General features: G+C 39.5%; 3 protein-coding genes across 3 annotated transcripts; 2 read left to right on the top strand and 1 right to left on the bottom strand.

Annotated features, from left to right (window-relative positions):
• Nucleotides 1-15,764: 15,764 nt before the first annotated feature.
• Nucleotides 15,765-25,346, bottom strand: tmlhe (trimethyllysine hydroxylase, epsilon). The gene is made up of 9 exons (XM_078931222.1): nucleotides 25,320-25,346; nucleotides 22,876-22,955; nucleotides 22,491-22,633; nucleotides 22,234-22,410; nucleotides 17,844-18,123; nucleotides 17,644-17,763; nucleotides 16,971-17,207; nucleotides 16,427-16,565; nucleotides 15,765-16,059 (listed from the first exon to the last, which is right to left on the bottom strand). Exons 1-9 carry the CDS (start codon nucleotides 25,344-25,346, stop codon nucleotides 15,928-15,930), a joined length of 1,335 nt encoding a protein of 444 aa, XP_078787348.1. The 3' UTR covers nucleotides 15,765-15,927.
• A 2,072-nt stretch (nucleotides 25,347-27,418) lies between these two features.
• Nucleotides 27,419-41,767, top strand: mpp1 (MAGUK p55 scaffold protein 1). Its single transcript, XM_004076576.4, has 12 exons — nucleotides 27,419-27,801; nucleotides 31,328-31,456; nucleotides 31,529-31,607; nucleotides 31,694-31,779; nucleotides 31,862-31,930; nucleotides 38,226-38,422; nucleotides 38,506-38,609; nucleotides 39,317-39,397; nucleotides 39,498-39,578; nucleotides 39,656-39,858; nucleotides 40,891-40,965; nucleotides 41,099-41,767. Exons 1-12 carry the CDS (start codon nucleotides 27,679-27,681, stop codon nucleotides 41,273-41,275), a joined length of 1,404 nt encoding a protein of 467 aa, XP_004076624.1. The 5' UTR covers nucleotides 27,419-27,678; the 3' UTR covers nucleotides 41,276-41,767.
• A 4,988-nt stretch (nucleotides 41,768-46,755) lies between these two features.
• On the top strand, nucleotides 46,756-56,198 carry vamp2 (vesicle-associated membrane protein 2). The gene is made up of 5 exons (XM_004076575.5): nucleotides 46,756-47,342; nucleotides 51,099-51,198; nucleotides 51,309-51,467; nucleotides 52,116-52,167; nucleotides 52,263-56,198. Coding segments are annotated over exons 1-5 (330 nt in total). The 5' UTR covers nucleotides 46,756-47,340; the 3' UTR covers nucleotides 52,280-56,198.
• The last annotated feature ends 486 nt before the right edge of the window (nucleotides 56,199-56,684 follow it).

Raw genomic sequence — 56,684 nt, 5'->3', positions numbered from 1 at the left:
ATACGCTAGCGGTCACCAACGCAGTGCCCGCGGGCGCATGGTTGCCCACAAGGTCCAATTTAACTGCTCGCAGGGTTGCTTTAAATCTGAATTGGAATTCAATATAATTTTTGAAAGTTTCAGTCATGTTTGGAACAAATTAGGAGTGCAACAGCTCATGTACCGTGTGCATAGTTTAAATCAACTGTTTGTTTACAACGCAATTCGTGTCTCAAATTCACATACACCGTCTTTGTTTTAACATGTGTCAAAGTTACTGCTTGTCCAAAAGTGTGTTAAACCGAAGCTCCCGCCGTGTGTGGGAGGAGCTTCCGTCAAAAGCTTTTGTCAGCCTCATAGCTGAAGACACGGATGATGGGAGATCAGGTTTCTTTTTTCTGCTGTTCCTATGGAATCAGTGGGAGGGGCTTAATAGCAGCAGGGGACACAGTTAATGAATGTACAATTCTGATATCCCCTCATTCTCTTACTTTAACATAAAAAATGTCTTCAAGATTTTATGTCTAATTGTATTGCAGACTTTTTTCATGAGGCCTGTGAAAAAATCCAAGAAAGTAAATGAAGCTTCGTTTAGAGCTGCACGCTTTTTGATGAAGAACAAGAAAGCCAGTTAGGCCTTTATGTAGGCCTCCCACCTGCAGAGTAAGTGAGCAGACAAATTACAGATGAATCTAACAGCATTCATTTAAAAATGTTGCACAAAATGTAAAATTTGTTCAAAAAACTCCAGAACTTGTTTTGACAGGAAGATTTCTGATTTCCTTTTTTTTTTTTTTTTCTTTTCTTATTTTTTCCCTCCCTTCTGATTTCCTTGGCTTAAAAATGTTAGAAGGGATTTTTTTTTACCATTAATACAACTAGTGTCCCTCCTGACTTTCAAATGTTTGAGCAGAGAAACAGAAATAAATCAATGTTTCATGTTTTTCTCGTCGTTTCTGTTGTGTAAATCATTGCTTAGAATTTAGAATTTATTTGAAAAATTAATGAATTGGGATAAAATAACAACTGCTAATTATTATTATCATTAGGATTTGTAAACAGGTCCCGTGTAGCCTTTCGTGCTACTCAGACCCCATAAAATAGCCCTCGTCCTCAAAAAGGTTTCTGATCCCTGCTGTACGCCATTTGGCATTCTGGTGAAGCAGCTACAAATATCCATATTTATGACATTTTGGGGGACAAATCCCAGTGACCGCAATTTAAAAATAGAAAATAGATGATATTTTTTCCATGACACTTGAGACTGAGAAAATGCAAATAAGTCTAATGGTATTTACAAACACGCTTATAAAATACAGGTTAAAAAAAGAAATTGTGCTCAAAACATATTAACAAGATATCGACAAGTGGCTCGTTTGTATATTTTCCTTGTTCGTTTAAGGCTGCACATAGAATGTCTATGGGAACATAATGTGTTGTGCTCCAGCCTAATGTTTTTTGGTTTTTTTCTGTTCCAGTCAGGGTCATCCGTGTGATTGCTCTTTTTTTTACTGCCTGCACTTTGTGAAAGTTATGGCCTAAGTGCAGCACTGACAGGCTATCAATGAAGCTGGAGCTAATGTAGATGCTCTGCTGTCCTCTGGTTTCTCCTGTGTAGCCACTTCATGATAGGTTGTCCTGTGAAATCCACAGAAAGAGGGCAGGGGGTGCTGGCTCTGACTGCCCACGTCTTGTTTCTTTAAGATCCATTTGTGTCGACCTTTAAAAAGAAAACAGCGTCTTTTGCTTGTATTTGACGCCGATGCATGATTATTCTTTCTCAGTTCCCGTGATTGACTTTTTGGTGGGGAAGCAGCAAAAAAAATGCGATGCAAAATGAGACCTTTTCTTTTGTGCCTATCTGAAGGCCGTTGTGCATTCTCACATGTGATTTGGTTTTGTACAGTCAGTATTTGTGTGCGTGTTGCTTGCTTGGTAGCTGCAGGGACATGATGTGAAGTCATGCTAAAGGCCCAGCCTTTTTTCATCCGTTTTCTTTTTTTATTTATTTATTTTTCAATAGGAGAGGAGGATGAGGAGGAGGGAGGCTGAGTCCAGAGTGTCGCTCTTGGCTCTGCTGCATCAAGCTTCCTGTAGCTCCTAACAAGCCTAGCTAGGAATCAAACAGACTGCCCTGCCATCTGCTGACTGATGTCTAAACTACAAATTTGCCCTTCCAAAGCAAAAAAAAACAAACACACACACACATACACAAAATCATAACAACATTAATAGATGTATCAACAAATGTCTGACAAACACAACTGTGATGTGCAGAAAAGTCTGTCACCAGCAAAGAATAACCCCAGTTTGGATCATGTCTTTCTCTGCTTCTCTCCCTTTCGTCAGTTTGCCAGCAGGGAAACAGTATCCATGGTGGGTGGATGATTAATTCTGTGGAGGTATTACATGGAAACCTGCTGGAAGTATGAGCGGGGCACAGTTCCCAGCCCTTCAGCAACCTTCATTTGACTGTGTGAAACAGTTTAGCTCATGAGGATTCACTGTTTGTGCCATCCTCACCTTTAAAGGCAGGTGGAGGCGTCACTGGAGCAGGACGCAAGTCACTCCAATGAAAAATGGTGTTTTTGGCACGTGATTGTAGCACTTTTCTAATGATTTGGGGACAATTAAAGGAAATCAACCTTGAAATCAGATTTCAGGAATCAGGACAAGCTAAAAAAAAAGCTGTTTGAAAAAGCTTGTAGTTGTCTTTAAGGTAACTACAATTGTCAGTCCACAATATCCCTGCTTTGCTCCATTCTGATGCATCCACTTGCAGACAAATAGATCCACATACGTATTTGTTTTCCTCGTCTGAGCTGAAATCTGGATCTAAACTGTACGGCTGGATAGCTCCAATATTCCTCACCTTTGTTGTTGCTCTGCTAATGTTAGGTTGGGGGTGTGAGGGGCTGTAAGATGGCGGGAGAGAGTGTAAACAAAAGGATGATGGGAAAACAAGGCACGCTCACTCAGCACCAACAGTCCCGCCCACAACTCAGAAGCCAATTTCTAAAAAACTACTACTGCTCTGCAGAAACTATGTCCTCGAAAACAACACAGGTGTTTTAAAGTTTGGCTAAAAAAGCCGTAATCAGAATTAAAAGACCACTGGGAACACTTTGAAAATAGATCAAAAGAAGATCGGATTGGCACTTTAAAACTTCAGAACTTCAAAGTGGTTTCTAAGGAAACAACAAGGATTCAAAAACAGTTTTGCTCAAAGAAAGACTTTATGTAGCAAAAAATAGGATCACAATATGGTATTTTTCACTCTATAAGGTTCACCTAAAAGCCTTAACCTTTTCCAAAAAACACAAGTGGGCCTTATAATCCAGAGGACCTACTATGTGGATTATTTCCTGTTATGCTTACTGATGCTGAAGAGATCTTGAGAGGTGCATTTTTTTATGGTTGACGGTTTTTATAAATACGAGAATGCAGCAAACATGTAGTGCTGTTGTACCTTTTTTCTTACGTGTTCCTAACAAAGTTGAGAGTTAGCGCAGTCACAGTGACGTTTGTTTTAGCGATCTCAATCTGGATTTTTTTATGTGTTGCAATAAGGTTGGGAGTTACAGCTTTGTAAATACGCTAACATTTCTAATGTGGCTAACGTGTAGCGTGTTACAAACAAATTCTAAAGTTACTGTGAGCGCAGGTAAAAAAGTCTGACTGATATCTTTGACTCTTTTGTCTCACTTAATGCGCCTTATTGTTCAGTCGACCTGATATATGACACAAAGACCATTTTTTTGACATTGTATTTTTTTTGCATTTGAATTTTATAATCCAGAGTGCTCTAAAGTGCAGAAAATACAGTAAAACATACAGTGGTACATGTTGAACCTTGTTATAGCTCTGAAAAGCCTATTCTATTATCTGCTCTTCATTTAGACCACATGTACTTTGCTTACATTATTCAAACTCAAGGCAAACCAGTGTCAAATTACTTCTCTTTTCCTAAAGTTTGAGCTCTTTTTTAAATTAATTGATGATTTCATTTAGAGGCAAAACCTATAAGTAAAAAGAAACACAAACGAACAGTGCTTTTGTTGCTCAAGAAATCACTGTCATTCATGATTTTTTGTCACTTTACATTTGTAAGATTAGGTAAAGACCCACTTAAATGAAAATGGTGTTTTGGTGTTTTTTATGTGTTTTTGTGGCATTTTTCTGATGATGGAGGACACTTGTAAAGAAAATCAAGCTTAAAATTGCATTTCTGGGTATGTCTTCATTCCAATTGGGAATCAGCAGCAGTCGTAAAAATGCTGTTTGAAATAGAGTTTATCTGTGACATTGACAAAGTAAGCTGTACGGCTTACAAGCAGCTTCGAGCTCTCAGTAACAGAGAGGGGAAGGGGGGATGGGGTTGCTTCTCACCAATGATCCTGCCTACAACTTAGAGGCCAATTTCTGCCAAACTACTGCTGCTCTGCAGAAACTATGTCCTAGAAAATGACACAGGTGTTGATTAGATGACTAGAACACCACTGGGAACACTTTTAAAATAGATCAAAAGAGGATCAGAGTGGGAGTCTCAATTCAGCGTTCAGGACACGCTGGAGATTCTACAAGCTTGACTGGCCTGAGTTTCCCCAGAGGAACTTGGTCTTGGATGAGCGGCAAAAAAGAAATGGATGGATGGATGGATGGATGGGTGGATGGATGGATGGATGGATGGATGGATGGATGGATGGATGGATGGATTTATGTCTTGTTTATATCTCATTTTAATAATCCTACCCATTTGTGACTTTGGAACATCTCATTTTTAACTATTTGCATAAATCCAAATAAAAGTCCAAAATAGCTGTCAAAACATGGCGACCGAGAAATAATGATTTGTGTTTGTTTTTATGTTTTTTTTTTGCATCCTCAAGTTGCGAGCGCCTTTTTTTCGTGACAAAACCATTGTGAATATTCCTTAGTCAAATGTGCCCTGCAGCTTATAGGCCTGGCTACCACTGGGTCATGCAGTGGGACAAAAATAAACATGTGAGCTGGTTATGAGTCACGCTGTTGCATTTATTTACAGCCCGGCCCCTCGTTGTGTCAGTGTGGAGTTCTGCCCAAACACACAGCTGCCAACACATGTTGTTTTGATCAAACTAATTCTAAAGACACTAAGGTCATCTCACTTCCAGGCCTACAAGCATCTTCTGGATAATGAGCTCTACATGTCTCCCTCCACCTCCCACATGCCTTCTCCCCTCCATCTCTTAAATCCCCCTTCCAGTCACCCCTGATCAACGCTTTTCACATTGTTAATCAGTTTTGTCGGCTGCTGGTAATTACAGACAGTGATTCACTGTCTCCTCCTCCATCAGCAGTGGGCTCAACGTGAGCGGCAAACGTGAAAGTGTCTTTTTTTTTCCCATCTTCTTTTTTTAAGTATGAAGCAGCACCAAAGGGAGTGCACTCGGCGGCGATAAGCAGCGTGTTGCTGTGCGCTGGCTTACACTTCCTCCAGGCGAGCGGAAAAGGCAAGGTGGAGACTAAATTACATTAATTCCTTTGCCAGAAGCTCTGACCCAGAATGACATACAAGACGAGGAGGATGAGGCATCGTGAAACTACTGCCAAAGCACCGAAAAATGAATTATCCTGCCACTTACGGGTGACAAACACACAGGGCTATTTGAAGGACATTTGTTTAAATTAAAATCGAATTTGCTCCATTGGATTTATAGATTTAAAATCAGATAATTGTCAGTAATCAAAGCACAGTTTGTGATGTGTTTTTGTTAGACACACAGAAACATGCAGGCATGAGAGGGATTGTTAGGAATTCTTCTGTGTAGAAATAAAACAAGCCTTTGCACATTTAAATTCCCACTCTGATCATCTTTTGATCTGTTCTCAAAGTGTTTCCAGTGGTCTTTTAAATCTAATTATATTGTCGTTTTTACCCAAAATCCAAAAACTTGTCGTTTTCTAGGACATAGCTTCTGCAGAGCATCAGTAGTTCATTAGAAATTCACCTCTGAGTTGTTGGTGCAAAGCAACCCCGCCCACACTCCCCGTCACACATTTGTTTATGCACTCTCCCACTAGCTTACAGCCCTCACACTCCCAACCTAACATTACAGGTTCCATTACCAGTTAGAGAACAATATTGGAGCTATCCAGCCGTACAGTTTGGAGCCAGACCAGGAAAACAAAGATGTACATGATGAAGTCGTCTAGATAGTGGAGTCAGAATGGAACAGAGAGGTTGTGGCCTGCCCGGCATACTTTCTACATCACAAATACACTCTTTTACAATCTGTATTTTTTTTCCATCCGCTCTTGATTCCAATCGATTTGAATAAAGAAATACTAAGAAATCCAGTTTTAAACTTAATTTCCTTCATAAATGTCCTCCCTCATGAGAAAAATGCAAAAAGGAGTTAAAAATACAATTTTCATGGGAGTGGGTCTTTAAAGTGCTTTGGTTTGTTTGCTGCTCTAGCCGCTGCAGTTTAAAGGTTAGAAAAACCATTTTCAATTGGTTGAGAGTTCAGGGATCCACTGTTTGAGAAGTTGGGGTTAGGAGATGTCATAAATTAGATATACTCATTGTTATAACAATAAAATAAATGAAACAATATGGATTTGCAACATGAAACATGATGTAATTAGCCATTTCTCTGACTTTATCATTACACCACTGACTAATAGGGCTGCTAAATAAACTCATCCTCCTCTCCCTCCCTCTCATTCATGGGGAAGAAAGAATTAAACATAACAGGGTACAATAACTCGGCTAAACACAGTAAAACAGCTACAACTAAACATATTTAGACAAAAACCCAAATCCGTCCAGACAGGCAAAGGGAATGGTATCCCACAATTCCTTGCGGTGCAGATCTAACAGCAGCACCAAAGTTACACCTACTTAATTGAATTAATTTGAATGAAAGTAAAATAACTGTATGATAACTACGTGTTATTTTTAAGCTGACTTAACTAAAAATAATTGATATATCTTAACTGAAGCAAATAATGAAGTTAGATCAATGTAAAAAAGTTTATCTTTCCAACATCCAAACGTGGTCTTATCATCCTCTCACAGTGGAAAAAGTACTATCTGAGCTTCTTCATCCACTAAATCATCTTCAATGGACACGCCATGCTGCTTCACCTCTCTGTAAACAAACTAACCTTGAACTAAAAAAGGGGGGTATTCCAGGAAACATGTTTAAACTAGCGTGACTTTAAGCCTGAACTCTGGCTGAAATCCACCTGAACTCGCTTACTCTGGGTATGTCGGTTCCAAAAGACCGGGTATGAGTTGGCGTAATTGCGCTCGACTTGGTAACCCTGGGTTAATGCTAGTGCACGGAAGGTTCATAAAGACATTCTCAATAGATCGCCGATTTCCGGAGTCACCATGGAAACACGTGGAGAACCAAAGAGAGCGCAATACTTTAGTGAGACGGAGTCTGAGATTTTAATGACGGCGTATGAAGATTATACGTCCATCAAAAAAGTAACATGGCTGCATCATCAGAAGAGAGAGTTTCTGCTTGTAGTAGAAGAACAGACAAAGTAAACGCACAAGTTTCTGATCTTATTTCCATTTTCCTTGTGACGCATATATATATAACTTATCCAATTTTGCCACCTTAAATGAAATACTTCTATTGGTAACAAATAATTGAGTTAAATTTAATCAACCTAATTTCTTACGTCTATAAAACTCAATAATTGTTTATACAACTCAAATTTATGTATTTATCCAACTAAATGTCATATTACTCCAATTCAATTAATATTTTTTCCATCTTAATTAATTATATTTCTTGATCTCTCATATGTCTAAGTATGTGCCGGCAGATATACTCATTTTTATAACAATTAAAAGAACGGGGAAAAAATGCACATTGCGCTCAAATTCATTAAAGAATTGTCCAACTTTGTTCATCACCCTAATGATTGGTAGGGGTGCTATATAAACTCATCATCCTCTCCTTCACTCTTACTCATGGTGCAGAGACATAAGCACAGTGGGACAAGATAACTCAGCAAAACATGGCAAAACACAGTAAAACAGCTAAACAACTAAAAAAACTTGGTCAAAAAGCCACAATTAAACCAAAATCCGTCCAGACAGGCAAATGGTATCCCACAATCCCTTGCGGTGCCGATCTAACAGCAGCACCAAAGTTACACCTACTTAATTGAATTAATTTGAATGAAAGTAAAATAACTGTCTGATAAATACGTGTTATTTTTAAGCTGACTTAACAAACAAATAATTTATCTTAACTGAAGCAAATAACTAAGTTAGATCAAAGTAAAAAAGTTAAATTTTCCAACATCCATATGTGATCTTATCACCCCCTCTCATGGTGGAAAAAGTATTATCTGAGCTTCTTCATCCACTAAATCATCTTCAAATGGACACGCCATGCTGCTTCACCTCTCTGTAAACAAATTAACCTTCAACTAAACCTGCTCCCGACCAGGTTATGTTCAGAGCATGAGTTGCCATGGCAACTTGACCTACCCTGAAACATACCTCAATTTCTGAAAACCGAAAACTGAGGTCATCAACTTCCTTAGCCTCAAACTGACCGTGGTAGCTAGCATAACCTGCTTCCTGGAATACCCCCCTGATCCAGACCATATCCTGAAACATACCTCCATTTTTGGAACTGAAAGCTGAGGTTATCCGCTTCCTTAATGCTCAAACTTACCTTGGTAACTCGCATAACCTGCTTCCTTTCTGGAATACTCCCCAGGTTTAGTTTAGTTTAGTTTAGTTTAGTTTAGTTTAGTTTAGTTTAGTTTAGTTTAGTTTAGTTTAGTTTAGTTTAGTTTAGTTTTAGTTTTAGTTTTAGGTTTGGTTTTAGTTTTAGTTTTAGTTTTAGTTTTAGTTTTAGTTTAGTTTAGTTTAGTTTAGTTTAGTTTAGTTTAGTTTAGTTTAGTTTAGTTTAGTTTAGTTTAGTTTACTTTAGTTAAGCATTCAGCCATTGTATTTCATAACTGATTTTAGGTTTTTGTATAATTACTGGTGTGAGACAACTGTGTTGTGACATTGGACTATATAAATAAAATTGAATTCAACAGAATAAAAAAGACCTAAAGTCCTTAGTTGTCTTTTTTGTTTAGATTGATAAGGTTGAGATGACCAAAGGTCTGCTTCTGATTTGAAAAAAAAATACTCAGAAATGCAATTTGATGCCTAATTTTCTTTATAAATGTCCTCCATTATTTAAAGAAAATGCCACCAGAACATGTTAAAAACACCAAAAACAAGGGGGGCACCAGTCAATTTAATGGCACTTTCCTGCCCGTTTCTGCTGAGGGCGTCTGATTTTTTTTCAATCTATAGAACATCACAGCAGAATGACTTTCAATGATCTGGAAGTTAGCTCAAGTTTTGAGGTGAGCTGTACGTTCAGCCACATGAATTTTCCTTTGTGTTACCTCTGCTCGTGCTCTGAACCACCTGTCCGGACTTGAGCAAACACACGTGTGTCCGTCGTCGCTCTTCCAACATGAACGCGGCTGCCCTGAGTGATGCGAAAAGTAGTGGTGCGTTCATTCAGTTGGAATCATTTCATTCACTCGGTTACCAGGACAACGTGGTAGGCAGCCCTCAGTATCTTCAGTAGTTTCCATGGTTACTCCAGCAGTCTCCTCATTATCATTGCTGGAAATTAGAAGAAGGCTGCGACTGCAACCTTGTTCTGCATACAGAACATATATCAGCATCTGCTGCATGCTAACCACAGCATTTTGTCTGAAACCGTTCTGGAGGCAGTTTGCTCTCTGAGTGGAATGCATGTCATGAATATGCATGACTGCTCTCATGCTGATTAACATGGGATCAAGGATGATTTGATCAACTTATTCCTGCATACAATTAGGATGATATTTTGGAAAATGAGCTGTATTCCATGAATAACAAATATGTATGTAAAGTCCCTGCAGGATGTCAAAAATGTTTGAAAAAGGAAAAAAGAAAAACAACTAAAAATAATCAAACAACTTGACTCTGGAGAGGACGTGTTATGAAACCAAGACCCTTTTGTCATGTAGGCAATTATTTTAAACCACTTTTGGCTCAACAAATGAATCTGACTGTCAATGTCGCTTAGTTATTTGTTTGATTAGCAGAAAAATACTTAAGCTGTCCATCTCTGCATTCAAACTTATTCAGCTTTAACCCTTGTGCTATCCTATGGGGTCCAGATGACCCGATCCTTACACTGACGTGTTATCCCTAACATGACAAAGGTGGATAAAGGTGAAGAGGATTTCATGTAATCCATGGAAACCAGTGAAGATCACAAATCATTGAAGAAAAAAGGTTCAGCGCACTGTCTAGTGGGTCTAGATGACCTAACTCCCAATGTTAAAGTGCCTAGGATACCACAAGGGTTAAATTATGCTGCATTCACTGTTGTATGGAAAAAAAACCATCCCCTTTCGTTTTTGTTTTGCTAAAGGGAAATTAATATTCAAAACGCATTATTGGATCAAAAAATGTGAGCAAAACTAGACTTTAAATTGTCTGAAAAATTGCTATGTTTTTGCTTTTGCATGATCATATTTGAACTTTCAATGCAGCGTGGTGGTGTAGCCCCTATCCAAGGCACTTTAATATTGGAAGTGGGTCATCTAGAACCCACTAGACAGTACGCTGAACCTTTTTTCTTCAATGATTTGTGATCTTCACTGGTGTCCATGGATTACATGAAATCCTCTTCACCTTTATCCCCCTTTGTCATGGTAGGGAGAACACGTTAATGTAAGGATCATGTCATCTGGAACCCATAGGATAGCACAAGGGTTAGTGTTAACACTTTCACTTCACAGCAAGAAGACTCTGGTTTGAATCCCAGCTGGGTCCTCTCTGTGTGGAGTTTACATGTTCTCATGCTGTGGGCTTTCTCTGGACACTCCCACAGTCCAAAAACATGCTTCATAGGTTGATTGATCATTCTAAATTGTCCCTAGGTGTGAATGTGTGGCCCTGCAACAGACTGGCGAAGGCACACCCCACCTTAATCCATCTTTGTCATGGTAGGGAGAACACGTCAATGTAAGGGTGGGGTCATCTAAGACAGCACAAGGGTTAAAAACATGAACAGTGTCTGCGGCCCTGAGGCTCTCTGGGAGGCTGTTAGACATGCGAGGTCCGTAAAAACTGAATGTTTTTGTTCTAACTTTTGGGATAACCAAAAGGCCTGTATCAGAGGACCTCAGGGTCCGCTAGGGCTCATACTTTAAAATCATGTCTGATAAATATGAAGGCCCGAGACGATAAAAACATTTACAAACCAATAAAAGAACTTTAAAATCAGTCCTGAGGCGCACAAGGAGCCAATACAGCGATTTTAAAATGGGTGTAATGTGTTCCCGCCCCCTAGTCTTCGTCAATACGCTTGCTGCTGAATTTTCTAGCAGTTGAAGGTTTGCTATTGTTCTGGGAAGACCAGAGAGCAGGGCATTACAATAATCTAGTCTGCTGGTAATAAAATCAGGCATTAGCACCTCTGTGCTGGCAAGAGAGAGAAATGGGCAGACTCTGGCTATATTATTTAGATGATAAAATCCTGTTTTCGTGATATTTTTAATTTGTGGGATGAAATTCATCTCAGAGTCAAAAATAACAACCAGGTTTCTCACACACTGAGAAGTTTTGTAATTATTTCTCTTGTCTTCAGAACCGATCACTAAAACCTCTGTTTTGTCCTGGTTTAGCTGTAGGAAGTTCTCTGCCATCCATGACTTAAAGTCTAAAATGCATTTTAATAGTGTGTTGACCGACTCTTCGTCATCAGGAGACACAGCGATGTAGAGTTGAGTGTCATCAGCGTAGCTATAAAAACAAACGCCAAGCCTCCTGATGACGTCCCCCAGTGGCTGCATATATAGATAAAGTAGTGGGCCTAAAATTGAACCTTGGGGGACCCCACAGTTTATGTCAAAGACCTTTGAGGAGCAAGTATCCATACTTCGATCTGTGGCACCAGAAGAGAGAAAAACTAAGCATAATGTTAAAAAAAGTCAGTTTTATTCTTTTTTTCTTTTCTTTTTTTTGTCACATTGACAGCTCTGCCTTCATTAATTTAGTTTCCATTTCCCCTGTCAGTTATATCTGTAGATTTATACACAAAGCTTTGTCTGATTAAATGGGAGAAACAACCCGTTCCTTCATGAACGGTTTAAACGTGGAGTTGATTACCGGGTATGTTGACCACCAATAAAACCACAACAAGGAAAATGACTTGAGTAGTTTTACTGCACCGTATCATTTGTTTGCTGGATTTCTGATGACAAACTGCTATTTTCTCCACTAATCCACTGAGCTTGATTAGTCATAGGTTTCCCAGTATTCTATTCAAGTGTTAGTATTTTATTTGAAAAAAGACAAATAAGAATTTGCTAACTTAAATTATTTTTATTGTATTATTTTGATTGTATTATTTATTTTAACTTTTCAGATTGTGGAGAAAGTGGTCGCTAGACTTGAAATCTGCTTTTGACACTTGGATCGTAACATTTTAGTAAAATGTCTTCACAATGACTACAGACTCTCTGGGTCAGTTTTTATATTGGTTTATTGCCTATCTTAGTGAAAGAACTTTCAATGTGGCTGTTGGTTCCTCAAGCTTTGTATATGAAAAAAACAACTTGTGGTGTTCCCAGGGGTCTGTACTTGGAACTATTTTATTCATTTTATAAACAAAACAAAAAATGTATTGAATTGCTTAACAAGCATTAAAAAATGGCTGAGCAATCATTTATTCTCTATTCCAAGAAATCTGAGACATTAATTTTTGCCCCAGATCATAAATTCTTGTCATCAGACACCGCCTCGGGTCTCTGAGCTCTTCTGTCCAGTCAAGCCTCAGAAATCTTGGGGTGTTGTTTGACAAGTCTATGTTCCTGGAAGGTAACTCGAAACGGATAATAAAAAACAGTTTTTATTATCTGAAGAACACTGCAAATCTTTTTACCTGTTTTAACAAACGTTCCCTAAACGGTCTTCAGCTTGTCCAAAACTCTGCAGCAAGGCTTTTAACAGGAACCAGTAAACAGACACGCATCACTCCTCTGTTGTCTGCTTTACATTGGTTCCCTGTCAAATTTCAATTTGATTTTCAGATTCCAATTTTAGTTGTTACAGCCTTGCATGGTCAAGCTCCGACGTGCATATCTGACCTTTTGATCCCATACTCTTTGGCCCAATCCTTGAGGTCTTCCAGCTAAAATCTTTTAGGCGTTCCAAAAACCTGCTTTAAGACTGGAGGAATCTCTCATTCCAAGCCGTTGCTCCTCATCTTTGAAACTCCCTCTCAATGTCATTGAGTCAGACTGACTCCGTTGAGTGTTTTAAATCTCAGGTAAAGACTTTTTTTTTCAGTAGAGCCTTTAGTTTATTCCTTGCTTTACTACGAATTAATGTGTTTTGTTTTATCATTTTTATTGCATTTTATTATCTCTCTGTGCTTTGCTTTGATGTTCCTTTTGTAAAGCACCTTGGCAAAAGTGCTATATAAATAAAGATATTCTATTGTCTTCCATTCTAAAAAAGGAGTTCTTGCCAAGGTATAAAGGATCTTGCAGGACCAAGGACACAACATTAACTCCATTTGTCCACTAGAGGGAGCGCTCGTCCGGCTCAGGAGTCTTCAGATCTCCACGGCAACCAGTTCAAGCAACCTGCATGCTGAAAACCCACTGAAATCATTGATCGAGAGCAGCTCAGTCCTGTTTCCAGGGAGCTTTTGCCATAATTATTGTAATTTCATCAGTTTTTTTTTTGTAAAGTATATTCTGATATTAATCATTTGATTGTCTAAAATGTCTGATTTTCATTGTACACAACAATAAAACCCATTTTATGAACAGTATGTTTGCACTTGGGGATGATGTATGTTAACTATGATCTAGTGATGATTCATGCTCAAAAGATCCAGCTCTGAGACCCGATGCTTTGGCGTAACTCCCAGTTTTTGTTTCCTTTCGCTGCTCAGCCTGAGTTCTGCTGAAGGCAGAACTTGGTTTTGATTGATCAGCAATCACCTCAAGGCTCCAGTTTTTCCATACCGAAGGAAAGTGATGGAGGAAAGACTGCACTGTGGCAATATCTGTTCCTTCTGAGAGAAGGTTCTCAAAAACAGGGCAGATACTCACTGATTAGCCAGTCCATCTCAGCTGACTTTTTGGAATTCCAGTCCTTACTGACGACATTAATTCTGTTTGAGTTTAATTCTGTTCTGTGGATTTGTTTGCCGTTTTTGTTCAGTTGTGCAATAAAATACTTGATTCAATATTAAACAAAAAGGAAAAATTGAATAAATGTACAAATTAGACTATTCTAAGGCTGTTATAAAAACTAGAACCAAAAAAGTTTGGTTCTAGTTTTGTTCTGTAGACGTATTTACAATTTTGTTTTTAGTTGGTGCAACAAAATGTTTAAAAGATTAAAATATTGAACAAAAAAGTGTTATTTTAACAGAAGACATGCAAAAAATTGGGCACAAACTGCTTTTCATAAAAATGTTTTAAAAAGGCTTTGTCAACACACAAACCACAGGTTTTGCAAAGTTATGGTAAATTAAAGGTCTAAATAAAAAAAAAACTAAATCAGGAGACATTGAGGAATCTGAACTTGGTCCCATGAAAATAGCCCATCAATACCATAATCATCCAACCAAGTATCAATTATGTTTTATTGATGCAAATAAACATTTGGATTATTATATCAGATATAAAAAGTGATCTAAATCTTTGCCATGAAACCTTTTCATACTTTCTTGTAAAGTTACTGCATTGACTCTGAAAATATGTATTTTCTTTAAAAACCAGTTATTGCATTTTTGCCTTTTTCGGTCACTTTGAACAAAACACACACAAATAAGAATAATGATACCATGAAAAGCATGTGATTTATGGAGCAGGACCAGAAAATGTCAATACTAGGAAACAGACCAACCTTAAAAAATGTCAAATATAAAAACAAATCACAGATTTTATGAGGATGAAATATATTTTAAAGCTTTTACTCTGACTGACAGCTACAGTGTAAACACAAAGCTCAGTGAAAAAATATACCCACACAAGATTCTTTATAATAAAAAAACATGGATATTCTTGATTGAACTTCCAGTTTGAAAGTCTATTTAAGATCATGTTTTAGTCTGAGATTAAATAGAATGTTTTCCTCCTTCAGGCCACATTTTGTCTGAAGGGTTTTAATTCTGTAACCGGACAAGAGAACAAACAGGAGTCTCAGTTACATTAATGTAGACTCATAAAATACATTTTAGAGGACAAATATTCAAAGAATTCAAATGTTGACTCGAGTAAATGTGAAGAAGCTGCTGTTAGTGAGGAAGATGTCATTAACTCTGTGCTGAATGTGCGCTCTTTACAAATGTGGATGCATTTAAAATAGGAACAAAAAGGATTAAAGCTTTATTGACAAAAGGGTGTGCTGCAACAAAAAGCCATTTCCAAACAGTCATTTCTGAATTTGTATTTTGGCAAATGCTTTCATCTCTTCCTGTCCTCACTTTGCATTTTTACTGCAGACGTCTGCACTTTTAAGTCCTCTAACATTTATCAAAGGTATGTGAAAAATTGAAATAATTAATATTGTATTTTATTTTATTGTACATTATTATTTTTACTGTTTTATTATATTTATTTTGTATATGTTATATGAAAAGTCTGTGACTTTAGTCTGTAAATTTGCCTAATTAATTGGTTACCTTACCATTTAATAAAAGCATTAAAGAAGTGGTTCGGATAATAAAAGCACAGGTCACTGATAAAGAAAAATTAGGATTTATTGCTTTAAATGCACTTCAGGATACATTCGCTACCTGTCATTTCATAGGATGGGTCCTAAAAACCAAAACAAGGATAAACGTAATCCAGGAGTGATTTAAATATCTTGGAATTTAGTGCCTGCTTGTTGATGGCTGTGCACGTTCACACGTGCAGTCTGAAGCCACGAGCCCTGCTCAGGACGTCATCTCTGGTCAGGTAACAGCCACAGATCTGTCTCAGGCCGGTGAAGGACTCCCTCCCGTGCAACACCCTCCAGTTATCCACAAATATCACCTTCAAAAGACAGTCCAGCGTTTAGATTGTTTATCCTTTAAACACCAGGAATGGTTGCAGCTTGTAGCATTTCTGGAGCTCTTCAACTAGAAGTGTTGAAGCTCAGTTGGAGTTAATATGGTAGATTATCAGTTTACCCTATAGATAACATCTGATGTCTGTGTTTGATGCTTTATTTTGAAAATCTAGCAGTTTCTCCTTCTCTTTCTGCTTTTCTCCCACTTTCTTCTACAAAGAACGTCAGGAATGACAACCTTTCTCAACTGGAACTCACTGCAGCCGTTCCCCATGAATTTGAGCTCTAACAGTGATACTGGAAGAGTTTCTGATGGAACGCTTTCCTTCAGCCCCACACCACTGTCTTTACCTTTCCTGGATTGAGTTTGACCCACAGCTCGTTCTCTGGCCGCCTCAGTTCTGTGGTGAGCTCTCGATGGGCCTCGTACCACCGCTGGATGACGTCATAGGGGACTGTGTTTATGACCGAGCGGTCATAGTTGTTATAGCTGTAGATAAAGGAGGCTTAGACACAACAAACCACGCAGAAGCACAGAATAACATGAAGAAAAATAGAATAAAAAGGTGGATTCACCAATAAAGATGTGAATGTGTGAAAGGATTGTGACAAAACTGGGCCAAAAGAGAAAGAAAAAATGAATTAAGGTCAAATGAAATCAAATAGGAATGTTGCTGCTGTGTGAAAACAGCTTCAAGTAATAATTTGGCTCTAGAATGAACTCCCATCATGCATCAGTTCGATTTGGTGGGCTACAAAGTGGAAATCTTCACCAAACACAAAAATCTCGGCGGTCAAACCCTCAGATTGTGCAGTTTGATGTTACACATTAAAAAAGTGTCACAGTTGGTGGATCCAGTTGATGAAATGAGTACATGAAGAAGAATGGGCGCACCGGATCAGGTAGAGCTCGTCGTTCCACGGGTAGACGTTGAGCACAGGGCCGATTCCTGTGATGTGGTTTTGGTGGCCGTCTGTATTTTCGATGTACTCGTGGCCGATGGGCACTTGGGTGAGCAGTCGGAAGCTCCGGGGCGAGCGCTGGCGCAGTTTCTCTGCGGCGTGGAAGCCATCCACCAGCAGCGTCCGTCCCCCGGTCCCCTCGTGTTTGAGACAATGAAAAACCTGAATGCTGCAGCAGGACCAGGGGTCAGAATCAGAGTCAGAACCATTGTTGTCACACCGCTAAGGGAGGATGGGGGTGTGAGGCGGTGTAAGATCGTGGGAGAGAATGTGTTTTTTGGAAAAAAACGTCATTAAAAGACCACTGTGAACACTTTAACCCTTGTTCTATCCTCTGACCCCACCCTTACATTGACATGTTCTCCCTACCATGACAAAGGTGGATAAAGGTGTAAAAGATTTCATGTAATCCATGGACACCAGTGAAGATCACAAATCATTGAAGAAAAAAGGTTCAGTTTACTGTCTAGTGGGTCTGGATGACCCAACTCCCAATGTTAAGGTGCCTAGGATAGCACAAGGGTTAAATAGGTCAAAGGTGATCATAGGGGGTCTTTAACTCTTCGGTTAAGTGAAGATGTACACTGCATCTCTCCTCCACATACCCACATGGCTCCTGGAAGTATGATGTGTCGGTATGGTGGTCCAGAGCCAGCTGGCTGTAGGCGGTGTCTCCTCTGGAAAAGTCAGATGTAAAGGACCACATCCCCCCATATGTGGTCTGCCTTATGGTGACAGAAATGTCCAGATTAATGGTTGCTGGCAGAATAAAAAGGTTTCACTAATTGCAGATCAGCAACCTTACCTGATCAGACTGATCCTCTGAGTGACGGCCTCCGTGGCCTCCACTGTCGCGGGGACCCCATCAACAAAGGCGATGCCGTACAGGAGGTAGTTCTGCAGGAACTGCCTCAGCTCAGCATCACAGCTCATGAACTTCTCCCATTCGGCGGCTGGGACGTTGGCACCTTCGTAGACGCCCGCGTTCCAGAGGACCCGTGGCTGCACCACGCCCTGCTTCTTCACTTCATAGCTGTTCGCTGCTAGCCAGTCGAGGCTGAACTTTGACACGTGACCATCCGGCCCTGAAAACGGCGGACAAATAAGCTCAACAGACAGGACGGTCGGAGCTGATTTTAAACAACAGTTGAGATCAACAAAATGAACAATGTCTGAATGTCTATGATACTACAACACCGGCAGGAACCACTGCAGAAGACAGTTTGGTCTCATATATCAAGCAAAATCCCTTCAGAAAAATTACTGCAGCTGCATTTTGCAAGATGGAATAACATTCAGCAAAGCACATCTGGAAAAACCTCACACAGGAAAGCGTTGGAGAATCTCCTGTGGGTAGTGGGTGACTCATATGTGCTTGGAGGAGTTTTCACAGCACAATTTATTAACTCTGTTTGATCAAAGCGCTCCTCCAACAGCAGCTGCGATGACTGCAGAGGGTTCAGTCTGCTCTGATAAGTGTGAACTTTAAAAAAAAAAAAACCATGTTGAAAAAGTCAACACATTCTTTGAACCTATCTAGCTCTGGACAGACAAACCCAAAATAACATTACACCACAAAACCGTCACAGTCAAACACGGCAGTGGAAGTTTCATAATTTGAGCTTGCTCTGAGACATATTTGCAGTCCAACAGTCAGACGCAAACTCACAGGTAGAATTGTGGAGTCGGTTCAAGGCCACTTGTTTGACTGCTTCCATGTTTCGGTCATGGAAAAGACAAATGAGACCAAAGGCGCACAGATCCAACCAACGGCTCAGGCTAAAACTACAGTATGAGGCAGAACCAAGAAAGAGTTGTGCGTTTGGCCACTTCAAGGTATGTCATGAAACTGGAATGTACAACTGTGCATGTGGGAAGTACATCATAAGATATTCCTAAGACTAATGTAAGTGTCTGGCCCTTTTGACGTACGATGATGGTGTTGTTTGAAGTCTATATGCCACACTCTAGTCATACGTAAGGAGCTAAAGGCGGTTCCTTACTGACTGTGTACAAATGCTGCATGTGATACGTTAAGTGGCCATAGAACACCTGTAGGGTGTCCACAAAAAACACACTCCGTGCATTTCTGCAAACAGGCGTGTGTAAGAAAGCACGGAGCGTGGGTTTTAGCACACGCTAGGGCTGCACGATATGAAGAAAACTCGCGATATGCGATATTAGTAATTAATATTGCGATAACGATATAATTTGCGGTATATAAACAATTAGCAAAACAACCAAAAATATTATTCCCATTCCATTACAACAGCTTAAAAATTATACTACAAATGACCCTTGTTGACATAGGAGGCGAACATACAACATAATAGGGCGCCATCCGATTAGTTAACAACGTGAAGGGGTCCATCTGATTGGTCAAAGGGATTCTTTCAATCCATTAAACACTTCAAGCTGCCATAAGATTGTTTGGCCACATCTAAGGTAACCATTTATTGCAAATTTGCTGTCTTTCGCGATATGCATATTGCACAGCTTGATATTGCGATAACGATAAATTTGCGGTATATTGTGCAGGCCTAGCACAATATCTTCGCCACTGGACTGTCGTATCGCTACCCGATACGACAGTCCAGTGGCGAAGAAGGTGATGAAAAGATGTGAACGCAAAATCAAAGACAGGGACAAAGCGAGATGTGAGACGACGTATCTGAAAACATTTGTGTCGTGAAAGCAAAAAAAAATGGGTTTTGAAAGCAGATGTTTAATATTTTCATTTGATACTTTGAAAGTTTGCTTTTTAAAACTGAACATTATGATTGCAAATGAGGACATTTTGATCTCAAAACTGTGACTTTTGTTCTCAATGTGGTGTCACAAATTTCCCTTCATATAATTCGGAATCTGAAGACATCATATGAAGTATATTCTATGAGTCATTCCCCGCCTCTTCTAGGCATTAGAATCTGTCCAAAAAGGCTATAAAATCTTGGGATTTGAAAAAAATAAATGACTAACTTGCTGCATGTATAATCTATAATCTGAAGGCAAATATTTACGGTAAGGAATTATGTTTAAGGCACTAAAAATCAGGTATTTTGCCTGCAGAATGCAGAGACTCATAGAAACCCAGCTGACCTTGACTGCGCTCCACTAACACGAGGAGACACACTTGAGTGTAAGCCTGCAGAAGCATGTGCATCATCACTAGCCCCTGGGGGGGGGGTCACTTTATGTAACACACAGCGCAACTCTCTTGCGTGTGCACACTGACAGCGGGACGGAGCCAGACACCGTGAGAGCAAAGAAATCCCAGAAAAACTGCTTTAGTAAGGATAAGCAGCGCTGAATAGGAAGGCTGCAGGTGTGTGATTTCTGTTTGCTTTTGGCACACCTGGACACCGTGGGGTGTTTTACCTGTCCTATGAAAACGAAAGTAGGCATCTCCTGAGAGCTGCACACTGTGCTGTAAGTGTCTACTCCATCGGAGAGAAAAGTTGGAGGATGAGGAGCTAAAGAGGGAACAGGGAGGTGGATTGCACCTGCTCTGAGAAGATGCTGGGTTTTTTATTCTGTAGCTTTAGGGAGGGACAAAAAAAAAAAAACATCTGTGGAGAAACACAACTACACATTTAAAGTCCCACTTCCATCATCTTTTGATCCATTTTCGAAGCATTCCCCGACATCTTTTCAATTTGATGATGCCATTTTTAGCCAAAAATGTTTTAAAAACCTATGCTGTTTTCTAGATCCGTTTCTGCAGAGCAGCAGTTCATCTGAAATTCACCTTTAAATTGTGGGCGGGACTATTGGCAGGGAGTAAGCCACGACTCATTTCCCATCATTCCTTTGATGAAGCCACTTGGATGAGCAGCGAAACGTTTCAACGGTGAAATAGATGTAGGTCCAGTTGCTATGACTCAACCTCAAGACTTAACTACGAGCTTTTTCAAATATTATTTTCTCATCCACTCCTGATAGAAAAGGATTTGAATAAAGACATTCTCAGAAATGCGATTGTAATCTCAATTTTCTTTATATATGTCCTCCATCATTTAAAGAAAAGGCTACAAGAACATGTTAAAGACACTATTTTTATTTAAGTGGGACTTTAAAGGAGGCAAAAGAGAAGGTAGACTCTATACCATTCAAATATTTTTTGTTGCTCTTTGTCAGATCCTTCTTGTCACTTTTGTTTTCTGATACTTGTTCCAGTTTTGATGTTCTGCTTTAATCCATCTTTAAATCTGTTATATTTTAATAATAACAATTATTTAATAAATGATTTAGGGTTATTTTCCATTCAACTCTTTTGTTTTTTTAACCAACCAATTCTATGACACTAATGAAAGCAAATGGACCACGATATTGAAATGATTTTAACTTTTTTCTTAACCTTTTCTTTTATATTTTCTTCTAGATCTGGGTATCGCTGACAATTATTTATGTTTATTTAATATAATTTTTAATGGATTTTTCTCCTTCTACCTAAAACAGTTTTGAACGGCTATGACGAATAAATTATATCATAATGTTCTGAACATAGATGCTACCTGCATAGGGAAGTTTTTGTTTAACAAATTAAAACGGGAAAGAAAAACCAAGAAGTGTAGAAGATCGTATTATATGAGTTCATATTGCATGTTGTAAAATAGCTTTAATCCTTTTAGTCTGTTTTTATTACACGGGCCTATCCTTTAACATGTACAATGTCCAGGACAATGTTCTGTACGCATAAACTGAGCTAGAATGTGAACTTTTATGGTGACATAATGAGACAACAGCGAGAATCTTCAAACAATAAAAGCATCCTCACAGGACAGGGCAAAGACCACAGCTCACTCAGGTACTGCTAGTAGTGGTTGATGTTCAGGCACATGTGGTTAATAAAACCAAACATGCAAAAAATAGGCCCCATTGCAGCAAACAAATTTAATCAACCAAAGTTTTTGCATTAGAAAAAAAAACTACATTTTAGCAGTAATAATAGTTTTCATACACACTGGATCAGTTTAATTATTATTTGGTGAAAATTTGTGAATTCAGAGTCATGGCTCCATCTGAATGATGGTCTTTTTGTTTTATTTTGTACGGAGCCCGTAAGTACGGTGCCTGAAAAGGGACATAAAAAACTTTTTTTTACCCTCAAGTGCTAGTGCCACGAGAAAGAATGTTATTTGTTCTTTTGTTTACTTCTTCGTTCCTTTAAATGCTGGATCTCCTGCTGTACTCACAGGTCAGGACGACATGCCCTTCCTCGATCCGGCTGCTTTCTGGGCGCACGCGCAGGTCTATCTCCGCGGTGTCCAGGCTCCTCTGGTTGGTGGCGGGGTTGTAGGAGCTCGCGGAGCGGCAGTGGTCCCGCAGCCACACGTAGTTAAAACGCATCGGCGTGTCTCCATACTTGAGTTCTGTGGACGTGACGCGTTTTTGGAGTGAGAGCGTTTCTGGCGGAGCAGAAGCGGTGTGTGGAAACCCCCAACTCACTCACCGAGGCAGTCGTCGAGGACACGCAAACTTGCAGCGCGAGCGTCGGCGCACGCGCGGACCTGCAGAACCCGGTGTCTCCACTGCAGCCGCGTGGCCGAGAGGGCGGGCAGCCGCCGAGCGTGACCCACCGCAGCCCTCAGTGTTCTGTTAAACATCCCAAAACTATTTGGATCGATAAATCAAACCAAATATCAGTAAACTAATACATTCGAATTCTAGGCGGCAAGTCGTGCAACAGACCGACAGCTCTCCGCTTTAGCGTATGTTCCAACCCAAGTGTAAAATTTACGGACGGCTTTATCTCCCTAAATATCTTCGTTTAACGAGAAAGTGGATGGTTAATAATTACATGAACAATGGATCTCATCTGTTGCCTCAATCTGTACCTGGATTTGATGTTTATTATAAACGGCTTAGAAGAGTTGACGCATGCGTTGTTCCTTTGTTCCAGTTTCCGGCTGGAGCACTAAAAAAAATACCAAATAGTTGACTTCTGTTATATTCGGATATTATGACGAAGTATTAGGTCCAGCATATAAGAAAAAAATATATAGATAAATATATTATGATAATTTCCTCAAATTGTATGTCAACAGTTGGCCATAATAAACATAGTGAATTTTGTCTTTGAAAAGTCACAATTTATTAAAATAAAGTTCATTTACAAAGGAAAAACAGATCCAGTAAAATTCTGGAGCATTGGGATATCCATGTTATTCATCTAAATTGCAACAGAAATTAAACAGGAAATGTTTGATTTTCTTTGTTGAAATATATTAAAAGATGCTTTTATTTTCACAAAACGAAGTCATTGAAGGGCTCAGTTGGTTAAGTGTGTGAGTGGAAACCAGGTTTCAATTCCCACAGAGCAAGATTAGCTTCATCCAGTGTGGGTCCTTGGGCAAGACCTGTTAACCACTACCCAACTATGTAGTTACAAGAGTCTTGATGAACTGCAGGGAAGGGCATTGTACATAGAAATCTCTACCAAACCACCTGTGAGACTAAGTAAAAGCTGAGCAATATGCTGAAAGGTGAACAACATTTAATTTTTTTTAAAAAGCACAACTTTTTCCTTGTAAAAGTACAACTTTTTGAAGCATAATCTTACGATTTATTCTCAAATTTATTTTTGTATATTTATTTTACACTACTACTGTACATACTCTCTTGTTGGGTAGTTTTAGTCAAAGGTTTTTGGTTAAATATAAGCGATGTGTACATTTATACTCATAAAATATATTTTTGTTCCAACTGGTAATAAAGATCAGAGGCATCCTCAAAGGTTGCTGTCCTATTATGTGAGACTTCTTAAAGAAATTGATTTTGATCTCAGGGGTTGAGCGGTCGACCTCTTATCAGAAGATTGAAAGTACGGTTCCTGCCTTGCCCACCCATGTGTCGAAGGGTCCTTGGGCAAGACATTGAACCCCACATTGCTCCTGGTGGTTATAGGTTGGCAACATTGTTCTGCAGCGGAGCCGCCATCAGTGTGTTAATATGTGTGTGTGGGTAAATGGGACTGTGACTGTAAAGCACTGTGGGCCACCAAGGAAGGTGGTAATGTGCTATAAAAGTCGGCTACACACCATTTACCATTTTAATATTTTTGTTAGTCTAATGTTTATCTTTGCATTATCTTAGAAATAGAAACAACAAAAAAGAATAAAACCAAAATTTGATTGCTTTAGGAACATGCATTTTCATCAATGCATCTAATTGGAATTTTTGTTATTATACCTTCCTGAAGGAGGAATTTGGTAAAAACACCTCAAAGAACCACCTTAAAGAAGAATGATATATCCTCAAAGATCCGGATGAACTTCTGTTGCTGCAGTACTGAGAACATTCTGTCAGGCACGGGAACTGCACTGTTTCAGTCCAGAAATCTCTGCAGAGGGTGGAGAAAACCAATGCATCTCAGGAATTCCACTTATACTCAAGAGAACATTTACAGTAAGCATTGACTCACCATGACACGCAAAATTATAAAACAGCTCTATCACGCTCCCAATAAGCTCCATATACCAGCGGGGTCCAAACAAAAAGATAAAGTGTGTGATGGTCTATCAAACCATTCAGCATGCATTTTTTAAGCCATTATAATAACATTCAATGCAAATAAACCATTTAATTAATATATATATATATATTTTTTTTTGCAATGGGATACTTTTTATTTTGTCACATAAACAGAAATATATCCACACAATTTTACCAAAATTACTTAGAATTTCTGATTTAAAAAAAAAACAGAATTCAAATGCAGAAATATTCTAATAATAAAATAACTCTGGGTTCATATAAAATGATACATATTCAAGAAACCATGAACAACTTTTAAAAAGTGCTGGAAGCCGCTAATCATTGATTTTATTGCAGGAGCCTGCAGTTCCAGTGGGAACACCGACTGGACTTTGGACATGCCTGCTCTATACCTCCTGCTGTCTGGGAGGGGCTATATGAGCCTCCAGAGCAAAAAAAAAAAAAAGAATTTTCCTCCACAGCTGTTTCTTTGCTGAACTCCATTCGGTCATACACACAATGCCTGAACACTTTTTCGCACACTGACATATTATTGTGTTGTAGTTTTTTTCTGTATATCACCCGTTCTGTTTTTAGTTTACACATTGAAGTTACTCATCACTATTAAATATCCTCCCTGTATCAAATGCATTGCACTCACCTTAGCAAAAAGCAGTGCGGTGAAGTTTTAAGACTTGTGGTTTTTGCCTCACAGCGAGAAGGCCCTGGTTCAAATCCCAGCTGTGACCTTTCTGTGTGCAGTTTGCGTGTTCTTCCCATGCATGAGTGGGTTTTTTTCTCTTACCCCGGCTTCCTCCCACAGTCCAAACATGCTTCATTGGTTAATTGGTTCCTCTAAAATGTCCCTATGTGTTCATGTGCGAGTGATAGTGTGCCCTGCGACCGACTGGCGACCTGTTCAGGGTGTACCCCAGCTTTGCCCATCAGTTTCTGGGACAGGCTCCAGCAACCTTGTCACCTCGAAAGGGATATAGGGTTAAGAAGACGGATAAAGTTTTATTAAGGATATTAAAGTTTTAGGTTTCTGCCTTGGTTTCTTGCCTTTTCGGTCCGTAAGACTAGTCACAATATTCAGCAATCAATATTTGCATTTCGTTTAACCTGTTTGGTTACATAGCTGCCGGTGAATATGAAATGTCGGGCTGCCAATTTAACGTTGACAGAAGAAACCGTTCAGTGGGGCTGGACCCAACATTAAATCATTTTGACAGACAAGCACTAGACACTAATGCTGATTTATGATTTTTTTTTCTCCCCCCATCTTAACAAGGATAGGAAGGGTATTACAAAATATCCTCACAGTTTAATAGCTTGTCAATCTTTAAAAATGGTAACACACATCCAATGCTTCAGACTAACAAAATTATAAAACACTTTCTGAGGAGGCAAACCCTACAATCAGATTAAATCCCAAATATCTTTGTTTTGTTGGATTTGAAAAGTCATGGAACGAAAAATGATTTATTTACTCGGAAAACTACAGATTGGAAGGGGGGGGGGGGTTGAAAAGGTAATGAGCAATTCTAAAGATTTCTGAGAAGGAAAATTCTGAATTGCTCATCATCCTCTCTTTTCCCCCCATCCTCTGTAGAAAACCTACTATAGAAAGAGTTTTAGTCACATCTTTACACATAATAGTAAAATGTTCTTAGCAAAAAAGTGTTTGAATGTAAATCAATTCAGCTATCAAGTTGTGAAGAGGAAGCTAAACATTTAGTCATGACAATCAATTGAGCAGGGCTTCGAAATATCTGAAGTGATGGGATTATTTCCTTCTATTCACACCTTCTATCAAGCTTTTGGATAGCTTTCATTACTTCCGGGCCATATGGGCTACCCTGTAGGGCTGAATGGGATATCATAAATGATGCATTTAACACCTGGACAATTCATGTCCTCCTTTCTTTGCAGTAACTTCAGGTCTTCCCTTGTGGTATCCTAGGCACTTTAACATTGGGAGTTGGGTCATCTAGACCCACTAGACAGTGCTCTGAACCTTTTTTCTTCAGTGATTTGTGATCTTCTCTGGTGTCCATGGATTACATGACATCCTCTCCACTTTTATTCACCTGTGTCAAGCTAGGGATAGCACGTCAATGTAAGGGCCGGGTCATCTGGACCCAACAGGATAGCACAAGGGTTAAAGAAAACTGTCATTTAACTCAGGATATGTCGTCAATCAGTCTTTTGAACATTTTGTTCCATTCACGTGTCCAAAAATAAAATAAAAAACCTGATTTGGGCACAACTTCACAAAATTCACATTTTATTGACTACAATTTTTGAAATTATTGTTAAATCATTTCTTCGTAAATTCAAATCCTCCCACGCACACTCTCGGGTGATAGTGCGGGTGACTGGGTTGTTTTGCTTCCCTGTCTGCGGATTGAACAGCCCCCTCTGACAATGCTGCGGTAATGTTGCGTTCAAGGTTCCCCGAACAGTTTTTAAATTAGGGAGTTGGTCAAACGGCCCCTTTCCTTTAACGTAATTTGAACCGTAGATTTTGAAAATGCATCGACAGCAAAAGTCTCATACTTTTTTTTCAGAGCATTTCTTAAAATCCGGGATGGGGCAGTTGTTGTTTTGTTAAGAAAAAAACAAGGCTACATATTGTAATATGTGCTCTTAACATTACCGCAAATTGATTCTAATTAAATAACTCGAATTTTTGTTGTTTTTGTTGAAAGTTTTGAAAAAACAAAAAGCACAACAACAAAAAATATGTGTAAAATATCCTTGATTAATTTGCAGGAAGGAAACATAAGAAACACAATAATAACATAAAGGGGGGAATCCGTAAACATTGAAAATTTTCGAGAGCGTGTAAAGATTTTATTTAGTACTACAGCGTCGGAATGCAGAAATGTCCGAGTTCGCGTCATAGCTTGAATGGGTCATAGCCCCGCCCCTCCTGACCAGTCTCATGTTTTCATGCTTTGTCAGCGGTGCCCCGCGGTACATATCTCATGTTCTTCACTTGCTAACGATCCAAACTTTGGACTTTCATCTCCAGGAGTGACTGGTGTCATCGTGGAGACTCGTTATCAGCTGTTTCATCAAGTATCTGGCGGACCTTGAACGGGGGGGGGGGGAGGCAGACCGGGTTCACAGTTGTTTTCTTCTTGCTAACTCTGTGCGCGATGACGTTAAAATACAATAAAACCGAGCCCGTGCTGATACAGGAGCCGGTGGCCAGCATCCGGACAGCCCTTTCTGATCTCTACCTGGAGCAGCTCCTTCAGAACAAACCGAAGGTGGACAAGGTGAGCTTTCTGTCGGGTTTCCGCCGTGTTTGTTTTCGTTTTTCATGGCTTGCTCGTGTGCTTCCGGGAAGCAGATAAAACGGGCTACAAAATTGTGCGCAACATCCCAGGATATAAAAATAGACCCCCTGAGAAGTTCCGTTGCGCAAACTGGTGCAGGTCAGCTTTTTGCAGTCTCAAAAAAATGACGTGGGCGCTTCCCAGACACTGAGTTGACAATTTCACTTCGTCTTTTCCTCACATGTGAACGTGGTCCAACAGGGTGGTGTTGTGGGGAGAAATGATCCCCTTCTCAAAGTTGATCACGAATCCTCGGGACGTTTGAGTCACATTGATCTGTGGAGCCGCATCTGCAGTTTTTCCCTCATCAGGATTTGCTTGTTTCCTAATCTGTTGGTGGGATTAGAAAAAAAAAATCTGTTTTGAACTTTAAATCTGGTGGAAAGTTCCACAAAAAGGATTAAAAAGGTACATCGGCTACAAATTAAAGCAGGATTTTTCATGACGAGGGCAACTTTTCTTTTGTTCTGCAAATCTCTGCTTTTGAAAAGTCAGCATTCAGACTGTTCTAGGGACAGAAAAGACGGAAAGCACTTCCCCTGATATCAGCAGTTTGCAAGTGTGTAACCTGAAGTTGCAGTCACACTTGTGAGGTAGCACTGATTGCAAATCAGTTTATCCTACTTTAGTCTGTAAAAGACACAATCATGTTGTTGTTGTTCTTGTTTTTTCTTTTTGTATAGTGGCTCAAAATTTAAGTTACAAGTTAGTCTGATGTGCCTCCCCAGGCTCCATCTGAGGTTTGTTTTGCAGCCTTGAGCTCTGATCCTCTGATCTTCACTTGCACTACAGGCTTCAACTGTCCTTTGACCTACATAGACTTAAATGGAGACTGTTTAGGTCTTAACTAGTCCTAAACATACTTTCAAGTCACATCTGGTTACTCCAGCTGACTGAGATCTAAGGTGTCTCTTGGATCTGAGGTTTTCTTTGTAAAACAGACACAATAAATATATTAATAAATATATTTTATTTGGAGTGTTTTGGGAGTTTTAAATGTTACTTATGAAGCGCTCGTGACTCCAAAAAAAAAAAAGAAGGCTGGGCATCACCAGACAGATCAGTAGAAGATGGAATGTTGCCGTTGAACATCAACAAGCCTTAAGGCCAAGTTTGTTCTGAGAATTTGGACTCTTTTGACTCGGGTTATCTTGATTTCTTATTGACTCAGTTCTAAATAGAGAGGACACCACAACACCCCCACCGTGGGTCATGCTTTCTGAATGGACTGTTTGGTCCAGAGCAGAGCATGCTGGGATTGCTTGCTTGCCTTAAAAGTGGGAAAGCTAACTTGTACTTCAGAGCAAAGAAGTTGAGTTGCAAGTGGATCCTGGTGTGGTTCACTTCAGTGTGAAATGCAGATGGGCTGTGCAAGGAATCGGTGAGGAGAAGAACGGGCAAACGTTAACATTTCATTGCCGAAAAACAGAAACACACAAATCCAACGGCAAAAGCTTTTAAAAATGTCACGTAAACATGATCTAAACGTGCATATATGTGAGATTTTATAGTAACTGAGTGATGATTGGTGACAGTTTGGTTCACCCTCATGACTGCAGTGAGAACACCAACTCAACATTTTCTAAACCAAATGTGTCAAAATTACAATGTTTCCTTGTTTATCATAGGGGTTATGTTCTAAAAATAACCCACAATAGGTAAAATGTACAGATGATTTGCGGCTGTAAAACCCCTCAATACACACTTTATACACTTTTCTCAGGCATGAATATTTTCCCACTTTCCTCTGTTGTTTAAACACTCAAAGTTCCAACCTTCATAGAAAAACACACCCGGTTTTAAATAATAACAACAGAAATCTTCTCCCGATAAGAGATTTGTGTAGATTTATACAGGAGACACGTCACAGAGGAGACTGATTGACGAGGTCTATAGCCAATCAGGATGCAGAACACAGCTTGTTGTAAAAAAAACAACATCCAAAATTGCACTGCAAGAGGTGAAGCGTGATATGACGAGGGACCCCTGTATCGTAACTGAATGATGACTAGTGACAGTTTGGTCCACCCTTATGATTGCAATGTCAAACCCACTTGACTTAACATTTTCTTCTCATTTATACCAATTTTTTTCCTAACTATCCTGTTCTGAAAGATTCCTTACTGACGCACATAAGACGACTACTATTTTATTTCCTACAATAAGAGAGAGATCTGATTGGTCTGAAAAAAAATCAAAAATTTCGAATTTTATTTTGTAAATCACATAAGTCCTTTTTTTTCTAATGTCAGGTAGAGGTGTGCATCTCTCTTAATGTAGCTTTTTTCTCCTCTGGGCGTCATTAGGAACCCTGTTTAGTACTTTGTTTTTCCCATCCAGAAATCCGATTTCCTCCTCTCAAATGACTTCCTGCTTCCACTCGTCCCTGCAGGGCAGTACACGTCAAACTGTTCATCAAACCTATCAGTCCTCTAAATAGAATAAATCAAAGAGTGCTGTTGTCTGTAGAGTTCTCTTGGCTCCCTGATGAAACCAAACAGCGTGAGTTAATCAGTCAAGCAGATTTCTCTTATCCAACCATTCTCCTCTGCTTAACGGTTGTCAGGAGGGAAACCTCCACTCTTCTGAAGTGGATAAACATCCGTCTTTTCCTGTGATTTGGACTGGACTCGTATAAATTACAGCTCTTGTGGACAAACTTATGGACTCACAAAAATAAATCTCTTATTCCGTAATACATGTTTAGGGGCTGACTTCCTCCTTTCAGGGGTGCATCTCCTCTTGTGCTTGTACAAAACTCTGACATCTGTCGCAGGGAAATTTCAAGTTTCATGAAAAGTTTACAAAAAAATAACACCCCCCCCACCCCCAACCTGGACAGCTGACTTTATAGGTGATGTTTATCGGTTTATTATTGCGTTGGAGCTGGAGGGCAGATAACGGCTTTTTGCTGAGGCAGCGCTGATGTGTCATTTTAATGCAGAAGCTGATGTGCTGATGCAGGTTATTTGACAATTTTGGTGATTCATTTATAAACTCTTTCATATCCACCGCATTCCACTCATTCCCACTCCTAAGCCCTGTCTTATCAAAGAACACTAAGGCAGCTCTTTGGTCTCATTTAAAGGCTTTCCTCTGATTCAGAGGAAGTCGCAGAAATACAAGTGTCCGTATTTCTGTTCCCAAAACGTCTGAACACTGCTGTGAGATTTTCCGAGGAGGCTCGGTCTTTCTTAGGTGGCTGCTTTCGCCCTGCGTAGGTCCTGCTGATGGTCTCCATGACCACATGAACCTGTTGGATCAGATGACTGCACGTGGTTAATAAAGCGTGAGAAACGTTGGGTTAATTTTCAACCGCCAACCGACATGGAAGCTGCAAATAAAGCACAGCTGTTGGCACACGCCAGCAGAAACTCTCTGCGCTTATTAGAAATATTGCAGAGATTAATGATCTGTCCAGATTAACTAGGGAGGGGTCTTTTTCCTCCCTTTTCTCTCCGTACAGGCAGCGATGCAGACCTTTGAGAGCAAGGGGGCCGAGGTTTACACCAACGGTTGCGCTGGACACACGAACGGCACGGAGCTGACCAGGATGAAGGAAGTGGTTTTTGAGAAAAGCGCCTCAGAGCCGATGGTATTTGACCTCCTCTGCAGACACAGAGTGGGTGTGGAGTGGAGCTGCTGATGGTGTGGTGTTTGTGTGCAGGGCGTCACTCTGAAATTCAACGACAAACAGCGGTGCACCGTGGCCAGAATACTGCACGGAGGGATGATCCACAAGCAAGGTATTGTGGGAAAACCAGAGGATTCCCAAGAATGAAAGCGCGCTCATGACAGGAGCTGATTTGCCCTTTTTGCGTTTTTCCTGCAGGGTCTCTACACGAAGGAGACGAAATCGCAGAAATTAATGGCAACAGTGTTGCGAACCAAAGCGTAGACCAGCTCCAAAAGATTCTAGTAAATTTCAAATCTGGTCACCTGTTTGGATATTTTTTGTCTGCTTAATAGAAAATCTTTAATTCAATGCTTCTTTACGCAGAAAGAAACAAATGGAGTCGTGACGATGAAGATTATCCCCAAAATGCAAAATCGCTCCAGGATCTGTCAGGTGAGGACGAATGGGGGACGCATGGCTTTGAGTTTGGGGCGCAGAAAGTGTTTCTGTTGGAAGGAATCCGAACATTTTCCCTTTTAAACTTCAGTTTATATGTAAGGGGAAAAAAACCATTAAGCTTTGTAAGTTAAGGTATTTTTTAAGGTTTAAAATGAACATATTTCGAGCTTTTGTGCTACTAAAGACCGCTGTCTACAGTACCACAGATTTGTAAACCCTTTAAAATCAAAGCTTTAGCTCCAGTGTTTACATCCTCTCGACGACTGTAACCCGTCAACTGTTTACGCAATTTGGGTAATTCCAGTGAATTCTGAAGCAGAGGAACTTGCTCTTGCGCTGATATGCTACACCTTATGGATGTGTTAACGCGATCAACGTAGATCAGCTGACCCTGTCGCAAAGTGTTGCCTAGCGGTGCAAACAATATGAAAAGCCGCTGTTGTTGTGGGAATTGTTGTTGTGGGAATTGGGGTGAAGGTTGAGGAGTTACAGTAGGTCAAAGAGCGTACGCTATTTAGTTGTCTCTGGCGACATCTGCGGTAATTAAAGGGTTAAAAGCAGCCAGTTTGAGCGGATTCGGCCATCTCATACTCTCTGATCCAAGCATCCTTCCTCATCCAACGTGGTCTTTTGACATCCTTCTCATCTTGTATCTCAGTTGAAGGCACAAACTGTTTTTGTTATTTTTTTATTTGATTTATTTTTACAATGGGTTGATGTTGCACAAGTATTGCACAAATTCTGCAGTTGAGTGACTGGTGAGTACTCGCACCAGTGAAGTTTATGCTGGGATCACAGTCACCAGTATGAGGGGCCGTACAAAACGTATTTCATTCTGAACCACTCACAGACCACACAAACATATATATTCACTTTCATCCACATACATTCACTCTCGCATACATACATTCTAATAACATGCGTCTAATAACGAACTTTCTTCAACGTCAATGTGAGTTCACCATTTGAACGTCGGATTGACATTTTTATCAGACGTCAAACGGAGCTGCAGGTCCAGCAGTTTTGCTTCTGTCTGTCTGTCAAAAACCCAGTCCTGGATGTCTATAGGCCTACAATGTGTCCACTATTTTATGTCCAACAATGACCTCATTTGATGTCCATTTTAGTTTAACAAAAATGCCAGATAGACATTTTAATGACCCATAACAGGAACATGCGGGACCAGGGCAGGATTTGAATTTATTTAATTTTTTTACATTTTCATGTACTGTTTATTTTATCTTCTTATAATGTAACGATTGACTGATATGTGGTAGAAAATTATTATCTAAAAATTATTTTATTTTTATTTATTTATTGAGACTCAGAATTTATTTCCCCATTTTCACTGCAGGCGAGTTATGCGTCAGTCATTTATGCTTAACTACGTAGTCAACTCCACTCTTGCTAAAACGGCCCGTCTGATCCGACCGTGCAGTTTAGGGTCTGACTCTGAACCGTAGACGTACATATGACTGGACGGAGCATCTCTGACGTCACCCTTTGACTTCTACAGTCCCCTGCTTGAAGCCTAAATTGCCAGCTCGCGGGCGCAGCTGGCTGGAGTTAACTCCGCCCATCTGGGACGTCCCAAATCTGGTGAAAAGAGGCAGGACTGAAGGAAGTTGTTTTTTTTCCCCACGCCCACGGTTTATGCCAATCCGCGATCCGCTTTAGCTATAGTCTCCGACTCGCCAATGCTGAAGTGGACCAACGTTTACATCATGAATCGTTATCAGTAAGTACTTGGTGTTTTACTCAGAATATGCAAATCTTTTACTGTATAGCAGTGCAAGATTTAGACAGCAATAAAAACATATTTTCATGTGTTTGAACAGCCGGCTCTAACACATAACACGTTCAAATATGTTATTTCTGTGGTCCTAATATGTAATATCAAAATATACTATGTTATTGTACCCTTTATATATGCAGTTTTTAAACGATACATGAAAACAGTGATAGATTAAGGTGTAAAACGTCTTAAAAGTAAGGAGTTTTTTTTTTCCCCCTTAGTTGAGCTGAATATATTATCATCAACGTCTTAAGACTCGAGCTAATATTTGACTTAACCCTCTACACACCGTCACAGGGCTCCAGTTAAGCACAATGCTGCTCTGCTGCTGACAATCCAATAGAGCGGACTTAAACATTTTTTATTTTCTGGCCTACAAGGAAGAGCAGCTTCTGATTTTCTCACTGCTGAGGATGTGAATGGGCGATGTCAGGAGCCTGGAACTGGTCACCAGGACAAAAGAGGACGTCCAGTAGCTTTGCGGTGCTCAGCCCTGATTTCCCCTTTTTTATTTTTTTTATTTTTTTTACATTTCTTTCTGAATTTTTGTTTTCTTTGGGTAGAAATGTACTTTAGGATGATTTATTAGGGACTTCAAATGTCAAAAACAGTTAGTGATGTGATAGATGATGCTTTGTAACCATTACATTGTTCACAAAAAGCTTTTTTCTCTTTTATTAATTATAAATTTGAAATATTTTTTACTCGACATGATTGAAAATAATTTCATCACACCTTTGCTCTGCGGCACACAGCCATCGTGTCAGGTGATTGCTAAAAAAGGTCCCTACTTTCTTTCAATGAAGGATAAGATGTACTGAATTGTCAGTGGTCAATGGCCATGACGTTTTGAATAATTGAATCTGTTTCAAAAAGAAATAAATGTTCAACAGACTTGACTTTGACCCAGATTACCTTTTGCTTTTCTTGCATATTGAAACAAACTGAATCAACAGAGGTGACTGGTCACTCAAATATATAAAACTTACTTTTTATTGAATCACCCTTCAGCAGGATTTCTCTACAAATGTAACAATTAAACATTGTTCTGCATTAAACTTGTAAATGTCGGATTGTCTTGGTTTATAAGTCGACTCAACACAACACGACACGTACCTGGAGAGGAACATACGAGACAAACGTGAAATTGAAATCACAAAACAATAAGTAAAAAAACTAAACATGTATTAATTGATTGCTTAAATTAAATTATATGTTCCTGTTGGAGTAGACTGAACTATGTTTTCATAGTTTTACTTCAAAAATCTGTGTGATGTCACTTGCTTTATGAGATAATTAAATATGAATTGAAGCAAATGATTAAATATATTAATGTAAAGACATTCAGCCCCCGCTTGCTAGAGTTACCACTTGGTCTATTGATGTGAGCATGTGGTGGCCTCTCAGCCAATCACAGCACGTCATCATCTGCCACTATACTACTTCTTTCACAAACATATTTACTTATTTCACACACATGTATATACATATATATACTTCTTTTGCACATATTTCTTTCACATACAGCTCTCAAATTGTCCCAAAAATATTTAATCTAAAACAACACATTCGAATTAATCAATTAAATCGATTAATCGCCAAGCCCTACTAGATACAAATATCAATTCTGCCCATATTTGCAAAATATATCTGGGAACTTTAGATTTATTTCATGGACAAAGTTAAGCTTTGTGCAACATCTGTGCAGTCCCAGTTCAGTAAGATGAAACCCAGAATTTTCACTTGTTGGCAAATTTTCTGAGAAATGTGTCCAATTTTTTTGTTGTTGTTTTTTTGTGGACTGTTGAAACCCATACAGAAACAAGGCTGTATGATTCTCAAAGGCTAAAATCCAGAAAAAAAAATACACCAACAGCCCTGTGAAAATTCTGCAGCTTTTTACCTACAATTTATTCCAAAATTAAGGAAATTGTTAGATTTTAATGTGAACAAATACTAATAACCACGTTCAAGGCTGGGTTATTATATTTTTGCTACTACATCTTTGTTGGTCTTTGAAGGCTGCTGCTGATGCATCTGTTGAGCAAAAAAAAATTCAGAAGAGCTTTTGGTTCTTTGTCCAACACAAGCACAAAAACCCTTTACTTTTATTCATTTATAAAATGTGTTTTTCTTATTTAAAAGATAAATTGTACCTATATTTGATGAGAAATTGGACAAGCATGTATCCATTTTTTATCTATTTTATTCATAGAAATACATGAAAACAGTCTTTAACTGCTGAGTTTTTAACCTTTAAGTTATATTTGTTTCCATAGATATAAACTGTGAGAACACTGAATGCAATAAGAACTGGTGTTGCAGTTGGGTGAACATGAATGTGCTGCGTCTGATGCTTCCTGCAGCTTTTGCATTACAGAGCCCTGCAGGTCTGAGTGATGCCGATTGAAAGCCTGAGCGCTGCAGCCATTCCTCTTTTTAAGCCCTGAAAAAGTTCCTTTTTTTTTTTTTTTTCTACTGTGTCTTCAATCAAACCATCTTCCATCTCAGAGTGCATGCAGAGTGTGACCAATTCTTTTCTTAACACTTGTTTGAAATGATTTTGTTCAGGAGAATCTTCTGTTAGTGTTTGAGCATCCAAGGTGACTATAATACTCATTCAAATTTTAAGACCTATCACTTACTACCGGTAGTTTAGTTCAGTAGAAACACATTAGAGACGCGTTTCTCACTGCCATCTACTGTCCACTGTATTTGTATTTAGCACCTCCCCCCCATGGCAGCAAAATGGCTGCCTCTGATTAAAAAAAAAAGAAAAAAGAATATTAAAATACTAAAGATCTGTCGCCAAATTTTATTTCATATTTGTTTAGTAGAACGTCCTCTACCTCCCATGTGGTCAGTGATGGCAACCCGCCTAAAGCTTGTAGTCTGACCATCCTGTAGCTGTAGTTGATACACTGGTGATCCCGGCGGCTCCAGCACATGCCGTGCACGTTCACACGTGTTTGTGTGTTGGAGAGTCCTGGGAAAGCCACGAGTTCTACTAACTACTGCATTAATAGTAAAAAAAAAACAGAATGCAACCATTGAAATTATTTAAAAAAAGAAACCTTAACATATTTAAAGTAGAGCATTTTTAACAGCTGTGATAGTTTATTCTGTCATCTGCGATGTTAGTACTTTATGTTTGTATGTTTAGTATTTTATTACATGTAGAAGACAGAAAAATGTGTTTTATTGAAACATAGTTTTAACTTTTCATAACTTCTGTAAAATCCAGCCTTCTGTTGTCCGGCCTATTCTTCACGGATGGCGGAAACTTTTGAAGCTTCAAAAATCTTCAGTTTTAAAGTCTTTTAAGGTCTTAAAAAATGTTAACGTTTCAGAGACCTTTGAAGCTCCAAAAACTTTTAAACCTTTAAAGACCTTTGATGTTTTAAAAAACTTGTTAGGCTTCCAAAACATTTCGGGCATCAAAGATTTTTGAAGTTTTAAAAAGTTGTGAGGCTTCAAAAACTCTTGAAGCCTCAAAGATTTTTGAAGCCTTACAGACTTTTAAGGCTTCAGAAACCTAAAAGGGCTTAAAAATTCACTTTTGACTGATCATAGTTTTTTCAGCCTTCAAAACTATTTGTGGTATCAAAGCTCTCAATGAAATGGTGACGTATTTTCCTCCAGATAATGTTCTGTTTTGATTATTTTAGGATCAAACCCTACTGAGCATTGATTACATGGCGGGTCTCATCAGTAAAGTAGCGGGGACTCGAACGTGTTTGCTGCTGTTTGCAGATATGACCATATGAGAGCATAAAAATAAAAACAAGACCATCTGGAGAAAATGTTGCCATCATTCTGATGTAGGCGATTAAGGTAGAATAAAAATGCAAAGAAATTCGAAAAAGATGGTCGTTTTTTTCTACTCTTCAATTCTATTGTGTTGGTTTCTTTTATTTCATTCTCCAAAATTCACCTTTTTAAAACAATTGCATTCTGTTTTTTTGACAAAGCATTTTGTTATTTAAACAAATTTATCCTGAGGGGAATCAAAGTCTGGTCTATATGTGACCTGTGACAGTTTAGTTTAGCTTCCATTTGGTTACATTGAAGACATTTTGTCCCCACAGTGTTGGAATTGGCAAAACTTAATAACTTTAAATCTAACTCAACTGTCCAGATCATATTAGACACAGAATTCTGCTCATCGATAAATTAATGGGTAACTTTAGAAATCCAGAAAAGGCTTAATAATTTCTAACGTCTCGTCATGTGGCTTTTTATTCTCCTTTGATGTGCTTTTGTGTGCAGGTCTGTGAAGCATTTATGTTTCAGAAAATTCCTGCAGTTTTCCCCAGCAGGCTGCAGCTTTTAAAACTGCCTTAAGGAAGACAATAAAAAACAATGGGCCCAATGATTCAAACACGTTTTAAAGCTGAATTTGTGCTCGTGTAAAACAAAACTTTGAGCTCATCTGCTCTAACTGATCATCGCACGCCGTGTTTTTCATCTGACTTACCTTATCTTCATCTGCAGATGTTCATGAGGGCACAGTTTGATTACGACCCCGCCAAAGACGACCTCATCCCCTGCAAAGAGGCCGGCTTGAAGTTCAGCACCGGAGACATCATCCAGATCATCAACAAGCAGGACCCCAACTGGTGGCAGGGCAGGGTGGAGAGCAGTGCTGCGGACTTCGCCGGGTTGATACCCTCCCCTGAGCTCCAAGAATGGTAAACGTCGCATCGCTGATCGGTCCTTTCTGGACAGTCCTCGACTCAAAAATGTTTAACTGTTTGGGTTTTTTTCTTTTCAGGCGGGTGGCCAGTAAAAGCAAAGCCAAAGGGGGGAACCCGTCTTGTAGCCCATTTGGAAAGAAAAAGAAGTGCAAAGACAAGTACTTAGCTAAACACAGCTCTAGTAAGTAAATCACTGGATTGTACTGGAAAAGTTTTAATCTTAAAGATCCACTCCCATCATCCATTGCTCTATTGTAAAACGTTCTTAGTGGTCTATTAGATTTGATAATGCAGTTTTTTTAGCCAAAATCCAAAAATCTGTCGTTTTCTATTGGACATAATTTCTGCAGAGCGGCGGGAGTTCATTAGAAATTCACCTCCGACCAACCACGCCCCCACTTCCCCAGCGAGCTTGTGGCCCGCCCAATGTATTTTTATGTCACAACTACTTCTCTTCTGCTCCTGATTGACAATGATTTGACTAAAGCAATACTCTGAAATGCAGCTTAATTAAGCTTGATTTTCCTTATTTATGTCCTTCATCATCAGAAAAACGCCCCCAAAAACGTGTTTAAAAACAGAAAAAGCACAATTTTCATCGGAGTGGGTCTTTTATAGAAACATTTTACTAAGTTACAATGACTTTTCTAAAATAAATATCACATAAATCCTATATGTTCTGTTGGCAAATGTATGTTTTTCCTTTTTTCAACTAAAAATACTCCTTTTGATATGCATTTCAAAAAGCAAGTCATTCTCTCAGTGAAGTAAAGCCGCTTTAGTCTCTGCGTCCTATAATGAATGTGAAAAATGAATTTTTTGGGGGTTAAAATGTATTTTGACCTTTCTTCTGCTACTTTCCTAAATGATTAAAACGTTTGTTTTCAGTTTTTGACCAGCTGGATGTGATTTCCTATGAGGAAGTGGTACAGCTTCCTGCTTTTCAAAGGAAAACTCTTGTGCTCATCGGTAAGCTCCGAGCAGGCATGCCGATCTACTAAAAAGAAAAAAAAAAAAATCTGAAAATTACTGATGCAGAATATTTGATCGGACTCATTCTCCCCTTCAGGTGCACCCGGTGTCGGAAGGAGCCACATCAAAAACTCACTGTTGACGAAATACTCCGATAAATTTTCCTACCCTGCACCACGTAAGTCGCTTCGCCGTTTTCCTTCCAACAAAGCAGCCGGCTTTGCCGAGCCACCCTAATACTCCAAATGTGAACAGATACCACCAGACCCCAGCGGAAGGATGAGGAGAGCGGAAAGGAATATTACTTCATCTCCAACGACGCCATGACCAAGTGCATCACTGGAAACGAGCTGCTGGAGTACGGCAGCTTCCAGGGGTACATGTTTGGGACTAAATTTGAGACCATCCAAAAGATTCACGAACAGGGGAAAATAGCTGTGCTGGATATTGAACCTCAGGTTAGTCTGGACTCAATTCCTGCACTCACCTCAGAAGGAGGTTTCCTTTTACTGCGGGAAATACGAGCTTTTTCGTCTGCCCCTCTCTCACAAAGATTCGATTAAAAAAAACTCAGAAATGCAAATTTAAACTTAATTTTCTTTATTTTTCTTCCTTTTTCATCAGATAAATGCAGCAAGAACATGTTAAAATACAAAAACACCATTTTCATTGGACCAAGTCTTTAAAGGGCCTATATCATGCTATTCTTAAGGTTTTCAGAGTAAACAATATCCATATATATGATAATATACATGACCTTTGACACACTAAAGAGGGATGTTTTTAAAGAAATGTTAGTTATTTTGGTTGCTAATTTTCCTACCCAGAGGTAAGACAACTCGATCTCTGAGGCTCCGCCTTTCTCTCCTTGTGGGTGTCGCCCATTTCATGGCGTCAAACAGAGAATCAGCCTCTGCAGCGGGTCTGCGCCTCACCCACAAAAACAAACATCTTTTGACAATTTTTTTTCCAGTATATTTTGTCTATAAAAGGAAAGCGTTTATTGACGATCACCGCTAGCTCTACGGAGAAAGTGGGTGTTTGTGTTACCCTGGGGGCGGGGCTGGCAGTGCAGACTCTGTCCCCACTTTGTGACATCACAATGTGAGAACCCTTGTTTTCGTGGGTTGGAAGGGGCTGGTGCTCAAAGATCAGGTTTTTAGAGGAATACTCAGAAATGCTTGAATAAATTAAAATACCACTTTAAGGATTGTTTTTCATGAGGAATTAACATCATAATGCACTTAAAAGCTCAAAAAAGTTGATATTGCGTGATATAGGCCATTTAAAGCAACTAGTGGTTGACTATTAATAGGAAAAAGCAGTTTTTAAAAATCCTTTATTGATTTATTACATCAATGAAATAGGCCCTTTAAGGCATCACTTGTGCATTTCTTACTGTTATTCATCAGTTGTTTTGTTCAGTAAGCTGTTGATGTTTGTAAAGAAGTTGCAGATGTGTACTTTATCATCTGCATTTCTTCTCACAGACTCTGAAACTGGTTCGGACTGCCGATTTTGCTCCTTTAGTGGTTTTCATCGCTCCAACCAACTCTGCCACACAGGTGCAGCCCCTTTTTAGAGAAAATGGTGTGCTCCGTGAACAATTGAACTGCAGACTCACCTGCTTTTTTTTTTCTGTCTTGCTTCTTTTTCTTCTTCTTCTTCTTCTTCTTCTTTCCTTCCCCCATGCCACAGACGGAAAACCTACAGATGATCCAGAAAGAGTCGGACGCCATCCTGAGCACATACGGACATTTCTTTGACGTGGTTCTCGTCAACAACGACGTAGACGAAAGTGTCAAAGGGGTGGAGGAGGCCATCGAGAGGGCCACCTCCACCCCACAGTGGGTGCCCGTGTCGTGGGTGTACTGAGAGGTGCCCGGCGTCTTCACTCCTGCTTAAAAACAGAATAAAAAAAATAAAAAACAGTGCAATATTACTCCTTTGCCATCAAAGACGCCCTAAGTACCGGTATTTACTTTTTGATTATCACAAAGATCATTTTTTTCACACATTTTGTGAAAAATAATGGGGGAAAAAAGCAATATATAGTTTCTCTCAGAATATGGAGATGCTCGATTGTGTCCGCTTTAGGCTTTTCAGGGGCTTTCAGATTGTGAGAAGTATCAGCAAAACTGGACCACAACTGTGAATGAGACCACCACTTTGACGATCGTTCTTTCTGCTCCCATCAGTTTCAGCCATGAAGTCTTTGCAGAGTCTTTGCTCGTGCTGTCTGTGTAACTGCACTCAAACGTTTCTGTCAACCACTGACCCCGTCACAGGACTCCCATCTGAATGTCACTCCGTACGGCGGTGTGGAAAAGGCACTTTGAAAGTGAATAAAGACAGACCTCCCTCTGATGCATCTTTGTCTTTTCTTCTTGATGGATCTCTGCTATTACCACTTCACTGCAGAATCTGAACCTTAAGAAAGTAAAAAGACCCGTTTCAAAAAACATTGTCTTATTTTCTGTCTTGCAAGAAAAATCATATCAAGAACGTTTTTCAATAGTAAAATAATGTAAAGACAACATAGTATGTTTTTTCTTTCTAAGACAATTTTTCTAACTCCACTGAACGATTTCTTTTTGCCTATTTGACGAAAATTTGATTTGACATATTAACTTTATTTTCTCTTGTTACAGCCATGTCTAGGGGCTTGTGACATAAGATAAAAAGAACAAATTAAATACCCCGATGACTCAAAAACTCTCATAAAGAAAAACCCAGGCTGAAAATAAGCTGGCCATGATTACAGAAAAATGACATATTTAAACAAAAACAACCAAAATACAAGGACCAAAGCCTGTAACAATCAAAGTAAATCTCTGCAGCTGCCAGCCGGGGTGCCAACAGACAATGTTGCTGTACTTAAACTCTGAACTGAAGGTCCTCATCCAATCGGTCAATTTGGGCAGCAATCTGCAAAGTAAAACGGACAGAAACACCTCCCACTGCGGCAGAAAGCAGACAGAAAAACACTCCAGAGGTACATGAAAATAAAATGATGGCCTCAGCCTTAGCACTGTTGATAATCAGTTAAGTTATATTCTAAACGTGGGACAGACATTTGTACTTATGAATTAAATGAAATTGTCCATAAGTACATACAGCACAATGTGTCTTCTTGGGTTTTATTGACGCCTCAAAGGCATTTGATGGATTTAATCAAGCTTTTTCTATAGATGATCAAACGGGGTGTACCGCGGCTACTGGTATGCTCATCAGAACATGCAGGTCAGGTGGAGATCAACGATGTGAGGGGAAAGGGTCCTCTTCGGTCTTTGTCGATGACTCGTCAGATGAATAGAATGCATGTAATACTGAATGCATAATTAGGAGTTTTAAAGTTAATCATTTGATGAACATGTAGTGCTTTTAGTCCCAGCCGTTTTTAAACGCTTGCTCCAGTCATGGTTTTAAAAATGATATTTTATACATTATACATTTATACATTTTTACATACATTTGCTCTACTGATTCGTCGTACTGAGGCTGATGTAACAGAGTTTTCTTAATTTAAGTAATACCGAGCTTGATGTCTGTCATAATGTTAAATCTCATTTTATTAATGACGAAATGATGACGATGTTCTTTACTATTGGCTCAGGCAGGCTTTGTTCATGTTCTGATCATGTCAACATTCTTTTATTCAAATCTTACTGCACTGCTTTGTACACGCCACACCTGTGGATTGACTACAGGAGGATTGGATTCAAAAGATCACAGTGGTCCGGTGCAAGTGAAATGTTTGTTTGTGCAGGAATTCACACTCTCCACACTCTTTTAAGACATTTTATCAATGGTTTTATTGTTGTTCACCTTTCGGCATATCCCTTCAGGGGTCGCCACAGCGAATCAGCTCACACTGATTCCCACAGGTGGTTTAGTGGAGATTTTCAGGCCGGATGCCCTTCCTGACAACCCAGTGCGCTATCCGGGCTGGGGACCGGCACCGGGGGATCTGGACTTGGACCCCCTTGTAGCTACATAGTTAGGCAGTAGTGTGAAGGGGTTTTGCCCAAAGACCCACACTGGATGAAGCTCATCGCGCCCCCTGGGGATCAAACCCTGGTTCCTTATACACCAGTCCTACATGCAGCCAACTGTGCCATCCAGCCGCCTGTATTTTGTCTATGATTTTATACGTCTTAATCCCTTGGAGCATGAAATTATTTTTTCACTAATGTAAAGCACACTACTCTTAAATATCAGTCCCTAATTTGGAGGTACTGTTATGGACACGTATATATTTCAGATTTTACGGTTGAAATGTGTGTTTTGTTGTTCTTAGCATTTTTAGATTCTCTGTTTGATCGTACCTTTTACTAACGTCAATTATTTTTGTTTGCCTTTATGGTCTTGTCATTTACACATTATTCATTCATTCAAAATGTGCCAATGGGGTAGGACGTTTTGACTTATTTCTAAGGGGCCTGTTTTTGCAGGGTTCAAGAAGAGACACTTTTTTAATAGCTTCTTTTTTATTTTTTTCTCAAAAGGGAAATGGTTAACGATTAAGAGCCCGTATCTGTTTAAAGAATTTAGAGAATTCACTTGGCCTCATAGAACTCCTCTCACATCCACAATGCAGAAGCAGCAGCTACAAGATTTTCACATCTGAACAAATACCTCTCTGCCTCCATCCAAAATCACATCTACCTAAAGCGTAAAAATGAATGTGTTACGGTTGAAAGACATCACAGACAAAGGGATACAACATTAACAGCCTCAAATTTATATGGAATTCCATGATTTTTACCTCAAATCTTCATTTATTTGATATTTTTTCTGGGTCCTCAGATTTGGCAGGAAAACCAGGTGTACTTTAGAGCCCCCTTGTGGTGAAGACCGGAATCTACTCTTAAGTGTCAGAGGAAGAACAATGTTCTCTGATTTTTTTTTTTTTTTTTAGGTGAAATTAAGATTTACTGAAGAAGAGCTGTTGGTAAACTTGCCCAAGAAAAGTCAGATCTTAAGATTTACCCCTATACACCTGTATTTATTTCCAGCAATGAAAACAAAATCACCTATTTTTGTTTTCATGTAGAAACTGAATTAAGGTAATTCTGGAGAAGGGGTTTGATGCATGTTTGCATAAATGGGTGTCAGGGGGTTAGATGCAAAGCAGCTTCCGTGACTTCTACCTGTAATATATGAGCACATTTGAAGTTTATTTTGCATACTTTAACACATTAATACACAATTTTAAGGCATATTAACACTGATGGAGTATATTTCATACCAAAGGTCACAGAGAGTCTTGACACAAATGTAATCAATAAATAAAGAACGTGTCAACTCTACTTGTAATTTACCTTTAATACAAAAACAAAAAGATCAAATGTGTATAACACTATTGTCTATTTTTTTTAAACTCATTTTGGATTTCTCCAACATGAACAACCTGTCAAACAGCAGAAAATGTAAAACAAGTAAAACTGAGTTACTTTGATGTTACTGTTTCTTATAATGCATGCAGGTATGCAGAGATGTGGAAATGAGTGTTTTCATTCATCTGTTCCTGTTATTGATGGTAAACTGCTGCTGTTTTCCTCGAGTTTTTCGTCTTGAGGATCCATCAGTTGAAAACTTTACTTCACCGTAATGTTTCAGTTTGATTTGTCATTTCCTGAAGACAGTTGTGACAATAAAGGTTGATGAGTTTGGAATTAAAGGTTGATGGATGATTAAAATATTCTGCAAGTGTTGGACAGGACAAGTAAAAAAGAAAAAAAAAAGATTCTGCAAGTTCACCAGGTTTATTGAGTATGGTTTATTCTTATGTTAACTACCTACATCACAAAAAATCATAAATAATGGGTCAAAAGTCAATAATAATAAATCAGTAATAAATAATGGGTCACAAGTGGGGATAGTTATACATTTATCCCATTTATGTAAAAATATCAGCACTTGTGATTATATATTAGTGTAAATACTGAGTCACCTTTAGAAAATGTAATAAAAAGATGCATTTTCTTTGTAAATTTTGTAAAAAATCCTTTAACTTTTAAAATGTTATTTTTTGTTTTAAAATGCTGGGGGGAAAGACCCTGATGAATTGATTTAGCTCAAACAGGAGCCGCAGGTAAACTGTTAAAAATGCAGCCTCGACATTGGTAATTTTCCTTTTAAAGCTTATTTTAAGTCATTCCACTTTTTGCTGTTTTTTTTGTTTTACTTTTTTCCTACATGTATTCAGTCAAATTAAACAATTTTAGAAGTTCTTGTGAGCTCTCCTAACATTCGTTGGTCTTTTATTTAAACAAGTTACTAAAATATTTACCAGATATTTTAGCCAAACAAACTTTATTTAGTACCTACCGTTTTTTTCTCCACTATCTTCATTTGTTTACTTAATTTTGCAAACTTTTCCTTTTATTTAGTTTTAAGTATTTGAATTTAGGGGGAGTTTTCTTCTCCCCAGTTTTCTATTTCTTGCTCAGTGTAGAGAATCACAATTTGTTGAATTGAACCGTTCATCTTTTAAATGGACCATAGTCGAAATAAAGTTTCATAAAACTATTTAGATAATCTGAAATAGATTTTAAAAGTGTTTTCTTATTTTGTTTTTATGAAATAAAAATTGTTCCCTTGAATAAATCCTCTTGTAGCCTATTTTTTGTGCACAAACTAGTATTTTTTGTCAAAAATGACAATTTTACTAACATTTTGTGGGCACAAGATGCTCATTTGAGTAAATAAAATGACCATTTGTACCCATTTAATGCTAAATTGTACCCACAAAATGATAATAGTACCCTCATAATGCTACTTTATGATCAGAAATGCTAATTTGTGCCGATTTATGCTCATTTGAGTGCACAAAATTTCAATTTGAGAGAACATTTTTTTTTATGTAATGTCCAGGTCTCCGTAAGTATAACTAAAAGTTTTTTTTAACATTATCCTATCTGGCAACTTCTTAGTTTGGCTTATTTTCTTTTAAAAAAAAGCCAAACTAAAATGAAAAATTATTTTTTCATTTGACACATTTTTTAATTTCCTTAAAAGCAGCAGTGCTAGAAAGAAGCCTTTTAAACCTTTGCAACATTTCTTTCCCCTTTTTTTTTACATTCTTCACCATAGAGATTGCATTTATTTTACACTTCAAGGTTAATTAACGACAGATTAGGTAAACGTTTTAATCTGTTGCTGTGGAACAACAAATGATGGGAACAATTATTCTAGGGCATTTTTTAGGCATTACAATATAAAGATGTCCTAAAATTAAATTATTTGGTGTAAAAAAAACATCCTAAAAATGTTACTTAAATGTTAAAAAAAAACATCCGTGGAAATGAGATTAGTCTCCCACACGTGAATGTTTACTATGAATGACATGCTCACGCAAGGCTGGCCACGCCCCCTTTCGACGAACGCCATTTTGTTGACATTCAGTCTCGAGCTCAATATAAACTCCTTTTAACCCGCTTTAAAGTCAACTTTGGGTCAAATATGTTAGTCCCGTTAACGAAATATTTGTTGGCGTCCATCTGAGGCAGACAGAGATCAAATAAACGCTGTCTGGAGCTGTGAAAAAGCGGCTTTGAAGGCTCTGCGCCCCCCATCTCAACATGACACTCGCCGCTGCTGACGTCACCGAGCCATCTTTGTCCACCTAATCCAGGCTGTTTGTTCCACCTTCATCAGACCCGGACAGCGCCAGGCTCCGAGCTCAGGTGCCGCAGACAGAGCAGCCCCATCTAAGAAGGACGACGGAGAAGAGCAAACAGCCAGGAAGAGGAGGCTCTCGACTGGGAAACAAAGTCGTGCTCCTCCGCGGAGAGATAACCACACGATAACCAAACCCACGGCTGCCAGAGGGTAGAGAGGAGCGCTCAATCCGCGGCCATCTGCCAGCCACTTACGCCCGCTAATATTTCCACCTCGGATTTCAGCCCAGCTGTCCCGCTAATACTGCCAGGAAAATGTAAGCACCGTGCCTTTTTTTTTAATGCTCCTAATTCAGCCTTGAAACGTGTGATAAATCTGGGCTCGTTCTTCTGGCTCGTGCCGCTGATGCGGGCGGGCTCCTCGGTATCTCGGAAACGTTTGAGTTGGCACGGAATGGCCTTTTCGAGGCATTGAAAAATCGAGTTGAATAACAGAACGTGAGCCGGGATGCTAACACGGCGGCCTGGCGCGTGACCACAGCGGGACACCCGGTTTATCTGTAATTAGCCGCATAGTGAGCCTTATTTTTCCGTCTAAACGGGCTAAACTCGAATCGTGTCGTTTGCTTTCGCCTTACTTGAGCCTGGGTGGGCACGCGTTGGTTTTTATTTTTATTGTTTGTGTTTTTCCTCAGTTTTGTTCGGATTCTTCATGGAAAAAGGACACAGTCTGTGTGATTAACAACGACCTAATTTATGGCGCATTTGAAGAAACAATAAAAAAAAAGACATTTAATAAACCCATAAATTCTGGTCTCGACGACGAAACTAATTCTAGAAATAGCGAGGACATCATTTTAAGAAATCTAAACACAACCTGTAATTTGGCTTTTTTCGCCAAATCTTCGAAAAATTCGTACGTAAACGTGACCATATCGGTGATAGTAGCGTTAAAGGAGGCTTAGGCCTAGTTTATGTGGTATTTGTAACCTACAGCGTGGGGGGGGGGGGGGGGGGGGGGGGGTTATAGCCTAGCCTCCTACTGTATCATGTCGTCGATTGTCATGCGAGGGCGGGCAGCTGGGTTTGACAGTTTACAGCTTCTTCGGTTAAACCGAGTTTAAAGACTTAAAAATACTTTTATTCGTGGTTGCTAACGGGAATGAGGTTTATAAAGGAGGGGTGGACCCCCCCCCCCCATCTGTCAACCTTTCCTACGGCGAGCTGCTGCGACGCCGAAATAAATAGCCTTGTGCCAACAGACACGCCAATCAGCCGTGACACCGCGCGTGTTCACGGCTCCGCCGTGGATGTGATTTGCTGTGGGGTTTGATGAAAAGGGTCGGTGGTGGTCCGTGTTTTTTTTTTTGGGGGGGGGGGGGGGGGGGATTACGAACGATTCTGAATGAGACCACACGGTAAAAGTGGCATCAAACTGGTGTAGCTGCTGAGGCGCTGTCCAAGTGCTGAAATGTCGCTGTCCAGGTCCTGAGTGTCACAAAACATGCCTGACAGCCATAAACCCCTCACACGAATTGTTGTCCACTTGAACCCAACACGGTTAAATATTTTAAACAATTTTACGTTTTTTTTTTTGTATATATAGTCTTTTCAGTTATTATTTCCCTTTAGGGTCCATAAGACCTCTAAATCCACTCAGCCTTGTGTCAGATTTCTTCAGAAACCATAGGGAAATACTATTTTCATTCTCAGTCATGATAAAAGGCTATATTTAATTAGTTTGCATAATGAAGCTCACTTTAGTTGACTGGGAGGATTCTGAAGGAAATCCTAAATCCTTGAGAGCATGCTTTTGTCCGGCGTTTTAGCTTCCTCCTATGTGCTGAATTGTTTTCTCATGAATAAAACGGACCGCTGGAATAGTTGGATTGAAATAATAAAAATAATGGAGCGGACAGATGCTTTGGCATATTCAGGGATTCTTAAAAACCTACCGTACTCCGATCATTTTTGATCTATAGTAAAAAAAATCCCGGTGGTCTTTTAATTATGACTATTCTATTTTTTTTAGCCAAAATCAAAAAACCTGCGTCATTTTCTAGGATACAGTTTCTGCAGAGCAGCAAAAGTTCACCTCTGAGTTGTGGGCAGGACTGTTGGTGCCGGTCATTTTCCCTTCATCCATCAGTTTACATGCTTTCCTTACAGCCCCTCTCATCCCCAATCTAACATCACTGGTGTAAATGTCTAGCAATACTGGAGCTATCAACCAGTAAAACTTTGATCCAGATTCCAGCACAGATGAGGAAAACAAAGACGTACATGGATCAATGTGTCTATAAGTGGATGCATCAGAATGGAGTGGAGCAGAGAGCTTGTGGCTTGCCTTAGTAGCTTTAATGTCACAACTACCGGTACAAGCTTTTTTTAGGGATTTTTTCATCTGCTCCTGATTCACAACGATTTCAATAAAGAAATACTCAGAAATGCAATTTTGATCTTAAATTCTTTTACATATGTCCTCAATCATCAGAAAAACGGCATAAGAAAATGTTAAAAACACCTAAAAACATCGTTTTCATCACAGTGGGTTTTTGAAAAGTCTTAAAATGTTTTAAATTAAAGTTAAATAAAATAAGGCATTCTGAATTATTAAATTGTCTTAAATTCTGGGTAAATTATTTGTTATCAATGCAGTGTGACTTCCTGTCACCAAACAAAGCCATTTCAAGTGCTGTTTCATGAGGTCGGTTACTAGCTATCTAGCTCATGCTCGTCAGTGATGGAAAATGGGAACGTGCAAACTTATGGAGAATTGGCTTGGAAATAGGGACTGCTCCTTGTGGTTAGAAGAGGTTAGTGGTAATCCTTGTGAAGCAAACGGCACTGTTTGCCGAAAAATGTTTACACTTGGCATAATGGAGAACAATGGGGTCGAAAGCAGAATCTAGTTGTTTCATTTTCTTTGTATATATTGCCTTAAATGAGAATGTAAGTGTTCTTAAAATCTTAAAATTTGACACCAGTGAATCAGAAGACACCCTGAAAGTGTTTTTCCTTTTTTAATGTAAAAATACAAACCTAACAAGAAGCACTAATGAAGTTCTATTTGTCGCTATCTGATATAAAGCAGAAGAAAACTCTTGATTTATGTTCCCTGATCGAGACCGTCAGTTTTCACAGGATGTGGAAGTGTCTTAACACTGAATTAACTGTTTCCGGTGCTAGTTCATGTTTGATGGTGAATTTCTGCGACCGTCAATTCTGAGTGAAAAGACAGTCGACGGCATCACGATGAGTCCAGTTATCCTGAAAGATTTGTTACAGGATTAGTGCTTTGTGATCTGCAGGAACCGATCCTTGTCATCACATGGAAACCTAAAGCTTATACATAAATGGGTATTTTGTACACCAAAAATGACATTTTGGTTGAACTAATCTGTGATTATCCTGATCGTTTTGTGTTACTGCTGCTAGGGTTGTGGGGTCAGATTCAGCTCAGTGTAATCTGCTCCTGAATGTTTGCTTGTCTGTGTTAAAAAGACACCTTTGCTGGAGTTGTTAGTCATCTGTGCAGTTTAGCCCACAAAACGAGCTGCTTTAGAGGACTGGAAACAATGTTTTCATCTACTTTTAATAGAAGAAATCCATTTTATTGGATTTAAGGCTAAATTCCTTACAGTTTGCTTCTTTTTTGGCATTTGTTTTTATCCAAAAAGCCTTAATATCTTCCTAAAAACGCTAAATTTAAAAAGAATATATTATATAAGCAGACCTAAATTTCATATAGCTGTCTTTGAAATCGAAATAATCTCTTATGTATGAATTTACTAATAATTTGAAGGTGTTAAACATCGAGTAGAGGTCAAATTAGTTTCTTTTAACATTTTTTTTCTAATTTATTCATTTAATCTGTGAAAGTAACTAATTTTATTTTTTAAATGATTCCTATAATAAGAATAAATAGAAATGAAGCTCAGATTATCTTTTGAGTCCTCAGTTTAAACATTTAAAGTGAATTTTCTTTGGTTTCAGACATGAATGAAGAATTTGTTTTTGAAATAAGAGGACATTAGTTTAAGTAATTTCCCATTTATCTGCTTCCCCATCAGGTCTGCCCCAGCTGCCCCTGCACCAGAGGGAGGGAGTCAGGCCCCTCCCAACCTCACCAGCAACCGCCGTCTCCAGCAGACGCAGGCGCAGGTGGACGAGGTCAGTGCATCTTGATTCACCTTCACAAAAACATCAGGATTCCCAAGAAAAACCTCTCCCCCCAGAATTCTTCTGATTCCTCTCCTCTGCTCCACCCCCTGTCTCTGCAGGTGGTGGATATCATGCGTGTGAACGTGGATAAGGTTCTGGAGCGTGACCAGAAGCTGTCAGAGCTGGACGACAGGGCCGACGCCCTGCAGGCTGGAGCCTCTCAGTTTGAGACCAGCGCTGCAAAACTGAAGAATAAGTACTGGTGGAAGAACGCCAAGGTGAGGAGCTGGACACATGACCGCTTAGGACAGTCTTAGGAGGAAGTTCAGGGGTTCTTTGGGTTGAATTGACACAAAGCTTCCTGAAGATTTCATATTACCTTTGTACTCCGTTCACAACCGCCATGTGATGTGCGTTCCAGAACGCGCTGAACGGCGGTTCTTGAACACACTTTTAACAAATGGTGTTTAGACCGGACTGTTGCTACCCGATACTAGCGCATGTACCTACAGATGGAAGGCTTGGTCTTAAATGTGTGAATCTTGCTCCAGGCTTTTCCCTTTACAGCTCTGCTCTGATAAATGGAAGACTCGCTGTCTCATCATTCCAGCCGCGCTCAGAACGCAATTATTCATTTCTCCTCTATGATCAATTTATAAACAGTTGGCACTTCTGTGACTTGAAAAGGGACGCCCTCCCCACATCACTGCCAAATCGGAGTTCCACCGGGTTTCTCTTTTGACTCACGTTCAGTGACCGCATGTGTTGTACATAGAACCTGAAAATGGAGTCAAAAACTATCCCGAAAACCGTGATTGTGCCCGTTTACATAGACTTTTCATTAGAAACGGTCACTTAAACGCGCATCGTGAACGTAGCATAACTGTTGTTGACCAACCTTTGAAATGTTTGTCTTCTCCTCACAGATGATGATTATCCTGGGTGTGATATGCGTGATTATCCTCATTATCATTATTGGTAAGCATCGGGTAGTTTAGCGCCCCCACCTGTTGATTGGTGACATTTGTCAGGTCCAGGATTGGGATTAATCTTCTTCTTCTTCTTCTTCACAGTGTACTTCAGTACCTAAGAAGAGTCGCTCCTACCCCAGTCTGATCCCAGCTTACTTGCTACAGAAAAAACCCCAACCAAACCCCTTCAATCGACGACAAATTTAACCACAGATGATGAATTAATTCTATGTACGTATACCCCCCCCAAGTTAGCCTCCATATAACCCCCCCGTAGGCCCTTCAGGGCCCCCGTGGCTCCCCCACTTCCACCACCTTCTCAATAATTGTTCTGTGAGTGTGCCCCCCCCCCCCCTCCACTGCCTTCTTTCTGGGTACTCTTGGCTTTTCTAACCTGCCATGCTGAGAACCAAGCACCTGTGATGACGCAACAGCAGAGGCGGAGACAATTGGCGATAATTGTTCCATAACTGATTCTGATAGTTCTTTGTAGACTATTATTCTGATATATAATGTTTTGTAGGTGTGTGTGTGTGTGTGTGCGTGCGTGCGTGCGTTGATTTTGTACTTTTTAATTTTGGGTTTATTTACTTGTATGCTTCAGCGTAAACTACTGCCTATGAATAGAAGTGTGTATCATGCATGATTCCATCCCCCTGTGTTTTGCACAGAGGAATTCCAATCCATCTGAGGAGTTTTCCGACGGCAACACAGCTGTCAAGATTCCAAAAGAACCCAGGAGGCTGAAACTGGGGTTTAAAAAAACAAACAGAAAAGATTGAAACCTTAAAAACACACCAGAAAACTCAAGTTTCTCTTTCCCCCTGCTTGAAACGCTCAACGTTCCAACCCTCACGAGGGTTGAACTCCAGCGACCGTCGATCGGTTTCTTTTCCCGTCATCCGAGCGGAATTTGGAGTCTCTCGAACATCTGTAGTGTCTTTATACGGCCTATGGGGGGCGCTGTCTGGGCATGCTTGGGCGCCGCAGTCTCTAATGATTTAAACTGCCATAGTAGAGTTGGACCAATGTCTGTAGATGTTGCTTTGATTTCACTGTTAACGTAGTGTCTTATTTCGAGAACATTCCTTCATTGCAGTCTAGTGCAGATGCTGTTTCTGTAGCACATAGAGGGGTCAGAGATGTTGGTTATGCAAACAGAGGAGGAGAAGGTGTGGTCTATAGATGAGCTTTCAAACTCCCCAAACCCTTTTTTATGCATTTATTTCTTGTTGCTTTAGTACTTTTACACACATGAGCGGGTGGAGAAAAGCGGTCCGGTCTGAAGCCTGAAGCAGAAACGACGTATCACCAATTCCCGTAGAGCGGAGCAGACGCACAAGCCTTAGTCCTCGGGTCACTTCTTGGTTTCCAGTCAAACGCCGCCACCACGCCCCTTTTAAACACTTTTAGATTGTGCGTTGGAGGAGTGTCAAATGCACATTTGTTTTGGATGGCAGCTGCCAAAGGAAATAATGCAACCCTCCACAATAAGAGCACATCGGACTAAAACAAAAAACAGTTTAATCTTTAAATCCCAAAATAAAGGACAGATTTTCACAAGGAAGCCAGCAGCTCCCCCAACATCGATGCTGGTTAATACATTTTTAGTCGGCGCAGTGATTCCGTCTGTTTCTCCTGATAGTTGAGGCCTTTTTTTTTTTTTTTAATATAATAGATTCTATTTTTATTACAGTATATTTTTGTGTGAAACTGATTAAGAGGAGGTGTGGAACCAGAAGCCACCAACGACAGTAGTGAGCTCCTCTTCGTCTCCGCTGTGTTTTTTTTGTACTCCAGCTCTGTGCGTTATACACTGCCAAGCACTGCAGAAGGCGCCATGTCTTACTGCCGCTGTTTCTTTCAGTGGGGCCCCCCCCCTCCCAGCTTTTGACTCCTGCCAGGAACCTCACTTTTTACTTTTTTGTTTTATAGGAGAAGTCCCTTAAAAAGGTCTGCAGGCTTGAATTAAAATCATGGAGCCGCTGGCGCTCAACTGCCTTCCAGAAATATTTCAATCAAGCTTTAAATTGACCCGCAGTTTCTTTAGTTTTCTCCGGTCTGTTTGCTCAAACCACAAACTCCTGCTGTGTGTGTGTGTGTGTGTGTGTGTGTGTGTGTGTGTGTGTGTGTGTGTGTGTGTGTGTGTGTGTGTGTGTGCGCGGGTGTTTTAGTTTGTCTGTTAGAATAGATCTGTCTTGGGTTATCCTCAGTTTATCCCGATGGATTAGGCCGATTAAATCTCCGAGCGACAACACGCCGTTTTCTTGTCCGGGCCGAGACGCAGCCAGTCCTATTCGGAAACCTGGAGAAGAGTACTCCTCTTCCTCCCCTCTCTTCCTCCCACCGCTACCTTTTCCTCCGGAAACAGAGAAAAGAAAGGTCAACAGCAGATGATTACCAAAGACTTGTGCTAACGCTGCCAATTGCCATCAAAAGCAAGCAGAAAGAAACATTTCAGCCGTTTTCTTTATTTTATTTATTTCCTCCATCTTTCTTTTGGACCTCAGTCATCCCACAGTTTTAAAAGAAGTTTGGTTTGGGAGTGCCACCCTAATATATATATATATATATATATATATATATATATATATATATATATATATATATATATATATTATATATATATATATATATATATATATACACACACACACATATACACACACACACATATACACACACACACATATACACACACACACATATACACACACACACATATACACACACACACACACATGCACGTTTAAGCAAAACCTGAGGGCCACATGCTTCACATCTCAACCATTTCCTTTGCATCCAGGTCTGAGGGGCCTCTGTAACTAAACAGCACAAATCTTTCTTTTTTACTCAAATCAGCCAGTTAGGGAAAACCCCATCTATAGAGTGTGGTGTTGTAATGTGGGGTGTTTCGGGGTATCCTGAGGTTTAAGGGATCTGCAATTTCCCCAGATATTTACGAGTATTTCAAAAAGGTAGAAGACCAGTTCCTCCTGACTAAAAGCGTCACAGATGTGGTCCTTTGAGCAGCTGAACAGGACTCAAACCAGCCGATTGGGGTAGGACCTCCGCGTCGTCATTAATCCAACTGTCGTCCTGTGAGTGCTCAACCCGTCCGGTCACAGTGGTGGAAATGAAAGCGAGTGCTCTTATTCTGTTGCTTTCTCGTCTGTCAGGAAAGAAGTGCACATCCGTTCCAACACCACGGCACTTTCTCCGTTGTGGTTTTGTTTTGTTTCTAGTGAGATGACTGATGAGAAAACTCGTCTTCTGTCGCCTTCTAGAGCTGTTCGGTGATCTCAGTGCTGTGTTCACGTCATTGCCGGGACACTGATCAGATCCACATCCAGGTTTGAATCCCAACTAAATGTCTCCCACAGCCTTCCTTCCTGATCCTGAGATGATCTGAACACAGCAACAGGAGGGAACCTATGAGGCACCAGATCTTCTCTAGATGGCTTTGAGATGTGTAACATTCGCCAATCTGTTCACTTTTTTTCTTTTTTTTTATTTGAAAAAGAAAGTTTTGCTTCTGGTCAGAAATAACTTTAGATGTCAATAAATGTGTTTGTTTCAGGACTGATAAAGATAAAGAAAGCAGGGTGTAAATGGGAGAAAAAATATTTTTTTCCTTCAAGTGTCCAGACTGCTTAGAATGATTTCAGTTTACATCAAGTAACTGTATCAATTTATTTATTTTCTTTGTTGAAGTTGATTTTATTTTGAAGGGACTATTTTAGGGGGAGAGTGGGCTTTAGGACTGAAGGCTCACATCGCCTTTGTTCCTCCGGCCTTACAGGAGGGACCTGACCGGAGGATCACCGGCAATGTGCTGGAATTCCTTTAATGTTTTTGCTTTTATTTATGAATAGTTTATTGTGCTGTCCTTTGGTATGGGATTAGAAATGACAACGTTGATTCAGCGTACAGGAGTCTGAATGAGAAAGTACATGAAAAATAATTGTAGTGTAAATCTATCAATGTCTTATTATATTGAGGAACATCATGAAATATATGTATATTGGAAAAACAGTACCTATGACAACTTGTACTTTTGTGTGTGCTTCGTGTTCTCTGTGAGTGTGCCCCAATGAGACCTTTACCTGACCTGTGTAAACAAGCATGGATTTCTATTCAGTACTGACACAGACCCTTTCCCCAATCATGACATGATGTAAGTGTGCCAAAATACATGAAGACCTGGAGCCATAAATTGCAAATTTCTGCATTTGTCCAGAGTCTTGTTTATAGTGCATCATTAGAAGGACCCAAAGTGTCTCTGAAGTTCACATAAAAATTACACAAACATTCAAACTGTAAAACATCTAAAAACAAAAAATGTTTTGACGTCAAAATGTGCGTCAAATGTCTGAATCCGGAAGTGAATAAGGAATTTCCGGTGAGTTTTATTTTGAAGTAACATTACGTTTAAGGATTAAACATCAATTAACCCACAATAACTAGTGTTTATGCTTGTTGCCACTTCCTGTCAGATAAACGTTTATACGCTTTTACAAAAAC

This window comes from Oryzias latipes, chromosome 14 (assembly GCF_053564925.1).
Source record: "Oryzias latipes strain Hd-rR chromosome 14, Olatipes_Hd-rR_3.1".
Taxonomy (NCBI): domain Eukaryota; kingdom Metazoa; phylum Chordata; class Actinopteri; order Beloniformes; family Adrianichthyidae; genus Oryzias; species Oryzias latipes.
This window is presented reverse-complemented; position numbering and strand designations above follow the sequence as displayed.

Excerpts from the sequence above, each read along its gene's own strand:
- tmlhe (XM_078931222.1), bottom strand. The coding sequence starts at position 25,346 with ATGTTTGGACTGTGGGAGGAAGCCGGG. Across the intron at positions 18,124-22,233 it reads AGGGCATGTCGTCCTGACCT|GGCCGGATGGTCACGTGTCA; the intron begins GTGAGTACAGCA and ends CGCCGTTTTCAG. Across the intron at positions 17,208-17,643 it reads TACTTCCAGGAGCCATGTGG|CATTCAGGTTTTTCATTGTC; the intron begins GTATGTGGAGGA and ends GTCCTGCTGCAG.
- mpp1 (XM_004076576.4), top strand. The coding sequence starts at position 27,679 with ATGACGTTAAAATACAATAAAACCGAGCCCGTGCTGATACAGGAGCCG. Across the intron at positions 38,610-39,316 it reads CTTAGCTAAACACAGCTCTA|TTTTTGACCAGCTGGATGTG; the intron begins GTAAGTAAATCA and ends GTTTGTTTTCAG. Across the intron at positions 40,966-41,098 it reads CAACCAACTCTGCCACACAG|ACGGAAAACCTACAGATGAT; the intron begins GTGCAGCCCCTT and ends CCCATGCCACAG.
- vamp2 (XM_004076575.5), top strand. Across the intron at positions 51,199-51,308 it reads CGCAGGCGCAGGTGGACGAG|GTGGTGGATATCATGCGTGT; the intron begins GTCAGTGCATCT and ends CTGTCTCTGCAG. Across the intron at positions 51,468-52,115 it reads ACTGGTGGAAGAACGCCAAG|ATGATGATTATCCTGGGTGT; the intron begins GTGAGGAGCTGG and ends TTCTCCTCACAG.